This window comes from Dendrobates tinctorius, unplaced genomic scaffold (genome assembly GCF_039654945.1).
Source record: "Dendrobates tinctorius isolate UK_male_01 unplaced genomic scaffold, ASM3965494v1 ptg000728l, whole genome shotgun sequence".
NCBI classification, from domain to species: domain Eukaryota; kingdom Metazoa; phylum Chordata; class Amphibia; order Anura; family Dendrobatidae; genus Dendrobates; species Dendrobates tinctorius.
The window spans coordinates 68,809-140,897 of record NW_027362369.1 but is presented as its reverse complement, the minus strand read 5'-3'; the positions used below and the strand labels follow the sequence as shown (position 1 = coordinate 140,897).

Below are 72,089 nucleotides of genomic sequence, written 5' to 3'. Positions count from 1 at the left end.
GTCTTGGCAGAATCTCTCTGGCTGTTTCTCTCTCTCAGTCTCTTTATACAGAGGCATGTAACCTACTTTTAGACTTAACAAGTGTCCCTCATTCAGTATTTACATAAAGGGTAAGATTGGAGATGAGATTATTATAGCATTACTTGATTATTTAAACTATTTGCATAGTTTTTCCCTCTCTGCTTTAGAAGTCAACAAACTGGCTCCATAACACAATGCATAATTAGCATATCAGCAAACATCACTAGTGATCAAGGATAAGCGCACAATAAAAGTCATTATTACCGGCTTACACAAGCAAAAGTGTTTTCTTGACCAACTAGAAATCAACACTTAAATTTAAAGCCAACATACAGATAACTTGGTTAATTAAGAAACAATGCTGTATGTCTTTAAAATGCCAAAAGTAAAAAAAAAATGTTTTTAAAAATATAAAAAAAGCCAAAAGTAAAAAAAAGTTTTAAAAAATATTTTAAAAAATATAAAAGTTCATATCGCCCCCTTTCAAAATAAAATAAAAAAAACAAACATACACATATTTGTTATAGCCGCATTCAGAATCGCCCGATCTAAAATGCAATAAAGGAAAGACCAAAAGATCGTATCTGCACCAAAATGGTCTCCATTAATAACGTCAGCTCGCCGCGCAAACAATAAGCCCTCACCCAACCCGAGATCATGAAAAATGGAGATACGACGGGTATCGGAAAATGGTGCAATTCTTTTATAATTTACCTAATAAAGAGGAGTTATTTTTACTGATACAGCGGGTATGGAAAGTATTCACACCCCTTTACATTTTTAAATTGTTTCATTGCAGCCATTTGGTAAATTCAAATTCATACTATCTATTCCTGACACTGGAGGGGCTTATAAGCTTCCGAAGTATATAGATTGAGGTCTGGGATCTGCCAATATGTGGCTAGTTTTCTGACTGTTTCGAATAACATGATGCATGATTTTAGTTTTTTTGTTTTTTTTTTCGCTTAGGCTAGTTTCACACTTGCTTTTTTTTGCAGCGCGTTTTTCCCGCAAAAAAACGCATTGAAAAAACGCATACAAAAGCATACAACTGCTGCGTTTTTTTCAAGCATTTTTATGAGCATGCATGAAAAAAATGCAGCGTTTTTATGCGTTTGTATGCGTTTTTAGTGCGTTTTTACCGCGTTTGCGTTTTTTTCCAACATTAGGTGGCCCCTCACACTAACCCAAACCATGACTTTACTAACCCTAACCCTGACCCTGACCCTTAACCAAACCATACTTAACCCTAACCCAAACCCTAAACCCTAACCCTGACCCTAACCCTTAACCAAACCATACTTAACCCTAACCCTTAACCAAACCATACTTAACCCTAACCCTGACCCTAACCCTTAACCAAACCATACTTAACCCTAACCCTGACCCTAACCCTTAACCAAACCATACTTAACCCTAACCCTGACCCTAACCCTTAACCAAACCATACTTAACCCTAACCCTGACCCTAACCCCAACCCTAACCCTAAACCCCCTTAACTAACCCTAACTCTAACCCAAACCCCTAAATTCCATGGTTAACAAAAAAAAACGCATGTGCAAAAAAACGCATACATGAGCATGCCAGTGCGCACGTATGCGCATCCATAGGCTATAATGGCAATTTTTAGCGCAAAACGTGCGCATATGTGCGCATGCGCTTTTTTGCAGGGCCAAAAAATGCAACATGCTGCGTCTGGAAAATTCAAACGCACACCCCAAAAAAACGCAGCGCATGAAAATCGCATACGTGCGCTTACCAGCGCGCAGGTATGCGCACCCATGTTAAATATAGGGGAAAAAACGCATGCGCAGGTATGCGTTTTTTTCCAGCGCAAAAAAACGCAAATGTGAAACCAGCCTTAGTCTCGCTTGAAGATAGGTCAATATTAAATAGTCTCCTGATGAGTCGTCTTTGGTGAGGACGATGAAAACCGTTGAAATGAGAGGCTTGGAGAGTGTGTAGATGTCACCTCACCCTATATACTGAGACGTGGGGTACATGTTTTTTCTATTAGTCACTTTCTGACTAACCTTCAGAGGGTGAATTATGGGTATAGTTTTAAATTAGGAAAAAATAAAGTTTAGATTTATCCTTTTGTCAACAAATATAAGGAATGACAAGAGACAACTCATTTAAGAAGATTCAATTTTGGTTAAAACTACTTCAACATTATGAACATAAAAAGGCTTCTCCCCTGTGTGACTGCTCTGATGTTTATTAACAGTTGAATTCCAAGTAAAATATTTCACACATTAAGAAAATGAAAATGGCTTCTCCTCTGTGTGACTGCTCTGATGGCGTTCAAGAAGCGCTTTCTGGTTAAAATGTTTCCCACATTCTGAACATATAAATGGCTTCTCCCCTGTGTGAGTTCTCTGGTGCTTAACACAATTTGATTTCTTGCTAAAACATTTCCCACATTCTGAACATGAAAATGGCTTCTCCCCTGTGTGAGTTCTCTGGTGCTTAACACAATTTGATTTATTGTTAAAACATTTCCCACATTCTGAACATGCAAAAGGTTTCTCCCCTGTGTGAGTTCTCTGGTGCTTAACACAATTTGATTTCTTGCTAAAACATTTCCCACATTCTGAACATGAAAAAGGCTTCTCTCCTGTGTGAGTTCTCTGGTGCTTAACAAAATTTGATTTATTGTTAAAGCATTTCCCACATTCTGAACATGAAAAAGGCTTCTCTCCTGTGTGAGTTCTTTGGTGGATAACAAAATGTGATTTATGTACAAAACATTTCCCACATTCTGAACATGAAAATATTTTCTCCCCTGTGTGAGTTCTCTGGTGCTTAACACAATGTAATTTATTGTTAAAACATTTCCCACATTCTGAACATGAAAAAGCCTTCTCCCCTGTGTGAGTTCTCTTGTGGGTAACCAATTGTGATTTCTGTGCAAAAGATTTCCCACATTCTGAACATGAAAAAGGCTTCTCCCCTGTGTGAGTTCTCTGGTGGGTAACAAAATTTGATTTCTGTGCAAAATATTTCCCACATTCTGAACAGGAAAAAGGCTTCTCCCCTGTGTGAGTTCTTTGGTGGGTAACAAATTGTGATTTATGTGCAAAACATTTCCCACATTCTGAACATGAAAAAGGCTTCTCCCCTGTGTGAATTCTCTGGTGCTTAACACAATCTGATTTATTGCTAAAACATTTCCCACATTCTGAACATGAAAATGGCTTCTTTGCTTTAGGAGAAGTTTGTTTTTTATTGCTTCTTTTGTGACTTTGATTTTCCTTAGTAGTCAGTAATGAATCAGAAGATGGGACCTGTTTCATAGGATCAGATGACAGATCTTTGCTGTGAATGGATGATGATATATCTGAAGTAATAGCAGTCACTTCAGTTGTATCTTGTAGGATCTCAAGATCATCAGATTTAAAAATTGAAGATGTCAGCTGTCCCTCTGATCTCCTGGTACAGTCATCTGCTAAGATAAAAAAAAATTATTTTTAATGAAATATTGAGTTTTATATTTTTGAACATTTCTACTTAGCTTGCCATTTTTATGAACAGTTTATGTAAAAAACTATAATTATTTACCAAGACAATGACAGTTCACAGTCTAATAGAAAACCTTGTTGGATGAGCCAGTAGTGTGCGGTGTTCAACTGTTTGTTCATTCTGCCTCCAAATATAGAATAAAACGAAACCAATCAATGTTATGTAGGTGAAAATAATACCAATTCTCATCTCACAAAAAACAAGTCCCCACTCAGGTCCATCATCTGTCAGTGGAAAAACAGAGGTTCCCACACTATTAGTGGCTCAAAGGCTGCTGAAAAGCAACAAGGTTTCTATAAACCAATCCAGCAAAATCCGCTCTCACTTCGGAGTCTTGCAGTGTGCGCAAACAACATTTAGGATCCCTGTATTTAGCAATATTATAGTGAGAAGAATCCACTTAATATCTGGTGTGTGTCTCCTGGAGCACAATCTGGGCACTATGTGCTGGGTAATAAAATGGCAAATGTGTAATTTTCACTCTCCAACATCCACTGCGTGTTAATTTCCAGAAAGTGGCTGTGGAGTCAAAATATTCACTCCTCCTAAGGATTATAACCCTCAGTGAATTAATTAATAACATGGAATCACTTTATGGGGATTTCGACTGTTCTGGTTTTCTGTCATTTAGTTATATTAGGGCTTCTGCATATGGTGTGTCCAATCTCATCTGGGATCTGTTCCTGCTGTCCAGCTGGAGTAATCTGCTCCCTACTTCAGCCAATTGGAAAGTACCACACCCTACTAAAGCGCAAAGCACATGGCCGGAATCTGCCAGATACAGCGCTGTTCTCCTCTGGTTCAGTCCTCTGTGCTCAGCTTGTGACTTGTGTATTTGTTTCCTGCTGTGACCGTGGCCCGTTTACTGACTACTCTTGTGTCTTCTGATTCTGTATTGTGTCCTTCTGGTTCTGACCCAGCTACCTGACTATTCTTCTTGCCATCTAACACCACAGAATAGCAGGTAACACCATGGTCCAAGCCTAGGGGTCCCAGTGTAAGACCAGATTCCATGTAATTGTGTTAAAGGGCGATGAGCAAGGCAATCCTTGGGATATGGAAAGCAGAGAAGATAGCGCCAAGCATGTTCATGGAGGACATCTTTTGAGCTGCCAGTTGACCACGAATACATTGTGTCTGCAAACTATTCCAGCTAGATCTGCATTCAAATAGCTAAATGGCGCTCCTTCCCTTCTGAACACTGCCATGTGCCCAGACAGTAGTGTACAACCGTATGTAGGGTATAGTGCGAAGCTGGGAAATAATTTGTAAGATCCATTTGTTTTCTATTATCCTTTGTGCAGAATTCCAAACTTACCACCACATAAAGTGACACACGTCAGATATTAATAATGGGGCCTGATTAGGAACTACTGAAATGATCAAACTCCACAGTCTCCATCAGTAATAAATGAGTAGCTAGTGGTGAAACCTCTCTGGGGTAATTAGAGTATGGGTCTCGGAGACTTCACAATCTATACTATCCTAAGCTCCAATATTTTCTGTCAGATGAGTTTCAAGAAGAAATATTAGGCATTTAAAGAGAACTGTGTATAAGGCCGGTTTCACACGTCCTGATATTTCCGGTACCGGAGATGTCCATGTGTGTAATATTCGTGGCACAAGTGTGACAACCGTGTGCCGCCTGTGTGCAGCATCAGTACCACATGGACGGCTGGCAGGGAAGAAGCGCTACATTAATCGCTGTTCCCCGGTGGCGGGTGCTGAAGGTGCTCTCATCATTCTCCCCTGCTCTGCCGGTGGGGAGAATGATGAGAGTTATATTAAAGTCAGAATGATGACAGCAGGTGGGGGCTTTTGGGACTATTACTCCCATCATCCTACACCTGCTGCTAAGAACAGTGACTGCAGGAGCGGATGATGGGAGTATTCCTCACCTGACACCTGTGCTATAACTAAGTAAATGACTGAAAAAACTGGCGAGGATTCCCCTGTATTTCCTATAACCAGTCTGGAAAACTCACAACTGGGGGCTGCAACCCTCAGCTGTCAGCTTCAGCAAGGCTGGTTATCAAGAATAAAGGGGTCCCAACACTGTTTTTTAAATTATTTAAATAATGCTTCAGTGCTTGGAAACTGAGGCCATTAATACAAGTAGCACATTCTGTCACCTGCAACTATAATAGAAACTATTGAGAAAAGACACCGGTGGCACAAAAGACATGGCGCCTTCAGGTAAAAGACCGGAGACACTTTCCTGAAGCAGCTCTGCCCCCTGAAATAAAACTGTGTGCACATACCCTAGTTCTCCGCAAGGAGAAATGATACTTCTTGGATATCGGTCAGACGCCTCTCTCACAGCCAAACCAGATCTCACACTTTGCACTGATGAGGGGCAGTACCCCGAAACACAGTGTCTGCAAATTGAGATTCTGGCTTGGCTTTTATCCTACGTCATTTGACAAGGCTCATTAAAGGGTCAACCTTGACTTCTAGGATTGCTACCTCCAATAGGTGGCACTAGAGTTCTAGTCCTCTTCCTCTCTGAAGAGACAATTTGCATAATTAGCATACCCTAGTTACAAACACTAGGCTACAGCACCCGGCAAACGCTCAGTACATGAATCATTCTAAGGCCGGGGTCACACTAGGGTGTGTGATGCGAGAAACAACACCCGGCACTGCCCCCGGCACTCGGACCGGAGCGTGCGGCTACATGGATTTCTAAGGGCCAATGCAGACGGCCATATGTATCCTCTGATCTGAGAGAATCGGCCAATTATACTGTACAGCTGACACTTGGATCAGGATCTGACCCGAGTGTCAGCACAGTGTGGTCCGATTGTCTAGGATGAGAAAATCAGAGAACACTGAGGCAAAGATGGAAAACAAATGCTTCTCCATTATGTCATCAGCGTGCAGTCCAATGTCTTCCACGCACTCATTGTATTGCATTACTGAGCGTGATCGGAATATCATACGTTAACAACATATAACAGATATAACATATAACGCATGTTCCAACCCCATGGATTGAGACAAACACCTTGGTCGCCTCAGAAAGACCTTTTTGAGTCAGGGCTACCATCCAAGAACAATTGAAAACCAAATTACAAGAGCCACCAGAATGTCAAGGAATCACCTGCCACATTACAAAGCTAAAGAAGAGAATAACCGGGAGCCTCTAGTGGTCACCTACAACCCAAATCTGGAGGTGCTAAAGGGAGCGGCACGGAAATTACAACCTTTACTACAAAAAGATGCCCGATTACAATCCATGTTTCCAGACCCCCCACTGCTGTGTTTTAGGCAGCCCCCAAATCTAAGAAGCATCATTGTCAGAAGCTCCCTGTCCTCTCCAGCAGCTGCAGGAACCTTTCCTTGCAACCAGAAAAAATGTAAAACCTGTCCATTTATAATAACCACGGGCAAGATAAAGATCCCCACCTCACATCAGGACTACAAGATCCCAGGTACTCTCACCTGCATTACATCTAATGGGGTGTACTTAATTATTTGTACTAAATGTCCAACTGGGGTCTGCATGTGAGGGAGACTTCTCATCGCCACACAATAAGAGAAAAAAGAAGGGATCTACCTGTGGCAAAACATTTTTATATCCTCGGTCATAGCACGATGGACATTAAATTACTTGTATTAAAAGGTAACTTCAACTCTCAGAGAGACAGGAGGGTCTGGGAGTATAAATTTATGACAACGTTTGACACACTCAGTGCAGGAATGAATGTGTCACATGGATTTATGTCTTTTTACATCAATTAAGGAATTTGCTCTTCAGAACTTCTGGGGTCATCACACAACACAGAACCAGACCCCAATCAGAGGGCAATAAAACCTTCACACTCCTAATCTATAAACTGTTCCAATATTTATGTTTATACCTCTGCCATAATGACAATTCTGCTAAATGTTACTTGTCTTATCTATTGCGTTATTTCTGTGTTGTTTTGTGTATAAATATGTGATTTTTCAGATGTTGTATTAGTCTAGCCTGATGAAGAGACCTGAGTAGTCTCGAAAGCTTGCAATGTGTTACCACCTTTTCAGTTAGCCATTAAAAGGTATCAACCACTGAGGACTCTCAATTCTGAATATTCTACTGGCTAACACAGTACAAAGATATATATCTTTCCTGTATCAAAGTCATTTGAACAGTTTTGGGTGGAGGAGAATGTTGTGATCTAGAGGCAAAATGGTGATCATGGTAATACGGCCGGACTACACCACCGATAAAGCAGCCACAGCCGGTGACTGAGAGGAATCTGTGACTTCTCTGCATTCAGTGGTTCCTACTCACCTGGGTAGTCATATGTGGGAATCTCCTCTTTACACCGCTCATCATCCCTCACATATGTCTCTGTAGGATTAATAGGAGTCAGATCTTCACCCTGAAACAAATATTGTAAAAGTCACCGACAGATGGAGAAGTCCCATCTATGATCAGCTCTAATCCTGCCATCTCCACCGCTCTCATTACACAAGTATAAAACACAGAATACTGGTGGATAAAACAAGACTGAGCACAAGACCTTCACAGCCGTCTACACATCATAGGGGAGATCTCCTGACACCTTCTCTCCATCTACCTGATGATCCTGAGGAGCACTGGGATCTTCTTGTTTACAGTCCTGTGGAAGAAGAGGACGGGGACATCTCTCTGGTGTTGTCCTCTTACTGGATAGATCTGGAGGAAACACATACAGGGACTGAATTCATTCTCTACATACAGATAATTATAGGCCGTGTGTATTTAGTCCTGTCTATTACCTGGTGATGTGAGGGGCTGGGGAACCTCCATTATGACGTTCTTGTAGAGATCTTTGTGTCCTTCTAAATACTCCCACTCCTCCATGGAGAAATAGACAGCGACATCCTGACACCTTATAGGAACCTGACACATACAATGATACCGTCATCCCCCAGATCCCTTCATAGTGTTACTGTATAATGTCCCAGCATTCCCAGCAGTGTCACCTCTCCAGTCAGCAGCTCAATCATCTTGTAGATGAGTTCTAGGATCTTCTGGTCATTGATGTCCTCATGGATCAGGGGGTGAGATGGAGGCCCCGTGATTGGGCTCAGGGGTCTTCCCCATCCCTCAGACACAGGGTCCTGACAGCAATCACTAGAGGTCTTCTTCACCACTGTGTAATCCTGGTTATGGAGAGACACATTAATAAATCTCACTACAGACATTTCCAGAGTCCTCACCTCTCCAGTTCTGTCCATCTGTTATTCCCATAGATAAGAATGATGTAATGTGACGTCATCAGAATCTCTCACCTCTCCAGTGAGACGGAAGAGGATCTCTAGGGTGAGGTGTAACATCCTCTCCGCCATCTTGTCTCTGTCCATATCCATCCTTGATGGGTAAATCAGGAAAATTCTCTTCTGTAGAAGATCTTCACTGAGAGGATCCGATATTGTAGAGACCTGAATGAGAAGAAGATGATCCGATGTAACATCATAAGAATCCTGTGTAATAATACACTTACTGGAGATAATAAGGGAAACATATGAGGAGATTTATTATCTTACAGGGTTTAGTTTTCTTCCCTGACATCTACTAATAAAACCTATATATTTAGGCCACAGACAACAAGCAGTTTCCTCCTCGGAGTCGGCAGCTGAACACGTTCCTCATAGACTCATCTTCCATAACGCTAATTCTCGTCTCATTACCGACACTGGAATCGGCATTAGCAATACTGCAGGAGATATTCATCACACGCGACATGAGAAATAACTCCTTCATGAGGAGGACGACATCTTCATCTTCTACTGCGGCTCTAGAGACAGATGTGGCCAGAGTCGGTCACTGCCTCCATCCCCACCGGCCGTCTATATGAAGGTTTCCCGTCTTCCCCGCACTGGAATCTTCTCTCCCGTTAGATCTCAGCTCTGAGTCACACACAGAAGTTTGAGGCTTTTCTGGAAGAACAGGACAGGAGAGATCTGAGGCCGATGTCTCCATGTACAGGGTTTCCCCTCGGGATAAGAGGCTTTTCTATCCCTTTCCCCCAATTAGAGGGGACACCTGTGGATATCGGGGTCTTTACCGGCTGCAGTCCTGGGGGGATTTACTCGGTAACGTGGACGTTGGACAAACGTCACCATCAATTACCATCAGAGTGAAGGAACATCGCTCCTCTATTCAGCTCTATGGATCCAGGATGAAATCCACTGCGGCCCCTGCAAGAAAAGAGCGAAGTCTGGTGAGACCCCCGAGGCCGGAGATTTCTACAGCTGCTCTGTGCACACAGGACCTGTGATGAGGTCACAGGAGGGGAGGAGTCAGGGGTCACATGATCAGGGGCCTCAGTGTGGGCAGGACTCTGCTGTGCTGGTTGTCATGGTGCTGGATGAGGGGAACTTTATGTGTGGGGTCAGGAGGGGTTTACAGGGTGGATGTAGCAGAGCCGTGTGTGTACGAGGTGTACGGAGCGGAGCCGTGTGTGTACGAGGTGTACGGAGCGGAGCCGTGTGTGTATGAGGTGTACGGAGCGGAGCCGCGTGTGTACGAGGTGTACGGAGCGGAGCCGTGTGTGTACGAGGTGTACGGAGCGGAGCCGCGTGTGTACGAGGTGTACGGAGCGGAGCCGCGTGTGTACGAGGTGTACGGAGCGGAGCCGCGTGTGTACGAGGTGTACGGAGCGGAGCCCTGTGTGTACGAGGTGTACGGAGCGGAGCCGCATGTGTACGAGGTGTACGGAGTGGAGCCGCGTGTGTACGAGGTGTACGGAGCGGAGCCGTGTGTCTACGAGGTGTACGGAGCGGAGCCCTGTGTGTACGAGGTGTACGGAGCGAAGCCGCATGTGTACAAGGTGTATGGAGTGGAGCCGCGTGTGTGCGAGGTGTACGGAGCGGAGCCACGTGTGTACGAGGTGTACAGAACAGAGCAGTGTGTGTACGAGGTGTGCTCTGTATACACCCATATACCCCCAGCTTCGGTCGCAGACGCCTCTGTGTACGCTGTATACACCCGTGTACCCCCAGCTTCAGTCGCAGACCCCTCAGTGTACGCTGTATACACCTGTATACCCCCAACTTCGGACACGGGCACCTCTGTGTACGCTGTATACACCCGTATACCCCCAGCTTTGGTCGCAGACCCCTGTGTACACGATTCAAGATTCAAGGAAGCTTTATTGGCAGGACTAAATACACATTAGTTTTGCCAAAGCAAGTGTACAAAAGGGAATAGGGATAGGGACTGTAGGGATGTTGGGTAGGGGTTGTAGGAAAGGTGGATGGGGGCAGATCTAGGATGGGGCTATAGAAGTCCATGGCATAGGGAAGGTGAATGGGGGGCATGGGGCAGATCCAGGGTAGGGGCTATAGAAGTCCATGGCATATCATAGTTCTCTTTCTCGCAGTCTATGACATTCGCTCACATATTGCCCTGCTATCTCCACTGCTCTCTCTTCTCCCCCAGCAGGATATATGTTTTCTCTTCCTCCTTCATGGTGATGAAATCTGGGAAGGGATGTGAGAGTCTCCTGAAGTGAGTGTCCCTCACTGCTGAGTACTTGGAGCAGTGTAGCAGGAAGTGGGTCTCATCCTCCAGGGCCTCCTGGTCACAGTGTTGGCACAGTCTTTCCTCCCTGGGCTTATAGCTCTGCCTGTGTTGGCCGGATTCGATGGCCAGACTGTGGGCACTGAGTCTATACCGGCTCAGGATCTTGTGGTCTCTGGGGTCCGGGAGTTTCTCCAGATATGGGGCCAGTCTGTAGTCTCTCTGTAGACTCTGGTGCATGGTCAGTTTCTGTGAGCTGATAATGTCGTTCTTCCAGTCACTTGCGTACCTCTCCTGGCCTTTGTCTACCATCTTCCTGATTCCGGCTTTTGTTAGGTTGCTGTGATTGGTGTTCTGGTCAGGTTGGGTTTGGGTGAGCTGTTCCGAGGGTCCTGGTTTTTCTGTTTCACCGACGTGTCAGGGCTTTATGGTGATGGGAGCTTGGATTGCTCCTTTGTAGGTGAGCCCGGAATGACAGTGCCCTCTTTAGAACCGTTAGGTGTAGAGGGAATCTGCCCAGCTCGGCCCAGCAAGCACTGTTGGAGGTGCTCCGATGGACTTGGAGAAGGTGATTGCAGAATTCCAGGTGGAATATTTCTGTTGGGCTGGAATCCCACCTTGACCAGTCTGGGTAGGTGTGAGGGCCACAGACTTTGCTGCCATACAGGAGGATTGGGGCGATGATAGAGTCGAAGATTTTTAACCAGAGCCTCACTGGTGGCTTCATATGGTAGAGTTTCCTTCGGATGGCATAGAAGGTTTTGCAGGCCTTGTCTTTCAGGGTCTCTATGGCTTGTTTGAAGCTCCCTGACCGGTGAATCTCTAGGCCCAGGTAGGTATATTTGTCCATTCCTGTAAGGGCGCAGTTGTTGAGGAAAAATGAAGGGTGCTGGTCTGATTTTCTCTTTCTCTTCTGGAACACCATGATGTTGGTTTTCTTTGCGTTGATCAGTAGTGCTCAGGTGGAGCTGAATTTCTCTAAGATTTTCAGGTTTTCTTGGAGACCTTTCTCGGTTGGTGACAGAAGCAGCAGGTCATCTGCATACGGCAGGAATTTCACCTGCACGTCGAGGAGGGTTAGATCTGGTGCTGTGGAAGATTCCAGAGCGGTAGCCAGCTCGTTGATGTAAATGTTGAAGAGCGTTGGGCTTAGGCTACAGCCTTGTCTGACTCCACGGCTCTGCTGGAAATAGGCCGTTCTTCAACCGTTCACACTCACACTGCAGAGGTTCTCGGTGTAGGAGCTTTTGATAACATCGTAGGTCTTTCCTCCTATTCCGCTCTCCAGCAGTTTCAGAAATAAGCCTGGGTGCCACACCGAATCAAAGGTCTTTTTAAAGTCTACGAAACAGGCGTATATCTTCCCGTTCTTTGTATTGTGGAAGTGTCTCTGAATGAGGCTGTGCAGGGTATAGATGTGGTCGGTAGTGCGGTGGTTTGGCATGAACCCTGCTTGGCTCTTGCTGAGGACGTTGTGCTCGGTGAGGAAACTGAGGATCCTCTTGTTCAGGATGCTGTTGAACAGTTTTCCCAGGTTGCTGCTGACACATATTCCTCTGTAGTTGGCAGGGTCATACCTGTCCCCATTCTTGTGGATGGGTGTGATGAGGCCTTGGTTCCAGGTACGAGGGAAGTAGCCGGCACTTAGCACAATATTGAAGAGTTTAACCATTGCGGCCTGTATTTCTGGTGGGCTGTACTTCAGCATTTCTGGTAGGATTCCATCCAGGCCACTGGCTTTTCTACATCTTATGGAAGAGATTCTCTCTGCTACTTCCTGTAATGTAATAGGTGTATCCACGGGGTTTTGGACATTTTTTACTTTTTCCTCCATTGCTTTTAGTTTTGCCATTATGCTTTCCTGTTCTTGGCTTAGTTCTTCCTTTGGAATGTCATTATAGAGGTCTCTGAAGTACTGGAGACAGATGTTGCCATTTTGGATATTGATGTTGCTTTTTCTTGTCGTTTGTGCCCATGTGGTTCCATAGTTCCCAGAAGGAGTTGTCTTGGAGGGCATCTTGGAGTTGGTTGAGCTTGATAGAGATGTATCTCTGCTTCTTCCTCCTGAGGATGGTTTTGTACTACCTTTGTATGGTTTCATAGGCTTCCCTCAGACCCGGGTGGTTGGGGTCTCTGTGTTTCTTGTTTGAGGCTGTTCTCAGGGTCTTCCGTACGGCTTTACATTCTCTGTAAACCATCCATTGATTTGTTTTTATTTTGGTCTCTTGTAGTTGACTTTTTTAAGGTCGGACAGTCTGGCCATTGCATAGAATATATTGTTGAGGTCTTTGGCAGCTTGACTCACTCCCTTTGGGTTAGGCTGGTACTCGTAGTTGTAGAAGTGGTGGAGCATCTGCTGTATTTCAGGTCTGCTGGGAGCCTCTTTATACTTTACTGCTGACATTTTGTGCCATTTTTTAGGATGGAGGCCGGGTGAAGCGGCCACTCTGCTGTGGCTTTTAAGTGGATGGTTTCTCTGTAGATTTCAGGTACAGAAGAAGTTGGCTGTGGTCTGACAGGTGCGTTTGTGGGGAGACTATGAAGGCGCTGATATTTACCAGGTTCATATCTGTAATGGCATAATCTACTACACTTCTCCCTACATGGTAGTTTAGTTTACACCTCCCTAAGGAGACCCCTTTGGTTCGTCCATTAAGAATATGAATTCCTAAACTTCTACATACGTTCAGGAGCTTTTTACCACTTTTGTTGACTGTACTGTCATAGATGTTTCTCTCTGTGACTACTGAGTCTTGGCCGTCATTCTCTGCTCCAAATATGTAGATGTTCCCATCCGTGGTCAGGAAGTCGTTTTCTCTCCCTGTTCTTGCATTGAGGTCTCCAAAGATGAGAACTTTGCCCAGGCCCTGATAGTGGGCGGCTTCTCTTTGTTGGATCTCGAAGCAGTCTGGATTGAAGTAGGGTGACTCTGGTGGTGGTATATAGGTGGCGCAGAGGTGGACATCAGACTGAGAGGTGTGGATGGAGCTGCTGATCCTGATCCATATGTGGCTGCCTCCTCTCTTCACCGGTTTGATGTACTGGTGGAGCTCCTCTTTATACCAGATCAGTATTCCTCCTGAGCTCTGGCCCTGTTTGATGTTTTTATTTTTCAGGGCAGGGACAGAGATTTCCCTGTATCCGATGAGCACCAGAGATTCGTTTTCGGCTCTGGTCCATGTTTCCAGGAGGATCTGAATGTCTATATTTCTCAGTCTTTGTATAAAGTCAGGGTCATTTGTTTTACATCCAAAGGTCGAGGTGTTGAGACCCTGAATATTCCAGCTGCTGATTGTAAGTGAAGTCATGTTTCTATATATCTTGGGTGTATATACCTTGTAATGAGTATGGCTGTGTAGATCAAACTGGATTTCTGACTGTTCTGTAGATGTGCTTGGTTGCATCCAGTCACATTAGTTTCCTGCATAGTGCACTGAGCAGGGTCTTTATCTCATCCATATCTCTGCTCTGCATGTATCTGTGTGAGGTCGGTGGACCCCTCCGTGGTGGTCTCCTCCTCTGATGGTCTGATTTTGGGTGAAGAGCTTTGTTTCCTGCTTCTGGAGATAGGATTTGGGTTTTCTGCCTTTTTATTGTTGGGGGTCTTTCAGTGTGATTATGGTCACTGTTGAGTCCAGGCCTCGGTCCTCTGTTTAGTACAATGTATTTCAGCTCTTTGGCCAGGAGGCTGACCCCTTGTTTGTTGAGGTGTTTATTATCATACAGGTGATGGTGGTTTATGGAAAGGTGTTGTGCCAGGGTCACGTTTGGGACAGTCTTGACCCTTTCTGTCAGTTCCATATTGATACTTTGGGTGGTTTGCCTGGATATATCCTTTGTTGGGAGCAGAGATGACAGAATGATTTTGCTGTCTGGGAATTTTAGTTTTGCTGTCTTTGCTAATTGGATAAGTTGTCCTGCGATCTGCTGGTGCTGGTCTGGCAGGTTGTTTGTATGATAATATGGTTTGGGTTGGTAAACCGCGGATTACTGATGACCTCTGTCACCTGTTCAATAGTTGCACAGTGAACTTTTCTGACCCGTTTTCCTGGGAATAGCCATCGTGTATTTAGGTACTTCCCATTTGAGTCCATTATTAGGACAATGTCAGGACTTTGTGATGTCTGGGGTGGGTTAAGTGGCCGCTGATGGGGGTCTGTGATGCTGGCTTTGCTGGTGGTTGGTTCTCTTCTCTTTTCTATCTCTCTCGTTTCTGGTTCACTTTTATTGGTTTCAGGATTGGTCGTATTGGTTATTGTTGTGCTGTTATTTGGCATCTTCACATTCTGGTCAGTGGAGGCCATGTTGTCTGCTCTCTGGCTTGCTTCCTTTGCCCCCTGCTGGGTCAGATGGTGAGGGGTCTGTGTTTTTAGTTCTGCGATCTCCTTTCTGAGTCTCTCATTGTCATTTTGTAATTCATGCATTTCTTCTCTTATCTTCTGTAGAGCTGACTTGTACTCACATTTCAGTTTATTGATCTCACTTGTTACTTGGTCATTTGCATTTCTATGCGAGTTTCTTTGAAGCTCTTCCCTAATTTGGACCAGTTCTCTTTCTAATTGGGATAGGCAGTCTCTGATGGCCTCAGGGGAGAGGTATGAAGAGTTGGGGGTTGAGGAGCTGAACCTAGAGGTCTCTGTAGAGATGTAAGCATTAGAAGTGGCCTCTAGGGGTTGTTTTTTAAAGATTTGTGCCTGTTCTCTGATATGAGTAAAATGGTTTTCAAACTGCTGCAGATTGTCCTCATCCCTTGCACCATGACGGTGCCATCGTTGTATGGGCTTATGGTAAGTGAGTTGGTGTCATCATCTGCTTGGCTTCTGATTTTAATCTGCCGGCCATTATTAGTGTTGCACTTAAATATATATTTATAATGTTTGCACAGGGTGGTGTGCCAGGCTGAGAGTTGATCTGTGTAGAATAGCAGGTTGTTTTTTCTTTTATCTTCCTCTTTGGTGTAATCAGCAATAAGAGTTTCTGGTTTCTCTCTGATTGTGATTCCTTTCCTGGCTTTACTGCTCCTCTGCCCATGTGGTGTCTCCATGTCTGACCCCCAGGTGTCCTGTGTCTCCAGCTCTGTGCTTTGCTCATTTACTCCTTCTAAATTTGGGTTTTCCATTTTTGTGGTTATATAGTAATTATAATCCTTATTTCTAAGAGGGTTAATTTGTAAGACGTCTATAGGTTGTTTGGGGTTGCAGGATGGTCCTACCTTTGGATGCTCAGGTCTCTGGATGTCCGATGAATGCTGCCTGTTGTTTGCAGTCTGTCCTCCAAGAGATTCTTGCTTGGTCCTTTAAATCCTCAATTTCTTCCTCTTTCATAAATAACCTAAATTCCATATCAGACCAGATCCCTTTTCTGTTCCACGGAGTTGATTTTTTTCCAGGTTTTGTCTTACAGTTGGCTCATTACAAGGTATAACAAGAAAACACAGAATGACAGATTTGCAAAAATACTCTGCAATAAAAAATGGCAGTAATCAGCAAGTGCTGGATAACAAATACAGGGTATATAATTGATACTTTTTCTGCGCAAAAAAAGTACATCAAGCTGCTCCACCACGTCAAGGTAACCCCTATCGAAGCAGTCCCTATCTAATGCATTAAAAATCTGAACATGTGAACAGTGTCTAATATGAAAAGGATTCAGACAGGCCACTCCCTAATATGGGCTTGTGGCCTGAGACAGCTCTTATTTGCACGTCACACAAGAGAGGGGTGGGGTCTCCCAAACCATGCAAAGCAAGGAAAAAAGCAGATTAAAAACACAAATGTGACATGCACAATTGTGAACACGTCGATCAGACAATACTCACACCACCCACTAACTGAGATAAAACAAGAAAACACAGAATGACAGATTTGCAAAAATACTCTGCAATAAAAAATGGCAGTAATCAGCAAGTGCTGGATAACAAATACAGGGTATTTAGTTGATACTTAAATGTACATCAAGCGGCTCCAAAACGTCAAGGTAACCCCTATCGAAGCAGTCCCTATCTAATGTATTAAAAACCTGAACATGTGAACAGTGTCGAATATGAACAGGATTCAGACAGGCCCCTCCCTAGTATGGGCTTGTGGTCTGAGACAACTCTTATGTGCACATCACACAAGAGAGGGGTGGAGTCTCCCAAACAATGCAAAGCAAGGAAAAAAACGGATTAAAAACACAAATGTGACATGCACAATTGTGAACACGTCGATCAGACAATGCTCACACCACCCACTAACTGAGATACAACAAGAAAACACAGAATGACAGATTTGAAAAAATACGCTGCAATAGAAAATGGCAGTAATCAGCAAATGCTGGATAACAAATACAGGGTATTTAGTTGATACTTTTTTTGTGCAAAAAAATGTACATCAAGCTGCTCCACCACGTCAAGGTAACCTGTTATGAATGAGTCACCGGAGGAGGAAAAAACAAAAATGCAAGCTAAGTCCAGAAAACCAGAGAGGTTGGTAGCTAGCGGATTGCAGACCCCTGATCCTATTCACAACAACTAACAGTAGCCGTGGAGCGTTCCTACGGTGGTCCTAGACGCCTCTTCACAGCCAGAGAACTAAATAAGCCTAAAGAAAGAAAGGGGAAATCTAAACTGCCCCAGAGCAGACCCCAAAGCAATAGACAGCCCCCAACATGTATTGTCGGTGAAAACAGATGAAAACACAAACACAGATAGAAAGGCAGAGCAAACTATGGGGCCCAACTAACTAGATAGGAAAGGACAGAAAAGATGCTGGCTGCAATCTGCAAAACCCTACCAAAAATGTCTCAACATGTCTGATAGGAAAAACGGCCCTGAAGTCACTAGACTTCAAAATCCCTATATCAGCACTCCGATATATTCTGAAGACAGAGCAAAAGAGATTTAACCAATCAGGGACAAAAATGGAAATTCAGCAGGGCCCCAGTCGGGGCTGGCAGAACACAAAACTAAGCAAATCAGACAAAATCTTATGGAACAATAACAGAGCAAAACTTAGCTTTAGAAGACAGGAACTGAACTGGAGGCCAGAGCTCAGAGCGGAGAAATCACCAGCAACCCTACAGGGCGTCGGCTGCCTTATATCCACTCAGAGATTCCGGATGTCCAATCGCAATCCACCTGTTCAGGTGACAGGTTTCTCCCATCCAAATCAGTTTCACCACCTCCTTTCACCAGCAGAGGGAGTTCATCGGACATCAAAGGTGAACGAGAAAATGAGCTCACAACAGTACCTCCCCCTTGAGGAGGGGTCACCGAACCCTCATCCACGCCACCAGGCCGATTAGGATGGGCCCGATGAAAAGCAAGAACCAATCTTTCGACATGAATATCAGATGCAGAGACCCAAGAATTATCCTCCTGGACATAACCCTTCCACTTAAACAAATTCTGGAGTCTCCGTCTAGCCAGACGATAATCCAGTATCTTCTCAACCTCATATTCCACATTACCTTCAACCAATACAGGGTCAGGAGGTGCCACCACAGGAACTACTGGCTCAACAAACATCTTCAACAGAGACTTATGAAACACGTTATGGATCTTAAATGTAACAGGAAGAGCCAATCGAAAAAGAGACCGGATTAAGAATCTCCAAAATCTTGTAAGGTCCAATAAATCTAGGTTTAAACTTTGGAGAAGCCACCTTCATAGAGATATTCTTTGATGACAACCAAACCATATCACCCACCTTAAACCGGGGACCAATGGTCCTATGCCGGTTGGAAAACCGCTGGGCCTTTTCCTGGGAGAGAGACAACTTATCCACCACTTGGTCCCAAATCTGGTGCATTCTCTCCACCACAGTGTCAACACCTAGGCAGGCAGAAGACTCCACCTGCCCTGAAGAGAATCGAGGATGAAACCCAAAGTTACAAAAAAAAGGTGACATCAAAGTGGCAGAACTAGCTCTATTATTTAAAGCAAATTCGGCCAAGGGCAAAAATGAGACCCAATCATCCTGATCGGCAGAGATAAAACATCTCAAATAAGACTCCAAAGTCTGGTTTGTTCTCTCCGTCTGCCCATTGGTCTGAGGGTGAAACGCAGAGGAGGACAACTGAATTCCCAGCTTGGAACAAAAAGTCCTCCAAAATCTAGAGACAAACTGAACTCCTGTGTCAGATACAATGTTCTCAGGAATCCCATGCCAGAGAACCACCTGTTGCGAAAACAAGGGCACCAACTCTGAGGAAGATGGCAACTTAGGGAGTGGTACAAGATGGACCATCTTAGAGAATCTACCACAAATCACCCAGATAACAGTCATTCTCTGAGAGACAGGCAGATCAGAAATAAAATCCATTGAAATATGGGTCCATGGCCTCCTGGGCACCGGCAAAGGCATCAACAACCCACTAGAGTGAGAAAAAGGTTTAGACCGGGAGCAAGTCCCACAGGACTGCACATAATTCCTGACATCACGAGATAAGGCGGGCCACCAAAAAGACCGACTCATCAAATCTTTAGTACCAAAAATACCTGGATGACCAGCCAATGCGGAGCAATGAACTTCAGACATTACTCTCTTCCTCCACTGGTCAGGAACATACAATTTTCCAATGGGACAACGCTCAGGTTTGTCCTCCTGAAACTCTTTCAGAGCACGTCTCAAATCGGGTGAGATGGCAGAAAGAACTACCCCCTCACCTAAGTTGGTAGCAGGCTTGGTCACAATAGGAGAATCAGCAAAAAAACTCCTAGAGAGGGTGTCTGCCTTGACATTCTTAGTGCCCGGAAGAAAAGAGACCACAAAATCAAAACGTGTGAAAAACAAGGCCCACCTAGCCGGTCTAGGATTCAAGCGTTTGGCCGACTCAAGGTAAATCAAATTCTTGTGGTCAGTCAGGACCACGACTTGATGTCTAGCTCCCTCCAACCAATGTCTCCACTCCTCAAATGCCCATTTTATGGCTAACAGTTCCCGATTCCCCACATCATAGTTGCGTTCAGATGGGGAGAACTTTCGGGAAAAGAAAGCACAGGGATTCATTTTAGATGTTACCGGATCTTTTTGGGACAAAACAGCTTCTGCACCAATCTCAGAAGCGTCCACCTCTACCTGAAACGGGAGTGAGACATCAGGTTGCCGCAAAACCGGAGCAGAAGTGAACCTCCGCTTCAGCTCCTGAAAGGAAGAAACAGCCTCTGGAGACCAATTCAGCACATCAGCACCCTTCTTAGTCAAATCAGTCAATGGTTTGGCAATACCAGAAAAATTAGCTATAAATTTACGATAAAAATTAGCAAAACCCAAAAACTTCTGGAGGGCCTTCAAAGAAGTGGGCTGAACCCAATCATAAATGGCCTGTACCTTGGCCAGGTCCATTTCAATAGTTGATGGAGACAAAATAAATCCCAAAAATGAAATCCTCTGTACACCAAAAAGGCATTTCGACCCCTTAACATACAGGGAATTCTCCCTCAAAATCCGTAACACAGTCCGAACATGTTCCACATGAGAGTCCCAATCCCTGGAAAAGATCAAAATATCATCCAGATAGATGATCAAAAATGTATCCACAAAGTCCCGGAAAATATAATTCATGAAGCACTGGAAGACAGAAGGGGCATTAGTGAGCCCAAAAGGCATCACCAGGTACTCAAAATGTCCCTCCGGAGTATTAAACGCCGTCTTCCATTCATCCCCATGCTTAATGCGAATAAGATTATACGCCCCCTGAGGTCAAGCTTGGTAAACCAGCAAGCACCTTTAACTCTGGAGAATAGATCAGAAATCAGGGGTAACGGATACTGATATTTAACAGTAATTTTGTTGAGGGAACGATAGTCAATACAAGGCCTTAATGAACCATCTTTCTTGGCCACGAAAAAAAAAACAGCACCCAAGAGTGAAGAGGATGGTCTAATATGACCCCTCTCCAATGACTCCTTAATATAAGATCGCATAGCCTCGTGCTCGGGTACAGATAAATTGAAAAGTCGACCCTTGGGAAATTTACACCCAGGGCTCAGCTCAATTGCACAGTCATAACTCCTATGAGGAGGCAAAGACGCAGACTCATTCTCACTAAATACATCATAAAAGTCCGCCAAATAGTCAGGAACATCATGCGACTGGGGAGAGGTGGAGAAAACAGGAGTGTCACTAAGGGCACACCGACAACCCCAACTCACCACAGACACAGATTTCCAATCCAAAACTGGATTATGGATTTGCAACCAGGGAAATCCCAGAACAATGGTATCATGCAAATTATGCAACACCAAAAATCTGCAATTTTCTTGATGGTCTGGGGCGACCCGCATTACCACCTGGGTCCAAAACTGAGGTTTATTCTTCGACAAAGGAGTAGCATCAATACCCCTCAAAGGGATAGGCGTCCGTAGAGGTGTCATAGGAAACCCACAACGTTTAGCAAAATCCAAGTCCATCAGGTTCAGAACCGCTCCTGAATCCACAAAAGCCTTGGCGGAAAATGTGGACAGGGAGCAGATCAGAGTAATTGCCAGAAGAAACTTAGGTTGTACACCACCCACAGCAAATGTGTGTGCAAAACGTTTCTCTCATTTAGAGCAGACAGAAATATTATGAGAGGCATCTCCACAGAAAAAACACAGCTTATTACGCCTTCTGAACTCCTGACGTTGCGTCCTAGACAAAACTCTATCACATTGCATAGGTTCACACATTTGTTCAACAGGTGGCAACATTTCTCGTGTAATTTTACGTTCACGTAAACGCCGATCAACCTGAATGGCTAATGACATAGAATCATCAAGACCTGAGGGAACAGGAAATCCCACCATAGTATCTTTTACGGTTTCTGACAAACCCTTCCGAAACAGAGCTGCCAAGGCACCATCATTCCAGGTAGTAAGGACCGCCCACTTTCGGAATTTTTGACAGTACAACTGCAGAATCCTGACCCTGGCTCAATCCCAACAGGACTTTTTCAGCTTGATCAATAGCATTAGGTTCATCATACAACAACCCCAAGGCTTGAAAAAATGCATCCACATTAGTTAGAATAGGATCATCAGGTGTCAAAGAAAACATCCAATCCTGGGGATCGCCGCGCAGCAAAGAGATGACAATTTTAACCTGCTGCACAGAGCTCCCCGATGAGCTAGGCTTCAAGGCAAGAAATAATTTACAATTATTCTTAAATTTCAAAAATTTAGACCGATCCCCAAAAAACACATCAGGAGTAGGGATCTTTGGTTCAGCAGCATGTGAATGAGCAAGATAGGCGGAAATTCCCCGCACTTCAGCAGCGAGCTGCTCCACACGATCAGACAATTGCTTAATCTCCATTAAGAAAAAATTCCTCCTACGGCCCCAGAGAAAAAGAGGAAAAAATATACATTAGAAAAAAAAAACAATTCTGACTTTTATTTTTTTTTTTTTACAATTCTTTCCTGCTATTGAGTACCCTAGAATCTGCGGTATGGCTGGTGATTCTGTTATTTTGAGTCACCAGAGGAGGAAAAAACAAAAATGCAAGCTAAGTCCAGAAAACCAGAGAGGTTGGTAGCTAGCGGATTGCAGACCCCTGATCCTATTCACAACTAACAGTAGCCGTGGAGCGATCCTATGGTGGTCCTAGACGCCTCTTCACAGCCAGAGAATTAAATAAGCCTAAAGAAAGAAAGGGGAAATCTAAACTGCCCCAGAGCAGACCCCCAAAGCAATAGACAGCCCCCAACATGTATTGTCGGTGAAAACAGATGAAAACACAAACACAGACAGAAAGACAGGCAGAGCAAACGATGGGGCCCAACTAACTAGATAGGAAAGGACAGAAAAAACCCTACCAAAAATGTCCCAACACGTCTGATAGGAAAAACGGCCCTGAAGTCTCTAGACTTCAAAATCCCTATGTCAGCACTCCGATATATTCTGAAGACAGAGCAAAAGAGATTTAACCGATCAGGGACAAAAATGGAAATTCAACAGAGCCCCAGCCGGGGCTGGCAGAACACAAAACTAAGCAAATCAGACAAAATCTCATGGAACAATAACAGAGCAAAACTTAGCTTTAGAAGACAGGAACTGAACTGGAGGCCAGAGCTCAGAGTGGAGAAATCACCAGCAACCCTACAGGGCGTCGGCTGCCTTATATCCACTCAGAGATTCCAGATGTCCAATCGCAATCCCCCTGTTCAGGTGACAGGTTTCTCCCATCCAAATCAGTTTCACCACCTCCTTTCACCAGCAGAGGGAGTTCATTGGACATCAAAGGTGAATGAGAAAATGAGCTCACAACAGTAACTCCTATTGAAGCAGTCCCTATCTAATGTATTAAAAACCTGAACATGTGAACAGTGTCTAATATGAACAGGATTCAGACAGGCCACTCCCTAGTATGGGCTTGTGGTCTGAGACAGCTCTTATGTGCACGTCACACAAGAGAGGGGTGGGGTCTCCCAAACCATGCAAAGCAAGGAAAAAAACGGATTAAAAACACAAATGTGACATGCACAATTGTGAACACGGCGATCACATGCGGCTCCGCTCCGTACACCTCGTACTGTACACATGCGGCTCCGCTCCGTATACCTCGTACACACGTGGCTCTGCTCCGTACACCTCGTACACACAAGGCTCGGCTCCGTACACCTCGTACACACGCGGCTCGGCTCCGTACACCTCGTACACACGCGGCTCGGCTCCGTACACCTCGTACACACGCGGCTCGGCTCCGTACACCTCGTACACATGCGGCTCGGCTCCGTACACCTCGTACACACGCGGCTCCGCTCCGTACACCTCGTACACACGCGGCTCTGCTCCGTACACCTCGTACACACGCGGCTCCGCTCCGTACACCTCGTACACACGCGGCTCGGCTCCGTACACCTCGTACACACGCGGCTCGTCTCCGTACACCTCGTACACACGCGGCTCCGCTCCGTACACCTCGTACACACGCGGCTCCGCTCGTACACACGCGGCTCCGCTCCGTACACCTCGTACACACGCGGCTCCGCTCCGTACACCTCGTACACACGCGGCTCCGCTCCGTACACCTCGTACACACGCGGCTCCGCTCCGTACACCTCGTACACATGGCTCCGCTCCTTACTCCTCTTACACATGCGGCTCCGCTCCTTACTCCTCTTACACATGCGGCTCCGCTCCGTACACCTTGTACACATGCGGCTCCGCTCCGTACACCTCGTACACACACGGCTCCGCTCCGTACACCTTGTACACACACGGCTCCGCTCCGTACACCTTGTACACACACGGCTCCGCTCCATACACCTCGTACACACAGGGCTCCGCTCCGTACACCTCGTACACACGGCTCCTCTCCGTACACCTCGTACACACACGGCTCCGCTCCGTACACCTCATACACACGCGGCTCCGCTCCGTATACACACGGCTCCGCTCAGTACACCTCGTACACACACGGCTCCGCTCCGTACACCTCTTACACACGCGGCTCCGCTCCGTACACTTCGTACACACACGGCTCCGCTCCGTACACCTCGTACACACACGGCTCCGCTCCGTACACCTCGTACACACGGCTCCTCTCCGTACACCTCGTACACACACGGCTCCGCTCCGTACACCTCGTACACACACGGCTCCGCTCCGTACACCTCGTACACACACGGCTCCGCTCCGTACACCTCGTACACACACGGCTCCGCTCCGTACACCTCGTACACACACGGCTCCGCTCCGTACACCTCGTACACACACGGCTCCGCTCCGTACACCTCGTACACACACGGCTCCGCTCCGTACACCTCGTACACACACGGCTACTCTCCGTACACCTCGTACACACACGGCTCCTCTCCGTACACCTCCTATACACACGGCTCCGCTCCGTACACCTCGTACACACACGGCTCCGCTCCGTACACCTCGTACACACAGGGCTCCGCTCCGTACACCTCGTACACACACGGCTCCGCTCCGTACACCTCGTACACACACGGCTCCGCTCCGTACACCTCGTACACACACGGCTCCGCTCCGTACACCTCGTACACACACGGCTCCGCTCCGTACACCTCGTACACACACGGCTCCGCTCCGTACACCTCGTACACACACGGCTCCGCTCCGTACACCTCGTACACACACGGCTCCTCTCCGTACACCTCGTATACACACGGCTCCGCTCCGTACACCTCGTACACACACGGCTCCGCTCCGTACACCTTGTACACACACGGCTCCGCTCCGTACACCTCGTATACACACGGCTCCGCTCCGTACACCTCGTACACACACGGCTCCGCTCCGTACACCTCGTACACACACGGCTCCGCTCCGTACACCTCGTACACACATGGCTCCGCTCCGTACACCTCGTACACACATGGCTCCGCTCCGTACACCTCGTACACACGCGGCTCTGCTACATCCACCCTGTAAACCCCTCCTGACCCCACACAGAAACTTCCCCTCATCCAGCACCATGACAACCAGCACAGCAGAGTCCTGCACACACTGAGGCCCCTGATCATGTGACCCCTGACTCCTCCCCTCCTGTGACCTCATCACAGGTCCTGTGCGCACAGAGCAGCCATATATGTGGAGTGCGGCTCTGCAGGTTAGTGATGGGCAGTCCGGCTCTTCTGGCTCCTTTCCCCAATTTTCTCCCTCCTGTCCCTTCACTATAAAGCCTGGGCCTCATTATACAGCTGTACAGGGGTCTAGTGAAGGCTTTTTAGCTCTTTCCTCAGACTGTAGCTCCTGGGTACAGGCGCTCACTCCTGTCCCTTCACTATAAAGCCTGGGCCTCATTATACAGCTGTACAGGGGTCTAGTGAACGCTTTTTTGCCCTTTCCTCAGACTGTAGCTCCTGGGTACAGGCGCTCACTCCTGTCCCTTCACTATAAAGCCTGGGCCTCATTATACAGCTGTACAGGGGTCTAGTGAAGGCTTTTTAGCCCTTTCCTCAGACTGTAGCTCCTGGGATCAGGCCCTCACTCCTGTCCCTTCTGTATAAAGCCTGGGCCTCATTATACAGCTGTACAGGGGTCTAGTGAAGGCTTTTTAGCTCTTTCCTCAGACTGTAGCTCCTGGGTACAGGCCCTCACTCCTGTCCCTTCACTATAAAGCCTGGGCCTCATTATACAGCTGTACAGGGGTCTAGTGAAGGCTTTTTTGCCCTTTCCTCAGACTGTAGCTCCTGGGTACAGGCGCTCACTCCTGTCCCTTCACTATAAAGCCTGGGCCTCATTTTACAGCTGTACAGGGGTCTAGTGAAGGCTTTTTAGCCCTTTCCTCAGACTGTAGCTCCTGGGATCAGGCCCTCACTCCTGTCCCTTCTGTATAAAGCCTGGGCCTCATTATACAGCTGTACAGGGGTCTAGTGAAGGCTTTTTAGCCCTTTCCTCAGACTGTAGCTCCTGGGCACAGGCCCTCACTCCTGTCCCTTCACTATAAAGCCTGGGCCTCATTATACAGCTGTACAGGGGTCTAGTGAAGGCTTTTTTGCCCTTTCCTCAGACTGTAGCTCCTGGGTACAGGCGCTCACTCCTGTCCCTTCACTATAAAGCCTGGGCCTCATTATACAGCTGTACAGGGGTCTAGTGAAGGCTTTTTAGCTCTTTCCTCAGACTGTAGCTCCTGGGCACAGGCCCTCACTCCTGTCCCTTCACTATAAAGCCTGGGCCTCATTATACAGCTGTACAGGGGTCTAGTGAAGGCATTTTAGCTCTTTCCTCAGACTGTAGCTCCTGGGCACAGGCCCTCACTCCTGTCCCTTCACTATAAAGCCTGGGCCTCATTATACAGCTGTACAGGGGTCTAGTGAAGGCTTTTTAGCCCTTTCCTCAGACTGTAGCTCCTGGGCACAGACCCTCGCTCCTGTCCTTTCACTATAAAGCCTCTGCCTCATTATACAGCTGTACAGGGGTCTAGTGAAGGCTTTTTAGCCCTTTCAACAGACTGTAGCTCCTGGGAACACGCCCTCACTCCTGTCCCTTCACGATAAAGCCTGGGCCTCATTATACAGCTGTACAGGGGTCTAGTGAAGGCTTTTTAGCCCTTTCCTCAGACTGTAGCTCCTGGGAACAGGCCCTCACTCCTGTCCCTTCTGTATAAAGCCTGGGTCTCATTATACAGCTGTACAGGGGTCTAGTGAAGGCTTTTTAGCCCTTTCCTCGGTCTGTAGCTCCTGGGAACAGGCCCTCACTCCTGTCCCTTCACTATAAAGCCTGGGCCTCATTATACAGCTGTGCAGGGGTCTAGTGAAGGCTTTTCAGCCCTTTCCTCAGACTGTAGCTCCTGGGAACAGACCCTCACTCCTATAAAGCCTGGGCCTCATTATACAGCTGTACAGGGGTCTAGTGAAGGCTTTTTTGCCCTTTCATCAGACTGTAGCTCCTGGGTACAGGCCCTCACTCCTGTCCCTTCACTATAAAGCCTGGGCCTCATTATACAGCTGTACAGGGGTCTAGTGAAGGCTTTTAGCCCTTTCCTCAGACTGTAGCTCCTGGGAACAGACCCTCACTACTGTCCCTTCACTATAAAGCCTTGGCCTCATTATACAGCTGTACAGGGGTCTAGTGAAGGCTTTTTAGCTCTTTCCTCAGACTGTAGCTCCTGGGAACAGGCCCTCACTCCTGTCCCTTCACTATAAAGCCTGGGCCTCATTATACAGCTGTACAGGGGTCTAGTGAAGGCTTTTTAGCTCTTTCCTCAGACTGTAGCTCCTGGGAACAGGCCCTCACTCCTGTCCCTTCACTATAAAGCCTGGGCCTCATTATACAGCTGTACAGGGGTCTAGTGAAGGCTTTTTAGCCCTTTCCTCAGACTGTAGCTCCTGGGCACAGGCCCTCACTCTAGTCCCTTCACTATAAAGCATGGGCCTCATTATACAGCTGTACAGGGATCTATTGAAGGCTTTTTAGCCCTTTCCTCAGACTGTAGCTCCTGGGCACAGGCCCTCACTCCTGTCCCTTCACTATAAAGCCTGGGCCTCATTATACAGCTGTACAGGGGTCTAGTGAAGGCTTTTTAGCCCTTTCCTCGGTCTGTAGCTCCTGGGAACAGGCCCTCACTCCTGTCCCTTCTGTATAAAGCCTGGGTCTCATTATACAGCTGTACAGGGGTCTAGTGAAGGCTTTTTAGCCCTTTCCCGAGACTGTAGCTCCTGGGATCAGACCCTCACTCCTGTCCCCTCACTATAAAGCCTGGGCCTCATTATACAGCTGTGCAGGGGTCTAGAGAAGGCTTTTTAGCCCTTTCCTCAGACTGTAGCTTCTGGGAAATGTCCCTCACTCCTGACCCTTCACTATTAATCCTGGGTCTCATTATACAGCTGTACAGGGGTCTAGTGAAGGCTTTTTAGCCCTTTCCTCAGACTGTAGCTCCTGGGAACAGGCCCTCACTCCTGTCCCTTCACTATAAAGCCTGGGCCTCATTATACAGCTGTACAGGGGTCTAGTGAAGGCTTTTTAGCCCTTTCCTCAGACTGTAGCTCCTGGGAACAGGCCCTCACTCCTGTCCCTTCTGTATAAAGCCTGGGCCTCATTATACAGCTGTACAGGGGTCTAGTGAAGGCTTTTTTGCCCTTTCCTCAGACTGTAGCTCCTGGGAACAGGCCCTCACTCCTGTCCCTTCACTATAAAGCCTGGGCCTCATTATACAGCTGTACAGGGGTCTAGTGAAGGCTTTTTAGCCCTTTCCTCAGACTGTAGCTCCTGGGAACAGGCCCTCACTCCTGTCCCTTCTATATAAAGCCTGGGCCTCATTATACAGCTGTACAGGGGTCTAGTGAAGGTTTTTTTGCCCTTTCCTCAGACTGTAGCTCCTGGGTACAGGCCCTCACTCCTGTCCCTTCACTATAAAGCCTGGGCCTCATTATACAGCTGTACAGGGGTCTAGTGAAGGCTTTTTAGCTCTTTCCTCAGACTGTAGCTCCTGGGCACAGGCCCTCACTCCTGTCCCTTCACTATAAAGCCTGGGCCTCATTATACAGCTGTACAGGGGTCTAGTGAAGGCTTTTTAGCTCTTTCCTCAGACTGTAGCTCCTGGGCACAGGCCCTCACTCCTGTCCCTTCACTATAAAGCCTGGGCCTCTTTATACAGCTGTACAGGGGTCTAGTGAAGGCTTTTTAGCCCTTTCCTCAGACTGTAGCTCCTGGGAACAGGCCCTCACTCCTGTCCTTTCACTATAAAGCCTGGGCCTCATTATACAGCTGTACAGGGGTCTAGTGAAGGCTTTTTAGCCCTTTCCTCAGACTGTAGCTCCTGGGCACAGGCCCTCACTCTAGTCCCTTCACTATAAAGCATGGGCCTCATTATACAGCTGTACAAGGGTCTATTGAAGGCTTTTTAGCCCTTTCCTCGGTCTGTAGCTCCTGGGAACAGGCCCTCACTCCTGTCCCTTCTGTATAAAGCCTGGGCCTCATTATACAGCTGTACAGTGGTCTAGTGAAGGCTTTTTAGCCCTTTCCTCGGTCTGTAGCTCCTGGGAGCAGGCCCTCACTCCTGTCCCTTCTGTATAAAGCCTGGGTCTCATTATACAGCTGTACAGGGGTCTAGTGAAGGCTTTTTAGCCCTTTCCCGAGACTGTAGCTCCTGGGATCAGACCCTCACTCCTGTCCCCTCACTATAAAGCCTGGGCCTCATTATACAGCTGTGCAGGGGTCTAGTGAAGGCTTTTTAGCCCTTTCCTCAGACTGTAGCTCCTGGGAACTGTCCCTCACTCCTGACCCTTCACTATAAATCCTGGGTCTCATTATACAGCTGTACAGGGGTCTAGTGAAGGCTTTTTAGCCCTTTCCTCAGACTGTAGCTCCTGGGAACAGGCCCTCATTCCTGTCCCTTCTGTATAAAGCCTGGGTCTCATTATACAGCTGTACAGGGGTCTAGTGAAGGCTTTTTATCCCTTTCCTCAGTCTGTAGCTCCTGGGAACAGGCCCTCACTCCTGTCCCTTCACTATAAAGCCTAGGCCTCATTATACAGCTGTACAGGGGTCTAGTGAAGGCTTTTTATCCCTTTCCTCAGTCTGTAGCTCCTGGGCACAGGCCCTCACTCCTGTCCCTTCACTATAAAGCCTGGGCCTCATTATACAGCTGTACAGGGGTCTAGTGAAGGCTTTTTAGCCCTTTCCTCAGTCTGTAGCTCCTGGGCACAGGCCCTCACTCCTGTCCCTTCACTATAAAGCCTGGGCCTCATTATACAACTGCACAGGGGTCTAGTGAAGGCTTGTTTGACCTTTCCTCAGACTGTAGCTCCTGGGATCAGGCCCTCACTCCTGTCCCTTCACTATAAAGCCTGGGCCTCATTATACAGCTGTACAGTGGTCTAGTGAAGGCTTTTTAGCCATTTCCTCAGTCTGTAGCTCCTGGGAACAGGCCCTCACTCCTGTCCCTTCACTATAAAGCCTGGGCCTCATTATACAGCTGTACAGGGGTCTAGTGAAGGCTTTTTAGCCATTTCCTCAGTCTGTAGCTCCTGGGAACAGGCCCTCACTCCTGTCCTTTCACTATAAATCCTCTGCCTCATTATACAGCTGTACAGGGGTCTAATGAAGGCTTTTTAGCCCTTTCCTCAGACTGTAGCTCCTGGGATCAGGCCCTCACTCCTGTCCCTTCACTATAAAGCCTGGGCCTCATTATACAGCTGTACAGGGGTCTAATGAAGGCTTTTTAGCCCTTTCCTCAGACTGTAGCTCCTGGTAACAGGCCCTCACTCCTGTCCTTTCACTATAAAGCCTGGGCCTCATTATACAGCTGTACAGGGGTCTAGTGAAGGCTTTTTAGCCCTTTCCTCAGACTGTAGCTCCTGGGCACAGGCCCTCACTCCTGTCCCTTCACTATAAAGCCTGGGCCTCATTATACAGCTGTACAGGGGTCTAGTGAAGGCTTTTTAGCCCTTTCCTCAGACTGTAGCTCCTGGGCACAGGCCCTCACTCCTGTCCCTTCACTATAAAGCCTGGGCCTCATTATACAGCTGTACAGGGGTCTAGTGAAGGCTTTCTAGCCCTTTCCTCAGACTGTAGCTCCTGGGCACAGGCCCTCACTCCTGTCCCTTCACTATAAAGCCTGGGCCTCATTATACAGCTGTACAGGGGTCTAGTGAAGGCTTTTTAGCCCTTTCCTCAGACTGTAGCTCCTGGGCACAGGCCCTCACTCCTGTCCCTTCACTGTAAAGCCTGGGCCTCATTATACAGCTGTACAGGGGTCTAGTGAAGACTTTTTAGCTCTTTCCTCAGACTGTAGCTCCTGGGAACAGACCCTCACTCCTGGCCTTTCACTATAAAGCCTTGGCTTCATTATACAGCTGTACAGGGGTCTAGTGAAGGCTTTTTAGCCCTTTCCTCAGACTGTAGCTCCTGAGAACAGGCCCTCACTCCTGTCCCTTCACTATAAAGCCTGAGTCTCATTATACAGCTGTACAGGGGTCTAGTGAAGGCTTTTTAGCCCTTTACTCAGACTAGCTCCTGGGCACAGGCCCTCACTCCTGTCCCTTCACTATAAAGCCTGGGCCTCATTATACAGCTGCACAGGGGTCTAGTGAAGGCTTTTTAGCCCTTTCCTCAGACTGTAGCTCCTGGGATCAGACCCTCGCTCCTGTCCTTTCACTATAAAGCCTCTGCCTCATTATACAGCTGTACAGGGGTCTAATGAAGGCTTTTAAGCCCTTTCCTCAGACTGTAGCTCCTGGGATCAGGCCCTCACTCCTGTCCTTTCACTATAAAGCCTGGGCCTCATTATACAGCTGTACATGGGTCTAATGAAGGCTTTTTAGCCCTTTCCTCAGACTGTAGCTCCTTGGCACAGGCCCTCACTCCTGTCCCTTCACTATAAAGCCTGGGCCTCATTATACAGCTGTACAGGGGTCTAATGAAGGCTTTTTAGCCCTTTCCTCAGACTGTAGCTCCTGGGATCAGGCCCTCACTCCTGTCCTTTCACTATAAAGCCTGGGCCTCATTATACAGCTGTACAGGGGTCTAATGAAGGCTTTTTAGCCCTTTCCTCAGACTGTAGCTCCTGGGAACAGGTCCTCACTCCTGTCCTTTCACTATAAAGCCTGTCCCTCATTATACAGCTGTACAGGGGTCTAGTGAAGGCTTTTTAGCCCTTTCCTCAGACTGTAGCTCCTGGGCACAGGCCCTCACTCCTGTCCCTTCACTATAAAGCCTGGGCCTCATTATACAGCTGTACAGGGGTCTAGTGAAGGCTTTTTAGCCCTTTCCTCAGACTGTAGCTCCTGGGCACAGGCCCTCACTCCTGTCCCTTCACTATAAAGCCTGGGCCTCATTATACAGCTGTACAGGGGTCTAGTGAAGGCTTTTTAGCCCTTTCCTCAGACTGTAGCTCCTGGGCACAGGCCCTCACTCCTGTCCCTTCACTATAAAGCCTGGGCCTCATTATACAGCTGTACAGTGGTCTAGTGAAGGCTTTTTAGCCCTTTCCTCAGACTGTAGCTCCTGGGCACAGGCCCTCACTCCTGTCCCTTCACTATAAAGCCTGGGCCTCATTATACAGCTGTACAGGGGTCTAGTGAAGACTTTTTAGCTCTTTCCTCAGACTGTAGCTCCTGGGAACAGACCCTCACTCCTGGCCTTTCACTATAAAGCCTTGGCTTCATTATACAGCTGTACAGGGGTCTAGTGAAGGCTTTTTAGCCCTTTCCTCAGACTGTAGCTCCTGAGAACAGGCCCTCACTCCTGTCCCTTCACTATAAAGCCTGAGTCTCATTATACAGCTGTACAGGGGTCTAGTGAAGGCTTTTTAGCCCTTTCCTCAGACTAGCTCCTGGGCACAGGCCCTCACTCCTGTCCCTTCACTATAAAGCCTGGGCCTCATTATACAGCTGCACAGGGGTCTAGTGAAGGCTTTTTAGCCCTTTCCTCAGACTGTAGCTCCTGGGATCAGACCCTCACTCCTGTCCTTTCACTATAAAGCCTCTGCCTCATTATACAGCTCTACAGGGGTCTAATGAAGGCTTTTAAGCCCTTTCCTCAGACTGTAGCTCCTGGGCACAGGCCCTCACTCCTGTCCCTTCACTATAAAGCCTGGGCCTCATTATACAACTGCACAGGGGTCTAGTGAAGGCTTGTTTGACCTTTCCTCAGACTGTAGCTCCTGGGATCAGGCCCTCACTCCTGTCCCTTCACTATAAAGCCTGGGCCTCATTATACAGCTGTACAGTGGTCTAGTGAAGGCTTTTTAGCCATTTCCTCAGTCTGTAGCTCCTGGGAACAGGCCCTCACTCCTGTCCCTTCACTATAAAGCCTGGGCCTCATTATACAGCTGTACAGGGGTCTAGTGAAGGCTTTTTAGCCATTTCCTCAGTCTGTAGCTCCTGGGAACAGGCCCTCACTCCTGTCCTTTCACTATAAATCCTCTGCCTCATTATACAGCTGTACAGGGGTCTAATGAAGGCTTTTTAGCCCTTTCCTCAGACTGTAGCTCCTGGGATCAGGCCCTCACTCCTGTCCCTTCACTATAAAGCCTGGGCCTCATTATACAGCTGTACAGGGGTCTAATGAAGGCTTTTTAGCCCTTTCCTCAGACTGTAGCTCCTGGTAACAGGCCCTCACTCCTGTCCTTTCACTATAAAGCCTGGGCCTCATTATACAGCTGTACAGGGGTCTAGTGAAGGCTTTTTAGCCCTTTCCTCAGACTGTAGCTCCTGGGCACAGGCCCTCACTCCTGTCCCTTCACTATAAAGCCTGGGCCTCATTATACAGCTGTACAGGGGTCTAGTGAAGGCTTTTTAGCCCTTTCCTCAGACTGTAGCTCCTGGGCACAGGCCCTCAATCCTGTCCCTTCACTATAAAGCCTGGGCCTCATTATACAGCTGTACAGGGGTCTAGTGAAGGCTTTCTAGCCCTTTCCTCAGACTGTAGCTCCTGGGCACAGGCCCTCACTCCTGTCCCTTCACTATAAAGCCTGGGCCTCATTATACAGCTGTACAGGGGTCTAGTGAAGGCTTTTTAGCCCTTTCCTCAGACTGTAGCTCCTGGGCACAGGCCCTCACTCCTGTCCCTTCACTGTAAAGCCTGGGCCTCATTATACAGCTGTACAGGGGTCTAGTGAAGACTTTTTAGCTCTTTCCTCAGACTGTAGCTCCTGGGAACAGACCCTCACTCCTGGCCTTTCACTATAAAGCCTTGGCTTCATTATACAGCTGTACAGGGGTCTAGTGAAGGCTTTTTAGCCCTTTCCTCAGACTGTAGCTCCTGAGAACAGGCCCTCACTCCTGTCCCTTCACTATAAAGCCTGAGTCTCATTATACAGCTGTACAGGGGTCTAGTGAAGGCTTTTTAGCCCTTTCCTCAGACTAGCTCCTGGGCACAGGCCCTCACTCCTGTCCCTTCACTATAAAGCCTGGGCCTCATTATACAGCTGCACAGGGGTCTAGTGAAGGCTTTTTAGCCCTTTCCTCAGACTGTAGCTCCTGGGATCAGACCCTCGCTCCTGTCCTTTCACTATAAAGCCTCTGCCTCATTATACAGCTGTACAGGGGTCTAATGAAGGCTTTTAAGCCCTTTCCTCAGACTGTAGCTCCTGGGATCAGGCCCTCACTCCTGTCCTTTCACTATAAAGCCTGGGCCTCATTATACAGCTGTACATGGGTCTAATGAAGGCTTTTTAGCCCTTTCCTCAGACTGTAGCTCCTTGGCACAGGCCCTCACTCCTGTCCCTTCACTATAAAGCCTGGGCCTCATTATACAGCTGTACAGGGGTCTAATGAAGGCTTTTTAGCCCTTTCCTCAGACTGTAGCTCCTGGGATCAGGCCCTCACTCCTGTCCTTTCACTATAAAGCCTGGGCCTCATTATACAGCTGTACAGGGGTCTAATGAAGGCTTTTTAGCCCTTTCCTCAGACTGTAGCTCCTGGGAACAGGTCCTCACTCCTGTCCTTTCACTATAAAGCCTGTCCCTCATTATACAGCTGTACAGGGGTCTAGTGAAGGCTTTTTAGCCCTTTCCTCAGACTGTAGCTCCTGGGCACAGGCCCTCACTCCTGTCCCTTCACTATAAAGCCTGGGCCTCATTATACAGCTGTACAGGGGTCTAGTGAAGGCTTTTTAGCCCTTTCCTCAGACTGTAGCTCCTGGGCACAGGCCCTCACTCCTGTCCCTTCACTATAAAGCCTGGGCCTCATTATACAGCTGTACAGGGGTCTAGTGAAGGCTTTTTAGCCCTTTCCTCAGACTGTAGCTCCTGGGCACAGGCCCTCACTCCTGTCCCTTCACTATAAAGCCTGGGCCTCATTATACAGCTGTACAGTGGTCTAGTGAAGGCTTTTTAGCCCTTTCCTCAGACTGTAGCTCCTGGGCACAGGCCCTCACTCCTGTCCCTTCACTATAAAGCCTGGGCCTCATTATACAGCTGTACAGGGGTCTAGTGAAGACTTTTTAGCTCTTTCCTCAGACTGTAGCTCCTGGGCACAGGCCCTCACTCCTGTCCCTTCACTATAAAGCCTGGGCCTCATTATACAGCTGCACAGGGGTCTAGTGAAGGCTTTTTAGCCCTTTCCTCAGACTGTAGCTCCTGGGATCAGACCCTCACTCCTGTCCTTTCACTATAAAGCCTCTGCCTCATTATACAGCTGTACAGGGGTCTAATGAAGGCTTTTAAGCCCTTTCCTCAGACTGTAGCTCCTGGGATCAGGCCCTCACTCCTGTCCTTTCACTATAAAGCCTGGGCCTCATTATACAGCTGTACAGGGGTCTAATGAAGGCTTTTTAGCCCTTTCCTCAGATTGTAGCTCCTGGGCACAGGTCCTCACTCCTGTCCTTTCACTATAAAGCCTGTCCCTCATTATACAGCTGTACAGGGGTCTAGTGAAGGCTTTTTAGCTCTTTCCTCAGACTGTAGCTCCTGGGCACAGGCCCTCACTCCTGTCCCTTCACTATAAAGGCTGGGCCTCATTATACAGCTGTACAGGGGTCTACTGAAGGCTTTTTAGCTCTTTCCTCAGACTGTAGCTCCTGGGCACAGGCCCTCACTCCTGTCCCTTCACTATAAAGCCTGGGTCTCATTATGCAGCTGTGCAGGGGTCTAGTGAAGGCTTTTTAGCCCTTTCCTCAGACTGTAGCTCCTGGGAACAGGCCTTCACTCCTGTCCTTTCACTATAAAGCCTGGGCCTCATTATACAGCTGTACAGGGATCTAGTGAAGGCTTTTTAGCCCTTTCCTCAGTCTGTAGCTCTTGGGATCAGGCCCTCAATCCTGTCCCTTCACTATAAAGCCTGGGTCTCATTATGCAGCTGTGCAGGGGTCTAGTGAAGGCTTTTTAGCCCTTTCCTCAGACTGTAGCTCCTGGGAACAGGCCCTCACTCCTGTCCCTTCACTATAAAGCCTGGGCCTCATTATACAGCTGTACAGGGGTCTAGTGAAGGCTTTTTAGCCCTTTCCTCAGACTGTAGCTCCTCGGCACAGACCCTCACTCCTGTCCCTTCACTATAAAGCCTGGGTCTCATTATACAGCTGTACAGGGGTCTAGTGAAGGCTTTTTAGCCCTTTCCTCAGACTGTAGCTCCTGGGAACAGGCCCTCACTCCTGTCCCTTCACTATAAAGCCTGGGTCTCATTTTACAGCTGTACAGGGGTCTAGTGAAGGCTTTTTAGCCCTTTCCACAGACTGTAGCTCCTCGGCACAGACCCTCACTCCTGTCCCTTCACTATAAAGCCTGGGCCTCATTATACAGCTGTACAGGGGTCTAGTGAAGGCTTTTTAGCCCTTTCCTCAGACTGTAGCTCCTCGGCACAGACCCTCACTCCTGTCCCTTCACTATAAAGCCTGGGTCTCATTATACAGCTGTACAGGGGTCTAGTGAAGGCTTTTTAGCCCTTTCCTCAGACTGTAGCTCCTGGGAACAGGCCCTCACTCCTGTCCCTTCACTATAAAGCCTGGGTCTCATTTTACAGCTGTAACGGGGTCTAGTGAAGGCTTTTTAGCCCTTTCCTCAGACTGTAGCTCCTGGGAACAGGCCCTCACTCCTGTCCCTTCACTATAAAGCCTGGGCCTCATTATACAGCTGTACAGGGGTCTAGTGAAAGCTTTTTAGCCCTTTCCTCAGACTGTAGCTCCTGGGAACAGGCCCTCACTCCTGTCCCTTCACTATAAAGCCTGAGTCTCATTATACAGCTGTACAGGGGTCTAGTGAAGGCTTTTTAGCCCTTTCCTCAGACTGTAGCTCCTGGGCACAGGCCCTCACTCCTGTCCCTTCACTATAAAGCCTGGGCCTCATTATACAGCTGTACAGGGGTCTAGTGAAGGCTTTTTAGCCCTTTCCTCAGACTATAGTTCCTGGGCACAGGCCCTCACTCCTGTCCCTTCACTATAAAGCCTGGGCCTCATTATACAGCTGTACAGGGATCTAGTGAAGGCTTTTTAGCCCTTTCCTCAGACTGTAGCTCCTGGGCACAGGCCCTCACTCCTGTCCCTTCACTATAAAGCCTGGGCCTCATTATACAGCTGTACAGGGGTGTAGTGAAGGCTTTTTAGCCCTTTCCTCAGACTGTAGCTCCTGGTCACAATGTGATCTCACCATAACCCTAACAAGCTAATTGAGTTGTGAAATCTTGGTCAAAATTATCTCAGTGCACAAATCTCCAAGGGTGCCCATAGTTTTGCATCGCCCCTTTTTCTTTTTTGCATTTATGAAATTGTAAAATATGTCTCTCTATATATATATTTTATAATTATTATTTTTGCCTAAAATACAAAGGCCATGTGTCATCTTAGAGGTTCGGCCTTTTAGAGATCATTTCATCTTCATCTTACTACTGCTCACAATAACAGTCATTTTGACCCGGGGCGCCCACACTTTTACATGCCACTGTCAATGCTTCATCCCGCTGGTGCTCAATATTTAATAGGGTCTCGCTATTAAACTTAATGAAAAGTTTGGTGAGTTTCTTTGAGCTGTTATTACTAGAGATGAGCGAATATCGTCGGAGAAGTTGTTATTGGCTAATATCACTTACCGAATAGCTGCATCGGGACCCCGGATCCCTGGAGCGTTCCCGATAATCAGCTGCATGTGTCGCCCTCCATGCAGGTGCTGTGACTATCACACAGCGCGACACACGCAGCTGATTATCGGGAGCGCTCCAGCACACTGAGTCCTGCACACACTGAGGCCCCTGATCATGTGACCCCTGACTCCTCCCCTCCTGTGACCTCATCACAGGTCCTGTGCACAGAGCAGCCATATATGTGGCGGACACTCCTGGATCTTCTGCTTTTTGGGCCGGTTCCTCCTGTGAGTCCTATTAATCCTTTCGCTCCCTGTATTCTCCTTTCTGACAGGACAATATCTGAATTTGGACAGTGTGACAGGAATTTAAGCAATGTGGAAGGAAAAAATGACAATTCTACTTTTTTCCTAACAAAAATGTGACTTTAGCCCCAAAATTGGCAGCGTAACAAATCCTTATTCCCCCACTGTAGTTTGTAGACTCCATATACAGATCCCTTAAGTGCGAAAAGAGCTGAATTCCCCACTTAAGTTATTGCATTTTGGAAATTGCCCCCATTGGGAATTTATCTCCAGGTAAAGGCACAATTGTGTCTCCATGGGGGTTGTGCTCACAGCCCAACATCGTGTGGCCTCCAAAGAAATGCCACCCCGCACCATTACTGACCACTGCCAAACCGGTCATGCTGAAGGATGTTGCAGGCAGCAGATCGCTCTCCACGGCGTCTCCAGACTCTGTCACGGCTGTCACATGTGCTCAGTGTGAACCTGCTTCCATCTGTGAAGAGCACAGGGCACCAGTGGCGAATTTCCCAATCTTGGTGTTCTGTGCCAAATGCCAAGCGTCCTGTACGGTGTTGAACTGTGAGCACAACCCCCATCTGTGGACGTCGGTCCCTCAGACCATCCTCATGGAGTCGGTTTCTAACCGTTTGTGCAGACACATGAACATTTGTCGCCTGCTGAAGATCATTTTGCAGGGCTCTGGCAGTGCTCCTCCTGTTCCTCCTTCCACAAATGCAGAGGTAGAGGTCCTGCTGCTGGGTTGTTGCCCTCATACGGCCCCCTCCACATCTCCTGGTGTACTGGCCTGTCTCCTGGTAGTGCCTCCAGCCTCTGGACACTATGCTGACAGACACAGCAAACTTTCTTGTCACAGCTCGCATTGATGTGCCATCCTGGATGAGCTGCACTACCTGAGCCACTTGTGTGGGTTATAGAGTCCGTCTCATGCTACCACGAGTATGAAAGCACAACCAACATTCAAAAGTGACCAAAACATCAGCCAGAAAGCATTGGTACTGAGATATGGTCTGTGGTCCCCACCTGCAGAACCACTCCTTTATTGAGGGTGTCTTGATAATTGCCAATAATTTCCATCTGTTGTCTATTCCATTTGCACAACAGCATGTGAAATTGATTGTCAGTCAGTATTGCTTCCTAAGTGGACAGTTTGGTTTCACAGAAGTTTGATTTACTTGGAGTTATATTCTGTTGTTTAAGTGTTCCCTTTATTTTTTTGAACAGTGTATATAGATAGAGAGATTTTTTTTTCTTTGCGTTGGAGGGTCCAATTCCAGCTATTGCTGTGGGATCTGTGATTTCTATCTACTCCACTGTGTACAGGATAATAGAGTATAATAAAGTAGTTATGGACGTGACGTAACTAACATTGTGCAGTGACTCTGCTTTCCATATAGTGATGGATATTTCTTGTTGCTGAAACTGTGATTTTTTTCCACTTTAAACCTTTTTTAAACCCCTCTGATCAGTGCGATCATACAACATACAAGCCTCTGATGGCTCCGGTGATGCCCTGTACTACTGTAGTGCCGTGTATCATCACTGCCTGTCAGTGTAATACTAACGGCCCCATACATATGAGATCAGAGTTGGCTGATCGGTCATTTGGCAGACGGCGATCTCTCCCGACTCCCCCATACACACAAATATTCCAGCTTTCCTGTGGTCTGTATGAGAGAGTCGCCTCCAGACTCCTCTAGAGGAGGATTATCTACAGGAAGAACAAACGGATTATCCTCTGAAATTCAGGATGCCGGATCCTTCTCTGCCCTGACATCATCTGTCTGGAGTCCCCCAAATACATGATATGGTCGGTCAGACCCCCCGAAATCAGTGCTTTCATGGAGCTTTAGTGTAATGTGTATGGGGCATTATAAGGTAACTTATTGGATGCTGCCTCTGGCCCTGTGTCAAATATAGCGTGGCACAACCACAAGGTGCACAAGTAGGTTACGCAGACCAGAGTGAATAATAAAATAACTTGGCACTCAACTGAATGATCCTTTGCAAATTAATTTTAAACATTTTAGTATCGGCTTTTTCTGGAGTTTTTCTTGTAATATAGGAAAGCCTAAGGCCAGAAATAAACCCCATAAATCACTGTACATGGAGACTTTGGGATCAGATCATTTCTGTCCGTTGTGTTTGTGGAAGCAAAAAATCTTTTCTAAAAGCCTCAAACTTCTGTGTGTGACTCAGAGCTGAGATCTAACGTGATAGAAGATTCCAGTGCGGGGAAGACGGGAAACCTTCATATAGACGGCCGGTGGAGAATGGAGGCAGTGACCGACTCTGGCCAAATCTGTCTCTAGAGCCGCAGTAGAAGATGAAGATGTCGTCCTCATCATGAAGGAGTTAATTCTCATGTCGCGTGTAATGAATATCTCCTGCAGTATTGCTAATGCCGATTCCAGTGTCGGTAATGAGACGAGAATTAGCGTTATGGAAGATGAGTCTATGAGGAACGTGTTCAGCTGCCGACTCCGAGGAGGAAACTGCTTGTTGTCTGTGGCCTAAATATATAGGTTTTATTAGTAGATGTCAGGGAAGAAAACTAAACCCTGTAAGATAATAAATCTCCTCATATGTTTCCCTTATTATCTCTAGTAATTGTATTATTACACAGGATTTTTATGGTGTTACATCGGATCATCTTCTTCTCATTCAGGTCTCTACAATATCGGATCCTCTCAGTGAAGATCTTCTACAGAAGAGAATTTTCCTGATTTCCCCATCAAGGATGGATATGGACAGAGACAAGATGGCGGAGAGGATGTTACACCTCACCCTAGAGATCCTCTTCCGTCTCACTGGAGAGGTGAGAGATTCTGATGACGTCACATTACATCATTCTTATCTCTGGGAATAACAGATGGACAGAACTGGAGAGGTGAGGACTCTGGAAATGTCTGTAGTGAGATTTATTAATGTGTCTCTCCATAACCAGGATTACACAGTGGTGAAGAAGACCTCTAGTGATCGCTGTCAGGACCCTGTGTCTGAGGGATGTGGGAGACCCCTGAGCCCAATCACGGGGCCTCCACCTCACCCCCTGATCCATGAGGACATCAATGACCAGAAGATCCTAGAACTCATCTACAAGATGATTGAGCTGCTGACTGGAGAGGTGACACTGCTGGGAATGCTGGGACATTATACAGTAACACTATGAAGGGATCGGGGGATGACGGTATCATTGTATGTGTCAGGTTCCTATAAGGTGTCAGGATGTCGCTGTCTATTTCTCCATGGAGGAGTGGGAGTATTTTGAAGGTCACAAAGATCTCTACAAGAACGTCATAATGGAGGTTCCCCAGCCCCTCACATCACCAGGTAATAGACAGGACTAAATACACACGGCCTATAATTATCTGTATGTAGAGAATGAATTCAGTCCCTGTATGTGTTTCCTCCAGATCTATCCAGTAAGAGCACAACACCAGAGAGATGTCCCCGTCCTCTTCTTCCACAGGACTGTAACCAAGAAGATCCCAGTGTTCCTCAGCATCATCAGGTAGATGACAGATATTTCTTGTTGCTGAAACTGTGATATTTTTTCCACTTTAAACCATTTTTAAACCCCTCTGATCAGTGCGATCATACAACATACAAGCCTCTGATGGCTCCGGTGATGCCCTGTACTACTGTAGTGCCGTGTATCATCACTGCCTGTCAGTGTAGTTGGGTCGCCCTCCCAGGGCTGGCGGGGTACTCAGTACCGGGCCCGATGAGCTTCAATGGGAGATGTCACGGCAGCTGGGACCTGGCCCGTGGCCCTGGGCGCGCATTGTAAAGAGGGAATGTGTTCAGTGTGCTTCTGATAGTTACAGTTTATGAATGAATGATTCGTGACTAGTATTGAGCATTCCGATACTGCAAATATCGGGTATCGGCCGATATTTGCTGTATCGGAATTCCGATACCGAGTACCAATATTTTTTCAATATCGGATACCGCAATTGGAAGTCCCCATAATGCAATGAGCCACTGTTGTGGCTGTGATTGGCTGCTGAAATGATGTCATCATGATGCGCGGTCTGTGCGCATCATGATGCGCGGTCTGTGTGGGCCTTCCGGTGGTCTGTGCGGGCCTCTCGGGGGTCTGTGCGGGCCTCTCGGGGGTCTGTACGGGCCTCTCGGGGGTCTGTACGGGCCTGATGGGGTCCGTGCGCGCCTGCCGGGGGTCTGTACGTGCCTCTCGGGGGACTGTACGGGCCTGCCGGGGGTCTGTACCGGCTGCCGGGGGTCTGTGTAGACTGCCGGTGGTCTGTGCGGGCCTCCCAGGGGTTGTGTGTGTGTGCAGGCATTGTCCGATGGGACTACAAGTCCCATCGGGCTATGCCTGCTACAATGACAGTGATTGACACATTAGCCAATGATGGGACAGTAGTAGTCCCATCATCCGGCTAATGTGTTGAATGTAAAAAAAAAAAAAACATACTACATGCATACTACATATATACTACATTCATACAACATACATATATACTACATACATACTACATATATACTACATTCATACAATATACATACATACTACATACATACTAAATATATACTACATTCATACAATATACATATATACTACATACATACTACATATATACTACATTCATACAACATACATACATACTACATATATACTACATTCATACGACATACATACATACTACATACATGCTACATATATACTACATTCATACAACATACATATATACTACATACATGCTACATACATACTACATTCATACAACATACATATATACTACATACATGCTACATACATACTACATTCATACAACATACATACTACATACATATATACTACATTCATACAACATACTGTACATACATACTACATATATACTGCATTCATACAACATACTGTACATACATACTATATATATACTACATTCATACAACATACATATATACTACATACATACATACTACATTCATACAACATACATTCATTCATACAACATACATACATACTACATACTTACTACATACAATACATTTATACATTCATACAATACATACATGCTACATATATACAACATACATACTACATATATACTACATTCATACAACATACATACATACTACATACTTACAGCATACATACTACATACATACTACATACAACATACATACATACAATACATTCATACATTCATACAATACATACATACTACATATATACAACATACATACTACATATATACAACATTCATACAACATACATACTGCATACATATATACTACATTCATACAACATACATACATACTACATACTTACTACATACATGCAACATACATACAATACATTCATACAATACATACATACTACATATATACTACATTCATACAACATACATACATACTACATACATGCTACAGACATACAACATAAATACTACATACATACTGCATACATACTACATACAATACATTCATACAATACATACATACTACATGTATACTACATTCATACAACATACATACATACTACATACATACAACATGATACAGACATACAACATACTACATACATACTACATACAATACATTCATACATACTACATATATACTACATTCATACAACATACATACATACTACATACATACAACATGCTACAGACATACAACATACATACTTCATACAATACATTCATACAATACATACATATAGACATACAGTACATATAACATAGAGTACTTACTTACCATTACTTGTCACATTGTTCCCCAAAGCCAGTGTCATCTATGGAAAAAATTAGAAAAGAACAAACAAGCGATATACTCCCTGATCCGCAGAAATCCACGAGTGAGTGTCCCACGCCGATTTCCCGTGGAGAACAGCAGCATCAGCTGATGTGACCGCTCTCTAGGGGCTTTAATAATCCAATGACGGGAGGTAGGTATCCTTCCGCACTGTATTCCTCCGCCACTGTAAAAAAAATAGTCCCTAGTCTCACTTTTGGCATTGCTGTGTGAGAAAGTTCCCACGCAGCTTTTGCCATAAAGTGAGACTAGGGACTATTTTTTTTTACAGTGGCGGAGGAATACAGTGCGGACGGTACCTACCTCCCGTCATTGGATTCCTGGAGCCCCCTGGAGAGCGGTCGCATCAGCTGATGCTGCTGTTCTCCACAGGAAATCGGCGTGGGACCCTCGTGGATTTCTGCGGATCAGGGAGTATATCGCTTGTTTGTTATTTTCTAATTTTTTCCATAGATGACACTGGCTTCGGGGAACAAAGTGACAAGTGATGGTGAGTATGTACTCTATGTTATATGTACTGTATGTCTATATGTATGTATTGTATGAATGTATTGTATGTAGTATGTATGTTGTATGTCTAGCATGTTGTATGTATGTATGTATGTATGTTTGTTGTATGTATGTCTGTAGCATGTTGTATGTATGTAGTATGTTGTATGAATGTAGTATGTATGTATTGTATGAATGTATGAATGTATTGTATGTAGTATGTATGTAGTATATATGTTGCATGTTGTATGTAGTATGTATGTAGTATGTTGTATGAATGTAGTATGTATGTATTGTATGAATGTATTGTATGTAGTATGTATGTTGTATGTATGTAGTATGTACTATGTATGAATGTAGTATGTATGTTGTATGTATGTAGTATGTATGCATGTAGTATGTATGTATGTTGTATGAATGTTGTATATATGTAGTATGTATGTAGTATGTATCTATGTTGTATGAATGTAGTATATATGAAGTATGTAGTATGTATGTATGTTGTATGAATGTTGTATATATGTATGTATGTTGTATGAATGTTGTATATATGTATGTATGTTGTATGAATGTAGTATATATGAAGTATGTATGTAGTATATATGTTGTGTGAATGTAGTATATATGAAGTATGTATGTAGTATGTATGTATGTTGTATGAATGCAGTATACGGTATATGAAGTATGCATGTAGTATGTATGTAGTATGTATAAATGTTGTATATATGTAGTATGTATGTATGTTGTATGAATGTAGTATATATGAAGTATGTATGTAGTATGTATGTTGTATGAATGTTGTATATATGTAGTATGTATGTAGTATGTATAAATGTTGTATATATGTAGTATGTATGTATGTTGTATGAATGTAGTATATATGAAGTATGTATGTAGTATGTATGTTGTATGAATGTTGTATATATGTAGTATGCATGTAGTATGTCTGTATGTTGTATTAATGTAGTATATATGAAGTATGCATGTAGTATGTAGTATGTATGTTGTATTAATGTAGTATATATGAAGTATGTATGTATGTATGTTGTATGAATGTTGTATATATGTAGTATGTCTGTAGTATGTATGTAGTATGTATGTTTTTTATTTTTTACCTTCAACACATTAGCCGGATGATGGGACTACTACTGTCCCATCATTGGCTAATGTGTCAATCACTGTCATTTTAGCAGTCATAGCCCGATGGGACTTGTAGTCCCATCGGACGATGCCTGCACATACTCACAACCCCCGGCAGGCCCGCACAGACCCCCGGCAGGCCCGCACAGACCGCCGGAAGGCCCGTACAGACCCCCGAGAGGCCCGCACAGACCGCCGGAAGGCCCGCACAGACCCCCATCAGACCCGTACAGACCCCCGAGAGGCCCGCACAGACCGCCGGAAGGCCGCACAGACCCCCGTCAGGCCCGTACAGACCCCCAAGAGGCCCATACAGACCCCGCCCGCCCACACAGACACGCACAGTGTCTGCCCACGCACCGCCCACACTCTTCCCCCCTCCCGAACTGGATGTACAAGGAAAGAAAGGGGCTTTTTTAATTCCGATATTTATGTCCCATTGACTTGAATGGGACTTCCGGTATCGGAATCGGCGATACCGATACTTTTTTGGGTATCGGGCCGATCCAATCCGATCCAATATTTCTGTATATCGGATGGTATCGCTCAACACTATTCGTGACGCCACCTGTGGTGTTCGGCAATGAAGATGTTAAGCCGACGCTGCAGACAGATCCTCTGGGACAGATGGTGTGGTGCAGCAATGATGTAATAGCCCTCAACAGGCAGGGCTGTAGTCCAAGGGCAGTGTAGGTGAAGTGACACGTAGATGGTGCAGTGTCAGGCGCGAGGGATGTAGCAGTGCTGAGCAGGTGGACGCAGGAATAAGTGGAGGACACCAGGGAATGTAGTTCCAAAGCTTTACTCACAGTCTGTTGTGGTACAAGGGCCTGCATCCGTGCTGTCCTCTGGGTCAGGAGCTCAGCCAACTTCCAGGCAAGATGAAGTACTCCTTTCCAACACTCCGCCAACATATGCCTTTTCTGAACGTCTCCCTTGTTGCGCCTATAGTGAAGTACTCACAGTACTGAGTTACACTGGAGTTCCTCCTGTCAGATGTTCCTATGAACTCTACTTGTACGGCAGACAGCTAGTAGCCTGCTTCGGGGACTCCTTACTACCTAGTCCCGGCTCACTCACGATGCAAGTCTTGGGTAGGAATAAAGTGGTGACAACTACTATTCCGCCGGTGTCTGCAGCAGGACCATTAGTATCCATACAACCTCGGGGACCGGACCCCGGCCTTGCGCTGTGAACTTGGGAAGGCTTCTCCTCTAACCCTAATCCTTAGTCCTCCTCTCCTTACGTTCCGTACAATCCTTTCCTTCTCATGGAGATTCAGGCTTTCTATAATGTCTCTTTCCTGTGCCAGCGGACCCAGGTCACTGAGGTCGGCTGCAGCACTTCCTTCCATCCATCCCACTCCGGGGATCTTCTCTCCTCCTCTGACTCTGTCAGACTGACCAAATCCTAAACTCTTCCCGCTCTTTTGAGTGCAAACTAAACTCCACCCGCCTCCCAGCACGTTTCGTGTTCCAAGCAGGGAGCCACCAAAGGGTGCTTTGCTACACTACTTTGTGGTGTGGGGGTGCCGGTGTTGGAGTGTGGTCAGGTGTCTCCACCTTACCTGGATAGTGGGGTACCACACCTCAGGAGGAGGTGCAGTACCTCTGTGGCGACTGAACCCTCAGGGTCGCCACATAATACTAACGGCCCCATACACATGAGATCAGAGTTGGCTGAACAGTCATTTGGCAGACAGCGATCTCTCCCGACTCCCCCATACACACAAATATTCCAGCTTTCCTGTGGTCTGTATGAGAGAGTCGCCTCCAGACTCCTCTAGAGGAGGATTATCTACAGGAAGAACAGACGGATAATCCTCTGAAATTCAGGATGCCAGATCCTTCTCTGCCCTGACATCATCTGTCGGGAGGCCCCCAAATACATTATATGGTCGGCCAATCCCCCGAAATCAGTGCTTTCATGTAACTTTAGCCTAATGTGTATGGGGGTGTTATAAGGTAACTTATTGGACGCTGCCTCTGGCCCGGCCTAATAGACCTTCATACATTGCAGCCCAGACCCCATTATTAGGCATGTAAGTATCGCAGTAACTAGGCCGCCCCATACTATCGAGTACTTGGAGGCGGGGGGCATTCAGCCAAACTCTGTCACACCTTCTTAGATGTCATGTTTGCTTTTCAGGGTTTTTGTTGCAGCCCCTCCTGTGCTGTCCCTGCGGTGTACATCTATGTTCTGGGGCAAAAAAGAGTTAATTTCTTTTTAATAAATGTTTAACATGTCAAAAATTATAAAATGTGTCTTCTGCTTTTTTGTTATTTTTTTCTTCTTACAAGAATTGTTGTAGCCAATTTTCTTTAGAAACATTTTAATATCGGCTTTTTCTGGAGTTTTTCTTGTAATATAGGAAAGTCTAAGGCCAGAAATAAACCCCATAAATCACTGTACATGGAGACTTTGGGATCAGATCATTTCTGTCCGTTGTGTTTGTGGAAACAAAAAATCTTTTCTAAAAGCCTCAAACTTCTGTGTGTGACTCAGAGCTGAGATCTAACGGGATAGAAGATTCCAGTGCGGGGAAGACGGGAAACCTTCATATAGACGGCCGGTGGGGATGGAGGCAGTGACCGACTCTGGCCAAATCTGTCTCTAGAGCCATAGTAGAAGATGAAGATGTCGTCCTCATCATGAAGGAGTTATTTCTCATGTCGCGTGTAATGAATATCTCCTGCAGTATTACTAATGCCGATTCCAGTGTCGGTAATGAGACGAGAATTAGCGTTATGGAAGATGAGTCTATGAGGAACGTGTTCAGCTGCCGACTCCGAGGAGGAAACTGCTTGTTGTCTGTGGCCTAAATATATAGGTTTTATTAGTAGATAAAATAATAATAATAATCTTTATTTATGTAGCGCCAAAATATTCTGCAGTGCTTTACAGTTTAACAGTTTCAAAACACAAGTCATAAGTAACAACGTTAACAATACAATAATTAAAGTAAAATCAGCCGCCCCTGCTGGTGAGAGCTTACAATCTACAATGAGGTGGGGGAGATACAAAGTACAGGTGTGTATTTACAATGATGTATTTACAATGATGGTCCAGCCATCTTGAGAAGGTGGGGGACAGAGATAGTGAATGGGCTACATATTCACACTTGCACATAAAATGACTTTGATTAGTGAACGTGATAGGCTGCTCTGAATAGATGTGTTTTGAGAGAGGGCTTAAAACTGTGCAAATTGTGGATAGTCCTAATTTCTTGGGGTAGAGCATTCCAGAGTATTGGCGCAGCGCTGGAGAATTCTTGGAGTCGGGAGTGGGAGGCGCGGATTAGTGCAGAGGTTAGTTGAAAGTCTTTTGCAGAGCGCAGCGGTCGGCTAGCCCGATAGACGGAAATGAGGGAGGAGATGTAGGGGGGTGCCGCACTGTGGAGAGCTTTGTGGGTGAGAACAAGTACTTTGAATTGGACCCTATAATGAATGGGCAGCCAATGTAAGGACTGGCGAAGAGCGGACGCGTCCGAGTACCGATTAGCCAGATAGATGACCCTGGCTGCTGCATTAAGTATGGACTGGAGAGGGGAAAGTCGAGTAGCGGGGAGGCCAATTAATAGGGCATTGCAGTAGTCCAGGCGGGAATGGATCAGAGTGACAATGAGGGTTTTTTTTGTTTCCCTGGTGAGAAAAGGGCGGATTCTAGAGATGTTCTTTAGGTGTAAGTGGCAAGAGCGGGCAAGAGATTGTATATGGGATGTGAAGGAGAGGTTGGTGTCAAACATAACACCCAGACAGTGCGCCTGCTGCCGGGGTGTTATTATGGTGCCACCCACGGAGAGGGAAATGACAGATTTAGGGAGGTTAGTAGATGGCGGGAGCAGAAGAAGTTCAGGTTTTGAGAGGTTAAGTTTCAGATAGAGAGCGGACATGATGTTGGAGACTGCGGACAGTCTGTCACTGGCATTCTGTTGTACAGCGGGGGTAAGGTCAGGGGATGACGTATATAGTTGTGTATCATCAGCATAAAGATGGTACTGAAAGCCAAATCTGCTGATGGTCTGTCCAATTGGGGCCGTGTAGAGAGAGAAGAGAAGGGGGCCAAGGACTGAGCCCTGAGGTACCCCGACAGCGAGAGGAAGAGGAGATAACGTGGAGCCAGCAAACAAAACACTGAAGGAGCGGTCAGAGAGATAGGAAGAGAACCAGGAGAGAGAGATTTCCTTAATGCCTAGTGACTGGAGCCTATGGAGTAGGAAACGGTGGTCAACAGTGTCGAAAGCTGCAGAAAGGTCAAGAAGAATGAGCAGAGAGTGTTCACCGTTACATTTTGCTGTCAGAAAGTCATTGGTCACTTCGATGAGTGCAGTTTCAGTCGAATGTAGGGGTCGGAAGCCAGACTGTGAAGGGTCTAGGAGGGAGTGAGGGGAGAGGTAACGGGTAAGGCAGCAGTAGACTAGTTGCTCCAAGAGTTTAGAGATGAAGGGGAGATTGGAGACTGGTCTGTAGTTGTTTGTGCATCATGGGTCGAGAGCAGGTTTCTTTAATAATGGAAGAATGATAGAGTGTTTGAAGGAGGTTGGGAAAATGCCTGAGGAGAGGGAGAGATTAAAGATTGTAGTTAGGTGAGTTGTGATGACTGGAGAGAGAGACTGGAGGAGTTGTGAGGGAATGGGGTCGGTAGTGCATGTAGTTGGGCTAGAAGAAGAGAGGAGTCTGGAGACTTCTTCTTCTGTGATGGGATCAAATGTGGAAAGTGAGCCAGGGGAAATGCAATTAGGGATGGGAGTCACAGCACTTGGTGGTTGGGAGCGGATGTCCTGACGGATATTATCTATTTTCTCTATAAAATGGGAGGCCAGGTCATCAGCACAAATGTCTGTGATAGGGGCTTGTGCTTTTGGCCAGAGGAGGGAGTGAAAAGTGTCAAAAAGTTTCTTGGGGTTGTTGGCTAGTGAGGAGATCAGGGTGGTGAAGTAGGTCTGTTTGGCGAGGTGAAGGGCAGCGTTATAGGTTCTTAACATAAATTTGAAGTGGATGAAGTCTTCTGGTGTGCGGGTTTTTCTCCGTCAGCGTTCAGCACTCCTAGAGCATCGCTGGAGAAATTGAGTTTGCGATGTGAGCCAGGGCTGTTTTACTCTGTGTTTGGAGGTTTTGAGGGTGAGGGGCGCTACCTGGTCAAGGGTGGTTGTAAGAGTGTGTTGTAGTGATGAACAGCCAGATTAGGACAGGAAAAAGAGGAGATTGGGATAGGGAAGATTGTAGGGAGTCTGAAAGTGTCTGAGGGTTAATGGCTTGTAGATTTCTGAATGTTTGATAGGTAGGAGTGTGCTGGGGTGGGCGAGGATTTGTGAGCGTGAAGGAGAGAATATTGTGGTCAGAGAGGGGAAGTGGTGAGTTATTTAGGTAGGAGATTGAGCAAAGCCGGACAAAGACCAGGTCAAGGGTGTTACCGTCTTTGTGTGTCTCAGAGGTTGAGCGCTGTGAGAGGCTGAGAGAGGTGGTTAGTGATAGAAGCTGGGATGCAGATGTGGAAGTAGGGCTGTTAATGGGGATGTTGAAGTCTCCCAGGATAAGAGTTGGTAGTTCTGAGGACATGAAGTGCGGCAGACAGGCTGAAAAGTGGTCAAGGACGTGTGTTATGAATGAGTCACCGGAGGAGGAGAAAACAAAAATACAAGCTAAGTCCAGAAAACCGGAGAAGTTGGTAACTAGCGGATTGCAGACCCCTGATCCTATTCACCACAACTAACAGTAGCCGTGGGGGGTTCCTACGGTGGTCCTAGACCCCTCGTCACAGCCGGAGAGCAAAATAAGCCTAAAGAAAGAAAGGGGAAATCTAAACTGCCCCAGAGCAGACCCCAAAGCAATAGACAGCCCCCAACATGTATTGTCGGTGAAAAACAGATGAAAATACAAACGCAGACAGAAAGACAGGCTGAGCAAATGATGGGGCCCAACTAACTAGATAGGAAAGGACAGAAAAGATGCTGGCTGCAATCTGCAAAAAACCTACCAAAAATGTCCCAACAGTCTGATAGGAAAAAAGGCCCTGAAGTCACTAGACTTCAAAAACTCTATATCAGCACTCAGGTATATTCTGAAAACAGAGCAAATAGATCAACTGATCAGAGACAAAAATGGAATTCAGCCAGTCCCAACCAGGACTGGCTGAATATAAACACTAAGGAAACCAGACAAAATCTCATGGAATAATAGCAGGGCAAAAACTTAGCTTTTAGTAGACAGGAACTAAACTGGATGCCAGAACTCAGAGCAGAAAGGATCACCAGCAACCCTGCAGGGCGTTGGCTGCCTTATATTCACTCAGAGATTCTGGATGTCCAATCACACTCCACCTGTTCAGATGACAGGTTCTTCCCATCCAACTCAATTTCACTACTTCCCTTCACCAGCAGAGGGAATTCATCAGACATCACAGGTGAAGGGGAAAATGAACTCACAACAGTACCTCCCCCTTGAGGAGGGGTCACCGAACCCTCATCCACGCCACCAGGGCGATCAGGATGGGCCCGATGAAAAGCACGAACCAATCTTTCGGCATGAATATCGGATGCAGGGACCCAAGAATTATCCTCCTGGCCATAACCCTTCCACTTAACCAAATACTGGAGTCTCCGTCTAGCCAGACGAGAATACAGTATCTTCTCAACCTCATATTCCACATTACCTTCAACCAATACAGGGTCAGGAGGTGCCACCACAGGAACTAATGGCTCAACAAACCTCTTCAACAGAGACTTATGAAACACGTTATGGATCTTGAATGTAACAGGAAGAGCCAAACGAAAAGAGACCGGATTAAGAATCTCCAAGATCTTGTAAGGTCCAATAAATCTAGGTTTAAACTTTGGAGAAGCCACCTTCATAGAGATATTCTTTGATGACAACCAAACCATATCACCCACCTTAAACCGGGTACCAATGGTCCTATGCCGGTTGGAAAACCGCTGGGCCTTTTCCTGTGAGAGAGACAACTTATCCACCACTTGGTCCCAGATCTGGTGCATTCTCTCCACCACAGTGTCAACACCTGGGCAGGCAGAAGACTCCACCTGCCCTGAAGAGAATCGAGGATGAAACCCAAAGTTACAAAAAAAAGGTGACATCAAAGTGGCAGAACTAGCTCTATTATTTAAAGCAAATTTGGCCAAGGGCAAAAATGAAACCCAATCATCCTGATCAGCAGAAATAAAACATCTCAAATAAGGCTCCAAAGTCTGGTTTGTTCTCTCCGTCTGCCCATTGGTCTGAGGATGAAACGCAGAGGAGAAGGACAACTGAATACCCAGCTTGGAACAGAAAGTCCTCCAAAATCTAGAAACAAACTGAACTCCTCTGTCAGACACAATGTTCTCAGGAATCCCATGCAAGCGAACCACCTGTTGCAAAAACAAGGGCACCAACTCTGAGGAAGATGGCAACTTAGGGAGTGGTACAAGATGGACCATCTTAGAGAATCTATCACAAATCACCCAAATAAGTCATTCTCTGAGAGACAGGCATATCAGAGGTAAAATCCACTTAAATATGGGTCCATGGCCTCCTGGGCACCGGCAAAGGCATCAACAACCCACTAGAGTGAGAACAAAGTTTAGACCGGGAGCAAGTCCCACAGGACTGCACAAAATTCCTGACATCACGAGACAAGGCGGGCCACCAAAAAGACCGACTCACCAAATCTCTAGTACCAAAAATACCTGGATGACCAGCCAAAGCAGAGCAATGAATTTCAGACATTACTCTCTTCCTCCACTGGTCTGGAACATACAATTTTCCAATGGGACAACGCTCAGGTTTGTCCTCCTGAAACTCTTCCAGAGCACGTCTCAAATCGGGCGAGATGGCAGAAAGAACTACCCCCTCACCTAAGATGGTAGCAGGCTTAGTCACAACAGGAGAATCAGCAAGGAAACTCCTAGAGAGGGCGTCTGCCTTGACATTCTTAGTGCCCGGAAGAAAAGAGACCACAAAATCAAAACGTGTGAAAAACAAGGCCCACCTAGCCTGTCTAGGATTCAAGTGTTTGGCCGATTCAAGGTAAATCAAATTCTTGTGGTCAGTAAGGACCACGACTTGATGTCTAGCTCCCTCCAACCAATGTCTCCACTCCTCAAATGCCCATTTCATGGCCAACAGTTCCCGATTCCCCACATCATAGTTACGTTCGGATGGGGAGAAAATATCATTCATGAAGCACTGGAAGACAGAAGGGGCATTAGTGAGCCCAAAAGGCATCACCAGGTACTCAAAATGTCCCTCCGGAGTATTAAACGCCATCTTCCATTCATCCCCATGCTTAATGCGAATAAGATTATACGCCCCCTTGAGGTCAAGCTTGGTAAACCAGCTGCACCTTTAACTCTGGACAATAGATCAGAAATCAGGGGTAACGGATACTGATATTTAACAGTAATCTTGTTGAGGGAACGATAGTCAATACAAGGCCTTAATGAACCATCTTTCTTGGCCACGAAAAAAACCCAGCACCTAAGGGTGAAGAGGATGGCCTAATATGACCCTTCTCCAATGACTCCTTAATATAGGATCGCATAGACTCGTGCTCTGGTACAGATAAATTGAAAAGACGACCCTTGGGAAATTTACACCCAGGGCTCAGCTCAATTGCACAGTCATAACTCCTATGAGGAGGCAAAGACGCAGACTCATTCTCACTAAATACATCATAAAAATCAGCCAAATAGTCAGGAACATCATGCGACTGGGGAGAGGTGGAGAAAACAGGAGCGTCACTAAGGGCACACCGACAACCCCAACTCACCACAGACACAGATTTCCAATCCAAAACTGGATTATGGATTTGCAACCAGGGAAAACCCAGAACAATGGTATCATGCAAATTATGCAACACCAATAAGCTGCAATTTTCTTGATGGTCTGGGGCGACCCGCATTACCCCCTGGGTCCAATACTGAGGTTTAATCTTCGCCAAAGGAGTAGCATCAATACCCCTCAAAGGGATAGGCGTCCGCAGAGGTGTCATAGGAAACCCACAACGTTTAGCAAAATCCTAGTCCATCAGGTTCAGAGCCGCTCCCGAATCCACAAAAGCCTTAGCGGAAAATGTGGACAGGGAGCAGATCAAAGTAACTGCCAGAAGAAACTTAGGTTGAACACCACCCACAGCAAATGTGTGTGCAAAACGTTTCTCTCGTTTAGGGCAGACAGAAATAATATGAGAGGCATCTCCACAGAAAAAACACAGCTTATTACGCCTTCTGAACTCCTGACGTTGCGCCCGAGACAAAACTCCATCACATTGCATAGGTTCAGACATTTGTTCAGCAGGTGGCAACACCTCTCGTGTAGTTTTGCGTTCACGTAAACGCCGATCAACCTATATGGCTAATGACATAGAATCGTCAAGACCAGAGGGAACAGGAAATCCCACCATAGTATCTTTTACGGTTTCTGACAAACCCTTCCGAAAGAGAGCCGCCAAGGCACCATCATTCCAGGTAGTAGGGACCGCCCACTTTCGGAATTTTTGACAGTACAACTCTGCAGAATCCTGACCCTGGCTCAATGCCAACAGGGCCTTTTCAGCTTGATCAATAGCATTAGGTTCATCATACAACAAAAATGCGTCCACATTAGCCAGAATAGGATCATCAGGTGTCAAAGAAAACGCCCAATCCTGGGGATCGCCGCGCAGCAAAGAGATGACAATTTTAACCTGCTGCGCAGAGCTCCCCGATGAGTTAGGCTTCAAGGCAAGAAATAATTTACAATTATTCTTAAAATTCAAAAATTTAGACCGATCCCCAAAAAACACATCAGGAGTAGGGATCTTTGGTTCAGCAGCATGTGAATGAGCAAGATAGGCGGAAATTCCCCGCACTTCAGCAGCGAGCTGCTCCACACAATCAGACAATTGCTTAATCACCATTAAGAAAAAAATCCCTCTACGGCCTCAGAGAAATAGAGGAAAAAATATACACAAAAAAAAAATTCTGACACTTTTTTTTTTTAAACAATTTTTTCCTGCTATTGAGTACCCTAGAATCTGCGGTATGGCTGGTGATTCTGTTATGAATGAGTCACCGGAGGAGGAGAAAACAAAAATACAAGCTAAGTCCAGAAAACCTGAGAAGTTGGTAACTAGCGGATTGCAGACCCCTGATCCTATTCACCACAACTAACAGTAGCCGTGGGGGGTTCCTACGGTGGTCCTAGACCCCTCGTCACAGCCGGAGAGCTAAATAAGCCTAAAGAAAGAAAGAGGAAATCTAAACTGCCCCAGAGCAGACCCCAAAGCAATAGACAGCCCCCAACATGTATTGTCGGTGAAAAACAGATGAAAATACAAACGCAGACAGAAAGACAGGCTGAGCAAACGATGGGGCCCAACTAACTAGATGGGAAAGGACAGAAAAGATGCTGGCTGCAATCCGCAAAAACCCTACCAAAAATGTCCCAACAGTCTGATAGGAAAAAAGGCCCTGAAGTCGCTAGACTTCAAAAACTCTTTATCAGCACTCAGGTATATTCTGAAAACCAGAGCAAAGAGATCAACTGATCAGAGACAAAAATGGAATTCAGCCAGTCCCAGCAAGGGCTGGCTGAACGCAAACACTAAGTAAACGAGACAAAATCTCATGGAATAATATCAGGGCAAAAACTTAGCTTTTAGTAGACAGGAACTAAACTGGATGCCAGAGCTCAGAGCAGAAAGGATCACCAGCAACCCTGCAGGGCGTCGGCTGCCTTATATCCACTCAGAGATTCCGGATGTCCAATCACACTGCACCTGTTCAGATGACAGGTTCTTCCCATCCAAATCAATTTCACTACTTCCCTTCACCAGCAGAGGGAGTTCATCAGACATCACAGGTGAAGGGGCAAATGTACTCACAACAGACGTGGGTGAGCCTGGAGGACGGTATATGACCGCTACTGTGAGGGAGAAGGGACGGAAGAGTCTGATGGTATGGACCTCAAAAGAAGGGAATGAGAGTGATGGAACTGGGGGGATGTCAGGGAACAAAACTAAACACTGTAAAATAATAAATCTCATATGTTTCCCTTATTATCGCCAGTAAATGTATTATTACACAGGATTCTTATGATGTTACATTGGCTCATCATCTTCTCATTCAGGTCTCTACAATATCGGATCCTCTCAGTGAAGATCTTCTACAAAAGAGAATTTTCCTGATTTACCCATCAAGGATGGATATGGACAGAGACAAGATGGTGGAGAGGATGTTACATATCACCCTAGAGATCCTCTTCCGTCTCACTGGAGAGGTGAGAGATTCTGATGACGTCACATTACATCATTCTTATCTATGGGAATAACAGATGGACAGAACTGGAGAAGACTCTGGAAATGTCTGTAGTGAGATTTATTAATGTGTCTCTCCATTACCAGGATTACACAGTGGTGATGAAGACCTCTAGTGATCGCTGTCAGGACCCTATGTCTGAGGGATGGAGAAGACCCCTGAGCCCAATCACAGGGCCTCTACCTCACCCCCAGATCCATGTGGACATCAATGACCAGAAGATCCTAGACCTCACCTACAAGATGATTGAGCTGCTGACTGGAGAGGTGACACTGCTGGGAATGCTGGGACATTATACAGTAACGCTATGAAGGGATCGGGGGATGACGGTATCATTGTATGTGTCAGGTTCCTATAAGGTGCCAGGATGTCGCCGTCTATTTCTCCATGGAGGAGTGGGAGTATTTAGAAGGACACAGAGATCTGTACAAGAATGTCATAATGGAGGTTCCCCAGCCCCTCACATCACCAGGTAATAGACAGGACTAAATACACACGGCCTATAATTATCTGTATGTAGAGAATGAATTTAGTCCCTGTATGTGTTTCCTCCAGATCTATCCAGTAAGAGGACAACACCAGAGAGATGTCCCCATCCTCTTCTTCCACAGGACTGTAAACAAGAAGATCCCAGTGCTCCTCAGGATCATCAGGTAGATGGAGAGAAGGTGTCAGGAGATCTCCCCTTTGATGTGTAGATGGCTGTGAAGGTCTTGTGCTCAGTCTTGTTTTAACCACCAGTATTATATGTTTTATACTTGTGTGATGAGAACAGTGGAGATGGCAGGATTAGAGCTGATCATAGATGGGACTTCTCCATCTGTCGGTGACTTTTACAATATTTGTTTCAGGGTGAAGATCTGACCCATATTAATACTACAGAGACATATGTGAGAGATGATGAGTGGTGTAAAGAGGAGAGTGCCACATATGACTACCCAGGTGAGTAGTAACCACTGAATGCAGAGACGTCACAGATTCCTCTCAGTCACCGGCTGTGGCTGCTTTATCGGTGGTGTAGTCCGGCCGTATTACCATGATCACCATTTTGCCTCTAGACCACAACATTCTCCTCCACCAAAACTGCAAATGACTTTGGGCATTGAAAGCCCTTTTCTATAGACCTTACAACCTGGAGGAGCCACCTACTCCCTGGGTTGAGGAGACGCTGACCGTTACCTGCCCAGATCTGTAAACTATAAAGCCAAATGACAGCGTACGTAGAATGTGCTGACAGGTTAGAAAATCACTTGAAGAAAAATATTATGCTGGGCCTGTAAGAGAAAGCGGAGGGTAATGATGCTGTTGGCTTCCTAGGTCCCTGAGATCTTATCGGATGACTCTTCTCTCCCTTCTGTGCTGCTGAATGTCTCATGGTCCCTACAAGACCAGGTCCAGTCTTTCTGGCCAAACTTCCCTTTTAAAATCGACAATAGTAAATGTGCAGTGAGGCCAAGTGTGAATTTCTGTACAATAACAGCAGAGTTTCCCTTTATCCTGACTTTTCAATTTGTATTAAAACTACCATATTTTTTGGACTAAAGACACACTTTTTTCCTTCAAAAATCTGGAGGGAAATGGGGGGTGCATCTTATAGTTCGGATGTACCGGCTCTGGCGGAGCAGCGGGTCACAGGAGGCTGGAGCCGGTGGCTGCGGCTAACTCCTGTTCCCACTGCTAAAGAGAAATGAATATTCTCTGCATTCCACGCCCATGGGCTTGGAGGGCCTTGAATATTCATTTCTCTTTAATCCCTTCCCGACCAATGATGCCACATAGGCATCATGAAAAGCCATGCCAATATGACCAGTGACGCCTATGTGGTGTCATGAAATAATTGCCCTCCTGCGGGTCGAGTGACCGGGGTCACTGAAAGGTCACCCTATCCGCTGTCATGCCGCGCTCACTGCGGCCGCTCAGGGGGCCCCGTCGGCTGAGCACGCGCACTTCTCATACCCAGGTTTCCACTCCCTCCATGTCGCGCTTGTGCGTGCGCGCTCCTGTCAGGTCTGTCTCCAGGTCGGTCCTCTCTATGGTAAAGGAGGATCTGACCCGGAAGCTGTAGTGGTCATGTGCTATCAGGCATTAGGACCTGACCCGGAAGCTGTACTGGTCATGTGCTATATCAGGCTACCTCTCCCTATGGGAGGTCCCTGATTATTGTTGTGCTTCCTGGCCTAGTCGGTTGTGTCCCTGCCTGGCTGTGCGCTGTATTCAGGTCCTCTGCTCTGCTTTGTACTCTATTGTGCCTCCTGGCACACGTTCTGAACTTTCACTTTGCTTTGTCTCATGCTCAGTCGTGCCTCTTGGCACACACTCTGATCCTGTGCTCTGTTTCATGCTCAGCCGTGCCTCCGGGCACTCACTCTGTCCCTGTGCTCTGTTACGCCTCTTGGCACGTCTGTTGCTCAATTCAGTACTCTGTCGTGTTTCTGGCACGCGTCCTGTTTTGCTCACATCCGGACGTACTGGTCGCTGCACGTCATTTGTGCCCACTTGTACCCGTCTTGCACTATCCTGTATTTAGCGCACACCCATGTATCCAGCTGGTATTCCCTAGTATCCTGCACCTTCCTTCAGACACACTCACTCGTGTCTCCTGTGAACCGGCCGCCTGGTGCCAGCAGTCGTGGTATCTTATCCCCTGGGGCTTGCTCCTGACACTCCCTGTATAGGGGGTGGTTCTCACTAGGCCAGCTCGCCCTGGGAGGGTTGGTGCCATGACCCAGAGGGTCCACTCCAGGAGTCGTCACACCCGCACACACAGGGAGCTTTGTACTTCACCACAGGGGGGGTGGCTTCGCCCCCATGTGGCTATGATCGCTCTGATTGGATGTTAAAAGTGAAACAGCCAATCAGAGCGATAATAATATTTCATCAATGAAATTTGATGAAATATTACAAATCCAGCCATGGCTGATGCTGCAGTAGCATCGGGCATGCTTGGAGACACCGATCCGACCCCCCCACACCGGCGATCTGCCCCCACGCCACTGAATGACAGATCTGCCTCCGCTGTCATCATCTGCTCCCCCCGCCTTCCCTCCGTTCCCCCCGCAGTCCGATCACATCCCCTCCCAACCCCCGGTACCTTCCGAGTGCCGCTGTTGCTCCCGATGTCCCGCGGTCCCGGATCATGGGTGCCGCCATCTTGGAAAATGGTGGGCGCATGCGCAGTGCGCCCGCTCAAATCTGCCGGCTGCAGATTCGATTCATTCATTTTGATCACTGTGATAAACTCTCACAGTGATCAAAATAAAATAAAATGTAAATAACCCCCCCCCCTCTATACGCCCATAGGTAGAAACAAATAATAAAATAAAGAAAACATTTTTATTTTCATTTTTCCATTAGGGTTAGGGTGGAATTAGGGTTAGGGTGGAGTTAGGGCTAGGGTTGGAATTAGGGTTAGGGTTAGAGTGGAATTAGGGTTAGGGTTGGAATTAGGGTTAGGTGTTATGATTGAGTCACCGAGGAGGAAAAAACAAAACACAAGCTCAGCCCAGAAAATCAGAGAGGTTGGAAACTAGCGGATTGCAGACCCCTAATCCTATCACACAACTAGCAGTAGCCGTGGAGTGTTCCTACGGTGATCCTAGACACCTCGTCACAGCCGGAGATCTAAATAAGCCTAAAGAGAGAAAAGGGAAAAACTGACTGCCCCAGAGCAGACCCCAAAGCAATAGGCAGCCCCCAACATATAATGACGGTGAAACAAGATGAAAACACTAACACAGATAGAAAGATAGGTTGAGCAAACGATGGGGCCCAAGCTAACTAAAAAGGACAGGACAGAAAAGCTGCTGTCTGCAATCCGACAAAACCCTGCTAAAAATATTACCAACACAACTGATAAGCAAAAAGGACCCTGAAGTCACTAGACTTCAAACCCTATATCAGCACTCAGAATATTCTGAAAGCAGAGCAAAAGAGAACACTGATCAAGGATTAAGAATCCAGCACACCCCCGGCCAGGGATGGCTGAACTCAAAAAACAAGGTAAACAGAACCAAAACTAATAAGTTCAATAGCAGAGCAAAAACTTATCTTTGGGAAGCAGGAATCAGACTGGTCTCCAAGAATCCAGCAGAGAAAATCACCAGCCACTCAGAAGGGCGTCGGCTGCCTTATATCCAGTCTGAAGTTCCTGTTACCCAGTCACAATCCACCTGATCAGGTGTTTGGTTTCTTTCATCCAAATCAGCCTCACTACCTTCCTTCACCAGAAGAGGGAGATCCTCGGACACAAAAGGTGAATGAACAGATGAGCTCACAACAGTTAAGGTTGGAATTAGGGTTAGAATTCTGGTTAGGGATGGAATTAAGATTATTGTGGAATTAGGGTTAGGGTTAGGGTTGGAATTAGGGTTAGGGTTAGGATGGAATTAGGGTTAGGGTGGAATTAGGGTTAAGGTTTGGGTTGGAATTAGGGTTAGGGTTGGAATTAGGGTTAAGATTAGAGTTAGGGGTTTGTTGGGGTTAGGGATGGGATTAGGGTTAGACTTGTGGTTAGGGTTATCGTCAGTTTTGGGATTAGGGTTAGGGGTGTGTTGAGGTTAGGATTATGGTTAGGGTTGGGATTAGGGTTAGGGATGTGTTGGGGTTAGGGGTGTGTTGGGGTTAGGGTTGGAGTTAGAATTGAGGGGTTTCCACTGTTTAGGCACATCAGGGGGTCTCCAAACGCGACATGGTGCTAACATTGATTCCAGCCAATTTTGCGTTCAAAAAGTCAAACGGTGCTCCCTCCCTTCCAAGCCCTGACGTGTGCCCAAACAGTGGTTTACCCCAACATATGAGGTAACAGCGTACTCCGGAAAAATTTCAGAACAACTTTGGGGGTCTAATTTCTCTTGTTACCCTTGGGAAAATAAAAAATTGGGGGCTAAAAAATTATTTTTGTGGAAAAAAATGTTTTTTTTATTTTCACGTCTCTGCGTTATAAACTTTTGTGAAGCACTTGGGGGTTCAAAGTGCTCACCAGACATCTAGATAAGTTCCTTGGAAGGTCTAGTTTCCAAAATGGGGTTACTTGTGGGGGGTTTCTACTGTTTAGGCACATCAGGGGCATATGTAACGACGACTGCAGACCATTCCTTGAAAGTCTGCATTTCAAAACATCACTACTTCCATTCCGAGCCCTGATGTGTGCCCAAACAATGGTTCCCCCCACATATGGGGTACCAGCATACTCAGGACAAACTGGACAACAAATTTTGGGGTCCAATTTCTCCTGTTACCCTTGTGAAAATAAAAAATTGCAAGCTAAAAAATCATTTTTTGAGGGAAAAAAATGATTTTTTATTTTCACAGCTTTGCGTTATAAACTTCTGTGAAGCACTTGGGGGTTCAAGGTGCTCACCACACATCTAGATAAGTTCCTTCGGGGGTCTAGTTTCCAAAATGGCGTCACTTGTGGGGGAGCTCCAATGCTTAGGCACACAGGGGCTCTCCAAACGCGACATGGCAACCGCTAAATATTCCAGCATATTTTCCATTCAAAAAGTCAAATGGCGCTCCTTCCCTTCTGAGCCCTGTTGTGCACCCAAACTGTGGTTTATGACCACATATGAGGTATCGGTGTACTCAGGAGAAATGTCCCAACAAAATTTAAGATCCATTTTATCCTTTTGCCCATGTGAAAATGAAGAAATTGATGCTAAAAGAAAATTTTTGTTGGAAAATTAAAATGTCCATTTTTTCCTTCCATGTTGCTTCAGTCACTGTGACACACCTGAAGGGTTAATAATCTTCTTGAATGTAGTATTGAGTAGCTTGAGGGGTGCAGTTTTTAGAATGGTGTCACTTTTGGGTATTTTCTGCCATATAGACCCCTCAAAGTGACTTCAAATGTGAGGTGGTCCCTAAAAAAATGGTTTTGTAAATTTTGTTGTAAAAATAAGAAATCACTGCTCAACTTTTAACCCTTATAACTTCCTAACAAAAAAAAATTTTGTTTCCAAAATAGTGCTGATGTAAAGCAGACATGTGGTAAATGTTATTTAGTAACTATTTTGTGTCACATAACTTTCTGGTTTTACAGAATAAAAATTCAAATTTTGAAAATTGTGAAATTTTTAAAATTTCCCCCAAATTTCTGATTTTTTCACAAATAAACGCAAAAATTATCAACCTAAATTTACCACTAACATGAAGCCCAATATGTCATGAAAAAATATTCTCAGAATCGCTAGGATCCATTGAAGCGGTCCAGAGTTATTACCTCATAAAGGGACATTGGTCAGAATTGCAAAAAATGTCCTGGTCATTAAGGTCAAAATAGGCTTGGTCATGAAGGGGTTAATAATAGTGTCTTTCTCTACTCTTCTGGTCAGGACTCATAGTGGCTCCAATGGTCCACCATAAATGAGTGCAGCTCCAGTTTAGTGTTCTCCCCTTGTACATACGTTGATGTTGGGGATGTAACATTTTTTATTCTATGTCTTTTTTTTTTTAACCTGTTCCTTCTGTATGATAGTTTGATTGTGGTGGGATCGGCCTTCCTGCCTAATGTGAGTCTGTAACTCCCTGATAGTCTTGAAAAAAATCTCTCCATCGCCTCTTCCAAATGTCTAAGATCTAAATTTAAAGGGAACCTGTCAGCAGGATTGTGCTCAGTAACCTACAGACACTGTCAGGTCAGCGCCGTTATACTGATTACAATGATACCTGGTGATGAAATCCGTCTTGTGGTTGTTGTTTAATCTGTATTTGTAGTTTTCAGTTCATGAAATTCTCGTGCTCTGGGGCGGGGCTGTGGGTGGGGCACTGGGGTGGGGCTGTGGGCGGGGCTTTATGTGGTGCGCTGATTACATATTCATCTGTATTGGCTTATGACAGATCACTGATCCCTCACTGACCTGCCCCCCATTATTACATAATACATATAATAGCATTGATATTATTGGTGATAATGCCTATAATATTGTGGCTATTGTGAGGCTTAGACAAAAAATGTGCAAATGACACTGGCAGCGCCTGTTCAGTAATATCTCTTACTTATAGATGCCATTGCCGGTGACATTTTTCTGGATGTAGTTTTTTATGTAAAATAGGGGGCAGGTCACTGAAGGATCAGGGTCATAAGCCAATATAGATGAATATGTACGTAGAGCACCACATAAGACCCGCCCACAGCCACTCCCACAAACCCACCCCAAAGCACGAGATTCTCATTAACTGAAAACTACAAATACAGATCAAACAATAACCAGCCCGCAGCTGCCCGAAAAAGACACATCTATTAGATGCGCCAATTCCGACACTTTGCCCGGCTCTTCCCACTTGCCCTGTAGTGGCAAGTGGGGTTCATATTTGTGTGGTTGATGTCACCTTTGTATTGTCAGGTGACATCAAGCCCACGGCTTAGTAAAGGAAAGGTGTCTATCCATTACTAACCCCATAGTTACATGGTAAATAAAGACACAGCCAGAATAAAGTCTTTTATTAGAAATAAAACAAAACAGTTTTCCTTTTTTATTTAAAAACAACAAACACAGTTATACTCACCGAACGCCTATTTCCACCAAAGAGCTCGTTCTCCTGTAATAAAAATAAAAAACAACAATATACCATACCTGTCTGTCGCTCTGTCCCACGCCGTAATCTTTATCTGGGGGATAATTAGTTTTCAACCTGTTTGGTGCCAAGATGCGACCGTCCAGGTTGAGAACCACTGGTGAATGAGCTGCTGTAAGCGCAGTATCATTGACCAGCAGTGACATCATCGAGGTTTCCAACCAGGCTGAACTGCAGTGACCTCAGGACCGTGGGAAAAAGTCAGTGATGAGGTCACCACAGTTTAAGCTTAGTGACTTCACAGCAGATCACCGTGAGAATTCTGTGGGTTATTTTTAAATAAAAAAGCGAAAACTGCGTTTTGCTTTATTTCTAATAAAAGAGTTTATTATGGCTGTGTATTTACCATATAACTATAGTATTAGAAATGGATAGGTGTCTTATAGACATCTCTCCATTACTAAGCCGTGGGCTTGATGTCACATGACAATACAAGGGTGACATCAACCCCACAAATATGAACCCCACTTGCCACCACTATAGGGCAAGTGGGAAGAGCCGGGCAAAGCGCCAGAATGGCGCATCTAATAGATGTGGCTTTTCTGGGCAGCTGCGTGCTGCTATTTTTAGGCTGGGGGGGTTAATATCCATGGCCCCTTACAAGCTTGAGAATACCAGCCCCCAGATGTCAGCTTTAGCAAGGCTGGTTGTCAAAAATGGAGGGGACCCCAGGCCGTTTTCTTAAATTATTAAATAAAAAAAACTGTGGGGACCCCTCTTTTCTTGATAACCAGCCTTGCTGAAGCTGACAGATGAGGGTTGCAGCCCCCAGTTGTGAGTTTTGCCAGACTAGTTATAGAAAATACAGGGGAACCCATGCCGTTTTTTTCATTCATTTACTTATAGTGCAGGCGGCGGGTGAGGAATACTCCCATCATCCGCTCCTGCTGCCACTGTTCTTAGTAGCAGCAGGTGTAGGTTGAAGGGGGTAATAGACCCAAAAGCCCCCACCTGCTGTCATCATTCTGACTTTAATATAACTCTCATCATTCACCCCGCCGGCAGAGCAGGGGAGAATGATGAGAGCGTCTTCAGCACCGGCCACCGGGGAACAGGGCTTACTATAGCGCTTCTTCCCTGCCGGCCGTCCATGTGGTACTGATGCTGCACATGGTTGTCACATGGGTACCACAAGTATTGCACACATGGACGTCTCCGGTACCGGAAATATCAGGACGTGTGAAACTGGCCTTATACACAGTTCTCTTTAAATGCCTAATATTTCTTCTTGAAACTCATCTGACAGAAAATATTGGAGCTTAGGATAGTATAGATTGTGAAGTCTCCGAGACCCATACTCTAATTACCCCAGAGAGGTTTCACCACTAGCTACTCATTTATTACTGATGGAGACTGTGGAGTTTGATCATTTCAGTAGTTCCTAATCAGGCCCCATTATTAATATCTGACGTGTGTCACTTTATGTGGTGGTAACTTTGGAATTCTTCACAAAGGATAATAGAAAACAAATGGATCTTACAAATTATTTTCCAGCTTCGCACTATACCCTATATACGGTTGTACACTACTGTCTGGTCACATGGCAGTGTTCAGAAGGGAAGGAGCGCCATTTAGCTATTTGAATGCAGATCTAGCTGGAATAGTTTGCAGACACAATGTATTGGGAGCACTGTTCATGGTCACCTGGCAGCTCAAAAGATGTCCTCCATGAACATGCTTGGCTCTATCTTCTCTGCTGTCCATATCCCAAGGATTGCCTTGCTCATTGCCCTTTTACACCTTTACATGGATCTGGACTTACACTGGGACCTCTAGGCTTGGACCATGGTGTTACCTGCTATTCTGTGGTGTTAGATGGCAAGAAGAATAGTCAGGTAGCTGGGTCAGAACCAGAAGGACAGAATCAGAAGACACAAGAGTAGTCAGTAAACGGGCCACGGTCACAGCAGGAACAAATACACAAGCCGCAAGCTGAGCACAGAGGACTGAACCAGAGGAGAACAGCGCTGTATCTGGCAGATTCCGGCCATGTGCTTTGAGCTTTAGTAGGGTGTGGTACTTTCCAATTGGCTGAAGTAGGGAGCAGATTACTCCAGCTGGACAGCAGGAACAGATCCCAGGTGAGATTGGACACACCATATGCAGAAGCCCTAATATAACTAAATGACAGAAATCCAGAATAGTCGAAATCCCCATAAAGTGATTCCATTTTATAAATTAATTCACTGAGGGTTATAATCCTTAGGAGGAGTGAATATTTTGACTCCACAGTCACGTTCCAGAAATTAACACGCAGTGGATGTTGGAGAGTGAAAATTACACATCTGCCATTTTATTACCCAGCACATAGTGCCCAGATTGTGCTCCAGGAGACACACACCAAAAATTAAGTGGGTTCTTCTCACTATAATATTGCTCAATACAGGGATCCTAAATGTTGTTTGCGCACACTGCAAGACTCCGAAGTGAGAGCGGATTTTGCTGGATTGGTTTATAGAAACCTTGTTGCTTTTCAGCAGCCTTTGAGCCACTAATAGTGCGGGAACCTCTGTTTTTCCATTGACAGATGATGGACCTGAGTGGGGACTTGTTTTTTGTGAGATGAGAATTGGTATTATTTTCGCCTACATAACATTGATTGGTTTCTTTCTATTCGATATTTGGGAGGCAGAATGAACAAACAGTTGAACACCGCACACTACTGGCTCATCCAACAAGGTTTTCTATTAGACTGTGAACTGTCATTGTCTTGGTAAATAATTAAAGTTTTATACATAGCTTGCCATTTTTATGGACAGTTTAAGTAGAAATGTTCAAAAATATAAAACTCAAGGATATTTTATTAAAAAATAATTGTTTTTATCTTAGCAGATGACTATACCAGGAGATCAGAGGGACAGCTGACATCTTTAAATTTGAAATTTGATGATCTTGAGATCCTACAAGATACAACTGAAGTGATTGCTGTTACTCCAGATATATCATCATCCATTCACAGCAAAGATCTGCCATCTGATCCTATGAAACAGGTCCCATCTTCTGATTCATTACTGACTACTAAGGAAAATCAAAGTCACAAAAGAGGCAATAAAAAGCAAACTGCTCCTAAAGCAAAGAAGTCATTTTCATGTTCAGAATGTGGGAAATGTTTTAACAAGAAATCTCATTTTGTTGCCCACCAGAGAATCCACACAGGAGAGAAGCCTTTTTCCTGTTCAGAATGTGGGAAATGTTTTGCACATAAATCACATTTTGTTACACATCAGAGAATTCACACAGGGGAGAAGCCTTTTTCCTGTTCAGAATGTGGGAAATATTTTGCACGGAAATCACATTTTGTTAACCACCAGAGAACTCACACAGGGGAGAAGCCTTTTTCATGTTCAGAATGTGGGAAATGTTTTAACCAGAAATCACAATGTGTTATTCACCAGAGAACTCACACAGGGGAGAAACCTTTTTCATGTTCAGAATGTGGGAAATGTTTTGGACAGAAATCACATTTTCTTACCCACAAGAGAACTCACACAGGGGAGAAGCCTTTTCCCTGTTCAGAATGTGGGAAATGTTTTAACAAAAAATCAGATTGTGTTACGCACCAGAGAGATCACACAGGGGAGAAGCCTTTTTCATGTTCCGAATGTGGGAAATGTTTTAACAAGAAATCAAATTGTGTTAAGCACCAGAGAACTCACAAAGGGGAGAAGCCTTTTTCATGTTCAGAATGTGGGAAATGTTTTAACAAGAAATCAGATTTGGTTAATCACCATAGAACTCACACAGGGGAGAAGCCTTTTTCCTGTTCAGAATGTGGAAAATGTTTTAACAATAAATCAAATTGTGTTAAGCACCAGAGAACTCACACAGGGGAGAAACTTTTTTCATGTTCAGAATGTGGGAAATGTTTTAACATGAAATCAAATTGTGTTAAGCACCAGAGAACTCACACAGGGGAGAAACCCTTTTCTTGTACAGAATGTGGGAAATATTTTGCACAGAAAGCACATTTTGTTGCCCACCAGAGAATTCACACAGGGGAGAAGCCTTTTTCCTGTTCAGAATGTGGGAAATGTTTTAACAATAAATCAGCTTGTGTTAATCACCAAAGAATTCACACAGGGGAGAAGCCTTTTCCCTGTTCAGAATGTGGGAAATGTTTTATACAGAAATCAGATTGTGTTAAGCACCACAGAATCCACACAGAAGAGAAACCTTTTTCATGTTTAAAATGTGGGAAATATTTTGCACAGAAATCACGTTTTCTTACCCACCAGAGAACTCACACAGGGGAGAAGTCTTCTTCCAGTTCAGAATGTGGGAAATATTTTAACCAGAAAGCACTTCTTGTTAGACATCAGAGCAGTCACATAGAGGAGAAGCCTTTTTCATTTTCTTAATGTGGGAAATATTTTACTTGGAAATCAACTGTTAATAAACATCAGAGATGTCACATAGGGGAGAAGACTTTTATATGTTCATAATGTTGGAATAGTTTTAACCAAAATGGAATTTTCTTAAATGGGTTGTCTCTTGTCATTCCTCATGTTTGCTGACGAAAGGAAAAAACTAAACCTTATTAATTGCAAATATAAAACTATACCCATAATTCACCCCCTGAAGGTTAGTCAGTAGGTGACTAATAGAAAAAACATGTACCCCACATCTCAGTATATAGGGTGAGGTGACATTTACACACTCTCCAAGCCTTTCATTTCTACGGGTTTCATCGTCCTCACCAAAGGCGACTCATCAGGAGACTATTTAATATTGACCTTTATTCAAGCGAGACTAAACAAAAAAAAAAAAAACTAAAATCATGTATCATGTTATTCAGAACAGTCAGAAAACTAGCCCCATATTGGCAGATCCCAAACATCAATCTATATACTTCGGAAGTTTATAAGCCCCTCCAGTGTCAGGAATAGATAGTATGAATTTGAATTTACCAAATGGCTGCAATGAAACAAAGAGTGAAAAATTTAAAGGGGTCTGAATACTTTCCATACTCACTGTATCAGTAAAAATAACTCCTCTTTATTAGGTAAAGTATAAAAGAATTGCGCCATTTTCCGATACCCGTCACGTCTCCATTTTTCATGATCTCAGGTTGGGTGAAGGCTTATTTTTTGTGTGCCGAGCTGACGTTATTAATGGAGACCATTTTGGTGCAGATACGATCTTTTGGTCTTTCCTTCAATGCAATGTTGCGGCCAAAAAAAGTAATTCTGGCGTTTTGACCTTTTTTCTCGTTACGCCATTTAGCGATCGGGTTAATTCTTTTTTATATTGATAGATCGGGCGATTCTGAACTCGGCTATAACAAATATGTGTATGTTTGATTTTTTATTGTTTTATTTTGAAAGGGGCGAAAGGGGGGTGATTTGAACTTTTATATTTTTTTATATTTTTAAAAACTTTTTGTTTTTACTTTTGTCATTGTGAAGACATACAGCATTGTATCTTAATGAACCAGATGACTATTTTTAGCAAACGAAGAATAATAGAATGTTATCTGTATGTTGGCTTTAAATGTAAGTGTTGATTTCTGGTTGGTCAAGAAAACAGACTTTTGTTTGTGTAAGCCGGTAATATTGACTTTTATTGTGCGCTTATCCTTTATCACTAGTGATGATTGCTGATATGCTAATTATTCATTGTGTTATGGAGCCAGTTTGTTGACTTCTAAAGCAGAGAGGGAAAAACTATGCAAATAGTTTAAATAATCAAGTAATGCTATAATAATCTCATCTCCATTCTTACCCTTTTTGTAAATACTGAATGAGGAACACTTGTTAAGTCTAAAATAATTACGGTAAAGTAACACGGGCGCTACCTATCCAAAAAACTCAGATGCAGCTGGTGAAGAGACAGGACTGTGTCGGCTCCTGTTATAAAGTCTGAGCGAAACGTATATTTGTGTGATTCACCGCGCTATGCTGAGCAGATGTGTATTAAAAAAAAAAAAAAAGGGAAATAGTACTTAACAGCAGTTATACGTACTTACTTAAAAATGAGGTTGATGTAGAATATTCTGTGTAAGTTGAGATGTCTACGTGGTAAGTAGTTTGCAGGTTATCTGATGGTAGAGATCTCGTTTTTATAGCTGCTGATGCTATTGGAACAATGATATATTAAGGTACCAATACAACATACAAAAGGTCACACCACTCCCTGCATGTCCACCATACTCACTGGTTGTATCTTAACATTTATATTCTCTTCGGGGTGTTCCCTTTATGGTGGATCAATTGATACAATACTAAATATGAAGAGAATTTCAATTACTAACAGTGACCACAACCTTGATATTCAGTCCCAGTTCCTGGGGTACATATGCACTTACTTGTGCTGGATTTGTTATGCTACCCAGGTGTAAATCCTGATTGACTCTCTATAATGGTCTTTGTTGGCTTTATTTAGAGCCGGTGCAGGGACGATATCCACTGTTAAAAAATTGAGAAAGTGCTGGGTAAGGAGGGATCCACTAAACCCACAAATAGTGCTAGCGTTCCAGTAGCCAGTTAGTCCTGGTAGGACTTCTATGCACTTACTTCTGGTGATTGCTCCGGCGCAGTCTGGCTGAGGCAGCAGCTGCTGATAGAGTGATAAGCGATGCAGTGTAAGGAGGGATCCACTAAACCCACAAATAGTGCTAGTGTTCCAGTAGCCAGTTAGTCCTGGTAGGACTTCTATGCACTTACTTCTGGTGATTGCTCTGTCACAGTCTGGCTGAGGCAGCAGCTGCTGATAGAGTGATAAGCGATGCAGTGTAAGGAGGGATCCACTAGACACCCTAATTATGCTAGCGTTCCAATAATCAGTTAGTCCTAATAGGACTTCTATGCACTTACTTCTGGTGATTGCTCTGTCACAGTCTGGCTGAGGCAGCAGCTGCTGATAGAGTGATAAGCGATGCAGTGTAAGGCGGGATCCACTAGACACCCTAATTATGCTAGCGTTCCAATAATCAGTTAGTCCTGGTAGGACTTCTATGCACTTACTTCTGGTGATTGCTCTGTCACAGTCTGGCTGAGGCAGCAGCTGCTGATAGAGTGATAAGCGATGCAGTGTAAGGCGGGATCCACTAGACACCCTAATTATGCTAGCGTTCCAATAATCAGTTAGTCCTGGTAGGACTTCTATGCACTTACTTCTGGTGATTGCTCTGTCACAGTCTGGCTGAGGCAGCAGCTGCTGATAGAGTGATAAGCGATGCAGTGTAAGGAGGGATCCACTAGACACCCTAATTATGCTAGCGTTCCAATAATCAGTTAGTCCTGGTAGGACTTCTATGCACTTACTTCTGGTGATTGCTCTGTCACAGTCTGGCTGAGGCAGCAGCTGCTGATAGAGTGATAAGTGATGCAGTGTAAGGCGGGATCCACTAGACACCCTAATTATGCTAGCGTTCCAATAATCAGTTAGTCCTGGTAGGACTTCTATGCACTTACTTCTGGTGATTGCTCTGTCACAGTCTGGCTGAGGCAGCAGCTGCTGATAGAGTGATAAGTGATGCAGTGTAAGGCGGGATCCACTAGACACCCTAATTATGCTAGCGTTCCAATAATCAGTTAGTCCTGGTAGGACTTCTATGCACTTACTTCTGGTGATTG

General features: G+C 45.7%; 2 protein-coding genes across 2 annotated transcripts; one reads left to right on the top strand and one right to left on the bottom strand.

The window, feature by feature from the left end:
• Positions 1-2,139: 2,139 nt before the first annotated feature.
• On the bottom strand, positions 2,140-8,392 carry LOC141079983 (uncharacterized). Its single transcript, XM_073565414.1, has 4 exons — positions 8,294-8,392; positions 8,113-8,210; positions 7,824-7,914; positions 2,140-3,467 (listed from the first exon to the last, which is right to left on the bottom strand). The coding sequence occupies exons 1-4, from the start codon at positions 8,376-8,378 to the stop codon at positions 2,278-2,280; spliced, it is 1,464 nt and encodes a 487-aa protein (XP_073421515.1). The 5' UTR covers positions 8,379-8,392; the 3' UTR covers positions 2,140-2,277.
• A 7,407-nt stretch (positions 8,393-15,799) lies between these two features.
• LOC141079984 (uncharacterized) lies at positions 15,800-68,995 on the top strand. Its single transcript, XM_073565416.1, has 11 exons — positions 15,800-15,829; positions 40,903-41,052; positions 41,182-41,361; positions 41,444-41,567; positions 41,651-41,748; positions 56,753-56,902; positions 57,027-57,206; positions 57,289-57,412; positions 57,496-57,593; positions 57,792-57,882; positions 67,348-68,995. Exons 1-11 carry the CDS (start codon positions 15,800-15,802, stop codon positions 68,871-68,873), a joined length of 2,751 nt encoding a protein of 916 aa, XP_073421517.1. The 3' UTR covers positions 68,874-68,995.
• Positions 68,996-72,089: the final 3,094 nt, after the last annotated feature.

Bases quoted from the DNA above. Each gene is read 5' to 3' on its own strand.
- LOC141079983 (XM_073565414.1), bottom strand. From the start codon at position 8,378: ATGGAGGAGTGGGAGTATTTAGAAGGACACAAAGATCTCTACAAGAAC. The intron at 8,211-8,293 runs GTAATAGACAGG...TGTTTCCTCCAG, and splicing joins CCAGCCCCTCACATCACCAG to ATCTATCCAGTAAGAGGACA. The intron at 3,468-7,823 runs GTGAGTAGGAAC...TTATCTTAGCAG, and splicing joins TCCCACATATGACTACCCAG to ATGACTGTACCAGGAGATCA.
- LOC141079984 (XM_073565416.1), top strand. From the start codon at position 15,800: ATGACGGTGCCATCGTTGTATGGGCTTATG. The intron at 41,053-41,181 runs GTGAGAGATTCT...CTCCATAACCAG, and splicing joins TCTTCCGTCTCACTGGAGAG to GATTACACAGTGGTGAAGAA. The intron at 57,207-57,288 runs GTGACACTGCTG...TGTATGTGTCAG, and splicing joins TTGAGCTGCTGACTGGAGAG to GTTCCTATAAGGTGCCAGGA.